General features: G+C 42.3%; 1 long non-coding RNA gene across 1 annotated transcript; it reads left to right on the top strand.

Annotated features, from left to right (window-relative positions):
* Window positions 1-673: 673 nt before the first annotated feature.
* Window positions 674-12176, top strand: LOC134298225 (uncharacterized). The gene is made up of 2 exons (XR_010005186.1): window positions 674-1153; window positions 10213-12176. It is a non-coding gene; the product is annotated as an uncharacterized LOC134298225 (long non-coding RNA).
* Window positions 12177-60948: the final 48772 nt, after the last annotated feature.

Genomic DNA, 60948 nt, shown 5'->3' with positions numbered 1-60948 from the left:
AGAGGCTTCTCTCATGTCCCCGCATGGAGCTGGAGCTGATAGAGGGAGCTCATCCACATTCTCCCCGGGTGAGATTCGAACCTGGCAGCCTTCAGATCAGCAACCCAACCTTCAAGTCACGAGGTTTTAATCCACTACGCCACCGAGGGCTCCAATTAATATTATTATATTATACAATATTATTATATTGTATTATTATTATTAGCCGCCCTGAGTCCCCTATTGGGTGAGAAGGGCAGGGGTAGAAATACTGTAATAAATAAATAAATATTATATTGTATTACATTATAATATTATTATCAAGATTATATGTATACACAATATATTATATTATTACCATAGCACAATATTAGTAAATGAAAGAACAATACAATATTTAAAAATAAAAACAGATTTAACCAACATACTGTAAACCTTTCAGGATTTCAATGGGAAGTGTGGGCCTGCTTCTGCCCAATGAGATAATCAAGTTAATTAGGATTGTTGTTGTTGTGTGCCTTCAAGTCATTTCAGACTTTGGGCGAGTCTAAGTCTAAAACTGAGAGCGGGGGCCAGGTAAATGACCTTGGAGGGCCGCATCCGGCCCCCGGGCCTTAGTTTGGGGGACCCCTGCTCTACTGTATATAATATGGCTTCGCACAGGGAAGCGCCTTCAAAGCAGTCAGGAGGCTGACACTTCTCCCGCCCTCTCCGTGTGTGTGGGCAGCGTGTGCGCACCGGCCCTCCCTATTCACAAACACACACACGCACAGAGAGAGAGCGGAAAGCCACGTGTGCCTTCCTTCCTTCCTCCCGTTTGCTGGGAGCCGTTGCCGCCTCTTTCCGTACGAGAAAGAGGCAAGCTGGCCAAGGTGCCTTGTCGCTTGTGCGTTGGCTCTTGGCCGGCAAGTGAGCAGGGAGGAGGACGGCTGTCCCCACGAGGCTCAGCAGCGCCCCTCGGGAGCAGATGTGCGGCCGCTTCCCTGTAACCTGCCTCCAAGGAAGGAAAGGAGACACCGCTTGGCACCGACGCGCACTTCAAGGCGCAATCCACCGGAGAGTTTGGCCATGGCGCAGGGAAGAAGCCGCAGCTGCTGCGATCCACTTTCCTCTTCGGTTTAACCAGCTTCAAGGCCAGGAGGAGGAGGAGCTGCCCAACACAAGGAAGCCCCGGGTAAGAGGCGCAACTGCTGGGGTTTTCTCCTCAGCCAGAGAAAAGCGCGCGTCCTTTGGTTGTCTTGGAGAGAGAAGAAGCTCTCGGAGGCTCTTCCTGCCTCCCCAGATTTCTGCTATATACAGTAGAGCAGGGGTCCCCAAACTAAGGCCCGGGGGCCGGATGCGGCCCTCCAAGGTCATTGACCTGGCCCCCGCCCTCAGTTTTAGACGTAGGCTCACCCAAAGTCCGAAATGACTTGAAGACACAACAACAACAATCCTACTTAGCTTGACTATCTCATTGGCCCACACTTCCCATTGAAATCCTGATTTTACACAGTATGTTGGTTAAAATTGTTTTTATTTTTAAATATTGTATTGTTCTTTAATTTACTAATACTGTGCAATCCGAATAATATAATATATTGTGTATACATATAATATTGATAACAATGTTATAATATAATACAATACAATACAATATAATATTTATTTACTTATTTATTACAGTATTTCTACCCCTCCCTTCTCACCCAATAGGGGACTCAGGGTGGCTAATAATAATAATACAATATAATAATATTGTGTAATATAATAATATTAATTGCATATTATATATTAAATGTAATATTACTAATAATATTACAGTACAGTGGTACAGTACAATATAGTAATATATAATGCTAATATTGTGCTATGCTAATAATATAATATATTGTATGGACATACAACTTGTAAGCCGCTCTTAGTCCCCTTCGGGTTGAGAGAGAGTGGGGTATCAATGTAGTAAATAAATAAATGAATAAATAAATAATTGTTGTTGGGTTTTTTTTTACACTACAAATAAGACATGAGCAGTGTGCATAGGAATTTGTTTGTATTTTTTTTTTCAAATGATAATTTGGCCCCTCAACAGTCTGAGGGGCTATGAACCGGCCCTCCACTTAAAAAGTTTGGGGACCCCTGCAGTAGAGTCTTATTTATCCAACTTTCGCTTATCCAATGTTCTGTATTATCCAACGCAGTCTGCTTTTTAGTAGTCAGTGTTTTTGTAGTCAATGTTTTCAATACATTGCGATGTTTTGGTGCTAAATTCATAAATACAGTAATTACTGCATAACGTTACTGTGTATTGAACAGCTTTTTCCTGTTGATTTGTTGTAAAATACAGTAGAGTCTCACTTATCCAACGTTCTGGATTATCCAACGCATTTTTGTAGTCAATGTTTTCAATACATCGTGATATTTTGGTGCTAAATTCGTAAATACAGTAATTACAACATAACATTGCTGCGTATTGAACTACTTTTTCAGCCAAATTTGTTGTATAACCTGATGTTTTGGTGCTTAATTTGTAAAATCATAACCTGATTTGATGTTTTTCTTAATGCCTCCTTATTATCCAACATATTCGCTTATCCAACATTCTGCCAGTCCGTTTATGTTGGATAAGTGAGACTCTACTGTATGACATTTTGGTGCTTAATTTGTAAAATCATAACGTAATTTGACGTTTAATAGACTTTTCCTTAATCCCTCCTTATTATCCAACGTTTTTGCTTATCCAACATTCTGCCGGCCCGTTTATGTTGGATAAGTGAGACTCTACTGTAACACGATTTTTTGCTCCTGGGTGATAAATGTCATTTCCTTCCTTGGTGATACATATCATTTCCTAATTGGTTCTATTTAAAATGGAGAAAATTTATTAAATTGCAAAATCTTTGTTTTTGCCTGACATCCTGCAACATATTGATGAATACAGTAGACTCGCTTATCCAACGTTCTGGATTATCCAACACATTTTTGTAGTCAATGATTTCAAAACATCATGATATTTTGGTGCTAAATTCATAAATACAGTACAGTAGAGTCTCACTTATCCAACATAAACGGGCCGGCAGAATGTTGGATAAGCGAATATGTTGGATAATAAGGAAAAGCCTATTAAACATCAAATTAGGTTATGATTTTACAAATTAAGCACCAAAACATGTTATACAACAAATTTGACAGAAAAAGTAGTTCAATACGCAGTAATGCTATGTAGTAATTACTGTATTTACGAATTTAGCACCAAAATATCATGATGTATTGAAAACATTGACTACAAAAATGTGTTGGATAATCCAGAACATTGGATAAGCGAGTGTTGGATAAGTGAGACTCTACTGTAATTACTACATAGCATTACTGCGTATTGAACTACTTTTTCTGTCAAATTTGTTGTATAACATGTTTTGGTGCTTAATTTGTAAAATCATAACCTAATTTGATGTTTAATAGGCTTTTCCTTAATCTCTCCTTATTATCCAACATATTCGCTTATCCAACATTCTGCCGGCCCGTTTATGTTGGATAAGTGAGACTCTACTGTATTTCATCAATGTGTAGTCGAATGTTTTCATGGCCAGAATCACTAGGTTGTTGTGAGTTTTCCGGGCTGTATGGCTATGTTCCAGAAGCATTGTTTTCTGAAGTTTCGCCTGCATCTATGGCAGGCACCCTCAGAGGTTGTGAGGTCCTAACAACTAGGCAAGTGGAGTTTGTATATCTGTGGGAGATCCAGGGTGGGAGAAAGAACTCTTGTCTGTTTGAGCCAGGCGTGAATCTTGCAACTGGTCACCTTGATTAGCATTTAATAGCCTTTCAGCTTCAAGGTCTGGCTGCTTCCTGTCTGGTGGAATCCTTTGTTGAGAGGTGTTAGCTGGACCTGATTGAGTCCTTTCAGCTTCAAGGTCTGGCTGCTTCCTGTCTGGCGGAATCCTTTGTTGAGAGGTGTTAACTGGACCTGATTGAGTCCTTTCAGCTTCAAGGTCTGGCTGCTTCCTGTCTGGCGGAATCCTTTGTTGAGAGGTGTTAACTGGACCTGATTGAGTCCTTTCAGCTTCAAGGTCTGGCTGCTTCCTGTCTGGCGGAATCCTTTGTTGAGAGGTGTTAGCTGGACCTGATTGATTCATGTCTGAAATTCCTCTGTTTTCTGAGTGGTGTGATCTCTCTTTACTATCCTGATTTTAGAGTTTCTTAATACTGCTAGCCAGATTTTGTTTATTTTCGTGGTTTCCTCCTCTCTGTTGAAATTGTCCACATGCATGTGGATTTCAATGGCTTCTCTGTAAAGTCTGATATGGTAGTTGTTACAGTTTACCATATAACATGCAGCTATGGGCAAGTCTACATAAGGACCACCAAACGCAGCATTGCTCAAACACGAATCAGGGAACATGAAAGGCACTGACGACTAACTCGTCCAGAGAAATCAGGAGAGAATGCTTCTGGGTCATGGCCATACAGCCTGGAATAACAGCCCACTGCTGGAGATTTCTCTGTTCAGCCAGAGAAAAGCCCGTCCATTGGTTGTCTTCGAGAGAGAAGCTCTCGAAAGCTCTTCCAGCCTCCCTATATTTCTTCTATATAACACTATGTAACACGATTTTTGTTCCTGGGTGATAAATGTCATTTCCTAATTGGTTCTATCAAAAAACATGAAGAAAGTTTATTGAACTGCAAAAACTTTGATTTTGCTTGACATCCTGCAGCACATATAGTTTTTCAATGAATCAGTAGGTCTCAACCAATTCAACATAGTTGTGGCAGCCGCAAAAACGAAGTTTCTGGAATATAACAATGACTTTCAAAGTAAGAACCACAGAATTAAACAGGAAATAACACTTTCAAACCAGGAACAGAACATTTTTCAAATTTTCTTACATAGTGCTAATGGGTTCAGGTTCTTTGCCCCTTCCGGAGGTCCAATGCTAAGGGAAAGCTTTCCCTGCAGGATATTTTTACCAGTCAACATCTTTATTATGAGACTTGGATGAAGGTTTAGAGGGCACGCTTATCCAATTTTGGAGATGATGCCAAATTAGCAGGAATAGTTCATACCTCAGAGGGCAGGAACAGAATCCAAGAGGACCTTAACACATTAGGGAGTTAAGCCCAAACTAACAAAATGACTTTCAACAGGAAGAAATGTATGGTGCTCCACTTCGGCAATATAAACTAAATCCACAGATACAGGATGGGTGACACCTGGTTTGACAACAGTCCGTGTGAAAGGGATCTAAGAGTCTGAGTAGACCATAAACTGGACATGAGTCAACAGTGTAATGTGGCAGCTAAAAAGGCCAATGCGATTCTAGGCTGCATCAATAGGAGTGTAGGGTCGAAATCAAGGGAAGTCATCATCCTACTCTATTCTGCTTAAATAAGACCTGGAATAAGACTGATCAGTGTTGGGCACTACCATTCAAGAAGCATATTGACAAGCTAGAATGTGTCCAGAGAAGGGCGACCAAAATGATCAAAGATTTCAAAGCCAAGCCCTGTAAAGAGCAGCTTAGGGATCTGGGGTTGTTAAGCTAGAAGATAAGAACGCTGAGAGAGGACATGAGAGCCATGTTTACATATTTGAAAGGATGTCACATTGAAGAGGGAGCATGCTTATTTTTTGTTGCTTTGAAGACAGAGCAATGGATTCAAACTATAGGAAAAGAGATACCATTTCAACATTGGGAACATTTCCCAGTGGTAAGAGCTGCTTTGGAATAGGCTGCCTTGGAGTGTGGTGCAGCCTCCTTCTCTGGAGGTTTTTAACCAGTTGGACTAGATGGCCATTGTGGTCTCTCCCAGAATCTGTGTTGAAACCTTCAAGTTCCCTGCAGCATAGAAACCAAGTCCATCACTGTATTAAAAGGGCAGTTAAGATTCATCCAGGTTTCAACAATCAGTGCTTGAAATCAGGGAGCTGGATTATATGGAGCAGAACCAAAACTACTTTAGGTCCAGCAGAGTTGGATTTTGTTGGCTTGTGGTCTCACATGTTTGACATTTTTACATACCTAAACTCAAGGGAATACAAAGGAAATATATTCAAACTAGCTTTGCCGGCCATGCGTTGCTGTGGCTTATGGGAATCATTTGTTGGCCAGGTGGAATAGCAGTGAATAGCCTTGCAGGATTATATAGCAGTGTAGTTCAAAGCAGATACTGTGGCTCATCTGCCTTGGCATTCTGGGTAATATAGCTGTGTGACCGGGCCTTGAGTCTGCACTGCCATATAATCCAGTTCAAATGAGATAATCTGTATTTTATAGGCAGTGTGGATGAGGCCTAAGTACCTGACCTTTGGGCACCATTTTGGCTGAGGGAATTGCTAAGACACTAAGGGGGTGGGACCTAAAGGCAGCCGTTAAGGGGAGAAAGGCTCTTCCTCATCCTCTGTAATTTGGACTATTTTTCTAGGTTTTTTTTTGTTTTGTTTGAAAGACATATTTTGGATGACTATATCTTTTGTGGCCAAATTTGGTGTGATTGGGTTCAGTGGTTTTGTTGATTACTCCATAGTAAATTATATATATAGATTGTCTCTGTTTTTCCCTTATTTATTTGTCTTCTGAAAGCAAGCCATGAAACCTGGCCTATTCTACACATACTTAAATTACTTGATAACATGTTACATATGTACTTTATATATTCTGATGTATCATCCTGTGTTTTGAGTGATTAGCTCACTGCTTGTTTCCCGTTTTCCTTTGTGCTTTGGATGCATTACAAACCTCTGGATGATGGTAACAGTGATGGTAATAGTGATCTCTGAGGAGCTATCCTTTTAATACAATTAATGTTGTCTGATGTTGTTGTCTGATGTAAGTGGGTGTCTGATGCAGGGGAAAAAGGACAATATTCCTGTGCCTTTGATAATTAAGCAGAAAAGGAGGCGTCAGCTGATGCATTTTGAGTACAACCTGACTATGGATGGAGAAGAGCCCTGTTCTTTTTCACATTTGACAATCCTTCCGTAGTTACAAGGAAAGATCATTTTTTAAAAAATACAGCTCCTATGGTTCTTTGCTTCTGTTTTATTAATAAAGCAAAAGCAGCTCATACTATCAGAGAAGGAAAGCTGCAACAAAATATTGCAGTATATGTTCCCCATCCCCCCTCCTGGTGTGCTGTTTTATATAATGCTGTAAACTAGCTTCATTTCCTTAGTATGATTACCAGACTGAAAAATGGATTCCTGTATTTCTCGTGGTTGTGCAGAAGAGGGGATTGTCACCAGTGTTGCTTATCATGCAACCAGATAAAAAGCAACACCTTCTGATATTCCCTTTTTTACACAACAATTAAAGGTGTAGGATCCCTTTGACAACTTTAGTCCTGAATGGTTTGTAGTTAGCTGTTTTGGAGTGGGAAAATTGTTTCTTTTCCTTTCCCCTGTTTCTCTGAAGCATCCAAATGAAACAGAGGTAAATTCTTAGCTTATATCATGGTGTGCATTTCTTCCCTTCTTTCCATGCGTCTCAGCGGAATAGTTCTCCCTCTTTCCCTGCAATTTCATCTTCCTTTAAAAAATGTTTCAGTTGACCCAGAAACATTCAGTACCCCATCTTCCACCTTCCCTAAAAAATTGTTTCAGTCCACTCAGGAATATTCAGCACCTGTAATAATGCTTAGCCATAGCTGCATTTGGTAGATTTGTACAATAGATAACAATAATACTTTAGACAGGCTCCCACACTTTATGGACTTTCGTAGGGACTTGAAGACGTGGCTCTTCAATTAAGTCTTTGAGAATATTTAGCCCCTAGTTAGGAACCCCCTGTGGTGCAGCATTAAACCACTGAACTGCTGAACTTGCTGAGCGAAAGGTCAGCGGTTCGAATCCGGGGAGCAGGATGAGTTCCTGCTGTTAGCCCTAGCTTCTGCCAACATAGCAGTTTGAAAACATGCAAGTGTAAGTAAATCGACAGGTACCATTCCAACGGGAAGGTAATGACGCTCCATGCAGTCATGCCAGCCACATGACCTTGAAGTCGTCTACGGACAACGGCAGTTCTTCGGCTTAGAAATGGAGATGAGCATCAACCCCCAGAGTTAATGTCAGGGGAAAACCTTTATCTTTACTTATACCTTACTGAAATCCTCTGTCTTCTCACTAGGACCAGGATCCAGGGTGAATTGGGGAAAAGTGGGTTAGTGGTTAAATAGTTGAGTGTGTCAGGAAGCGAGGTCCCTGGTTTGGTTCATTGGTGGGCCACCTGACCATTCTCACTAGGTGAAGCCATGCCCCTTTTTGTAATTTCTAAGAGCTGAAAGTTTGCCATTTTCTTGTTCCATACATAAGTGAAGTTTGGGTCCCCAATGTCTACAAATTACAAGAAAAGAGATTCTGCCTAAAAATTAGGAAGAACTTCCTGCTTGTTTGTGTGTGTGTGTATCAGGAGCGACTTGAGAAACTGCAAGGCGCTTCTGGTGTGAGAGAATAGGTGATCTGCAAGTATATTCCCCAGGGAACTCCCGGATGTTTGATATTTTACCATCCTGCTGGTAAGAGGGCTTCAGTTGTGGTTCTGCCTTGAAGTGTGATGATGCTCCATCTCTGGAGGTTTTTAAGCAGAGGCTGGATGACTATGTGTCAGGAGTCCTTTTACTGTGTGTCCTGCATAGCAGGGGGTTGGACTGGATGGTCCTTGTGGTCTTTTCCAACTCTGATTTTACAGCCTTCACACCCGTGGTTGTTTCCATGACAATTGTTTCAATGATACCTGGACTTGCTGGAATAGCAGGTGTCTCGTTCAGTTAGAGAAGAAGGGGGTGACTTGGGACTTGGTTGCTATTTTGAAATTAGCAGAAGAAGATTTGGGTACAGGTAACACACATGAAGGCCAAGGTGACATCATAGGCATACTTCATTCAATCACCCAGAGCACATATGTGAGTTTGTATACGAAGGCAGGCTGCAAATTGATCCATGTGGTGTTATGCCAGCCTCTTTAAATATGTGCATGCAAGGATGGAACACTTTCCCCCACCATCAAATTGCAACTACAGTAGTCTCACTTATCCAACATAAATGGGCCGGCAGAACATTGGATAAGCAAAAATGTTGGATAATAAGGAGGGATTAAGGAAAAGCCTATTAAACATCAAATTACGTTATGATTTTACAAATTAAGCACTAAAAACATGATGTTTTACAACAAATCTACAGAAAAAGCAGTCCAAAACACGGTAATGTTATGTAGTATTTACTGTATTTATGAATTTAGCACCAAAACATCGCAATATATTGAAAACATTGACTAAAAAAAAGTGGCCACTAACAAATTGACTACAAATAAAGATAGAATTGCATAAAATGAACTTACAGTAGCAACACTGTCTGAAACTAAATCCATAAAAAGTTCAATCCTTGTTGCCTAGAGAAACAGCTGTGGATCCGGGCGGGAGTCAGACTGCATTGGATAATCCAGAACGTTGGATAAGTGAATGTTGGATAAATGAGACTCTACTGTACTGCATATTTCACTCCTATATGGGCAAATATGACGCAATAGATCTTGTACATGACTACAGCAGATATTCCTTCTTAATCTAATTTAATGATGGGGGAACTTGTGTGATTTGTCCCAGTTCCAACATGAGTTTTAAAAGATGTGTGTCACTCAAGAGAAGTCAAACTGGAGCTGGAAGAGAGCCTTAGTGTAGATTTTCCTCTAGAAGCAACTAGGTGGCCAGTGTGTAGACTGAATGCTGGACTACAGGGGGTTTTGGTTTGATCTAGCAAGATTCTTAGGAATCAAATAATAGTGCCATCTTGACTTTGAAATCCAGATTTTATTGCTGTTTTACCAGGGTGATATCAAGCTCAGTTATTAAAAAGTATGTCTTATGGATGAAGTACAGCTAGAATATAATTCTACATCTAGTTGTAAAGAATTAAGGATCAAGCTGTTGATCTATTGTCTGATGTGAAGCTTAAAACTTTTTCCAAAATCGTTCTGCAAGACAAATATTAAAAAGTATATGGATATTTAAAACTAGAGGAAACAATCAAACTGTCTTTCACCTCTAATCGCAAAAGGTACCAGCATTGGCAAAGGTAGTACAAGATAAACTTGCAGCCCTGTCCTCATTTACCTGGGAGTAAGCCTTATGGAACACAGATGGAATGTGCTTTTGAGCATTTCAAGATGCATTCATACATTATGTATGAAAATACCTTAAGTGTAAAGATGACTTTGTTATCAATGCTCTCTATCAATAATATTTTTTCTCTGTCACTTGAAGGTGCTGAGCTGTGGTGGATGAACTCAGACTGGTGCAAAATTGGAAGACAAGGTGAATCCTCAAAGATGGCATCCTACAAACCTTTAGATAGAAAGTTGGTCCAGCATGACTTCTCAGCTAGAATGAGTAAACTGCCATACCTTCATCACCAATTCTGCTCTTTAGAGCGAAATAATATAAGATTGCAGTCACGGGTGTCTTTGGATCACCTGTCAATTTATGGCAGCCACATCCATTTCATATGGTTTTCTTTTAGGCAAGGAATACACAGAGGTAGTTTTGCCAGCTACTTCCTCTGAAATACAGTCAATAGTACAGGCATGGGCAAACTTCGGCCCTCCAGTTGTTTTGGACTTCAACTCCCACAATTCCTAACAGGTGATAGGCTGTTAGGATTTGTGGGAGTTGAAGTCCAAAACAACTGGAGGGCTGAAGTTTACCCATGCACCTGATAGCACCTATAGCACCTGATATCTCATCCATGTACTAACCAAGGCAGACCCTGTTTAGCTCCCAAGTGAGACAGGATCTTTAGGGTATTTAGGCCCTAGATCATCATACCATCATACATACATTTAAATACACATTTAAATAAGGACAATATTTAAATAAGGTAATAAGTACCATTGACACAGTAGGTATTATTTCTGAGTAATATTTTGCTCATAACATGAAATGGCATGATTCAGTGGAAATGGCAATAATGCTTGGAAGGTAGAAGGCAGTAGGCAAAATGGGGCAATGGTTGTACTCAAACAAGGAACTCAAAACTCTGAGTCTGCAAGACCTGAGCAGGGCTGTTAATGGCAGGGTGACTTGGAAGTGTGTCATTCATATTCGAACTCAACTTGACAGCAGTTAACAACAGAAATGTATATTTTTTGTTTTGATGTCTGCTCCAGTATTGTAAAATTATTTCCTTTGGATGCCGACAACTAACTTGTAAATCAATTTTCAAAAACCAAAGCTGCTGGGTGGAGCACCAGCAGGTGGAGGTTGTTTTTGGGAAACCTTAATTCTGATATACTTACACTTTAAAAACAGTTTTATGGCATTTCACTGTCAATAAACATGTTTCTTCAAATGAAACCAAGCAACTTGTAATCTGATTCTACTCAATATGATAACAGATTATGAAATAGCTACAAATACAAAAATTCCTTCCCTGTCATTTTTCCACTTCTTTTCATTTCATATCCCTTTACATTTCGTATTTATTGACATGACACTTAAGTACCACTTGGTATTTCAGAGGTGTGGCTGTTTGTCTTCCTTGTAAATTTATATAATTTAGAATAAGGATCAGTATACGCATGTAATTTGAAATCTGCCCCTTATACATAGAAACATGTTTTTGAAGTGTGTAACTGTGGATCTCCAAATGTTAGTTGAATGCAGATCATGTCAACTCTAGCCATTGGTGAGACATTATGGAGGTTTCAGTCTCCGCTGGAGCAGTGGGTTAGACCCTTGTACCAGCAGGACTGATGACTTGAAGGTTGGGTTGCTGACCTGAAGGCTGCAACTTCAAATCCAACCCTCTATCCGCTCCAGCTCCATGCAGGGACATGAGAGAAGCCTCCCACAAGAATGGTTAAAACATCAAAATATCTGGGCATCCCCTGGGTAATGTCCTTGACGGCCATTTATCTCCCACCAGAAGCAACTTGCAATTTCTCAAGTTGCTCTTGACACTGAAAAAAAGTCCAACATAAGAAAGGACCAAAGTTGCTCCCCTCTGCTCTAAATTGATTCCAGGGTTTGGGGCACAAATAGTTTCCTCAGAATTCTTACACCACTCAAGCCCTAGGTAATATCCAAATATTGCTTTTCCAATAAGAAAAGTTGCTTCAGAATATTTTATGTGAACACATTGTTGAGCTATTTAAATAATGAAAGTTGTAGTTGTAAAATATATAGCTTGTTTTTTCTAATAAATACATTTGCGATGGAACTGTAAGAAATCTAAGTCTGCTGTGATTTTTATTGTGTTGTACTATTATGTCCTATATTCGCAACTCTGAAAATTACTAAAGGCTGGTCAGATCTGCCCTACTGTTTTGTGAATACATCGTTTGCAATCCTGCAGAAAACCCAAGGATGAGGAATGAGAAAAAGGAATGAGTCTGTAACCCAGACTTGATAATAAGTTAATGGTAGCCAAGTAATCATATTATACAGCTTTTTTCTTGATTACATTGTCAAAACATACTCACTGTGGTCAGAGGTTTAGTTTGTAAATGTTATTTTTCCACTAAATTTTGCTAATAGAACAAGAAAGCAACACTGTGTTGCTCACAGACTTATTATTCAGTCAGTTTTCCACTTTCACTGAGATTAGAGGTGTAGGATCCCTACAAAAGTGGAAAAACTGAATAATTTCTGCCAAAGGTTGACCATAGAACCCCACTGGAGGACTCAGAGGTTCCTACAGAGATCATTTTAATCAAACCTGTAAATAATTAAATCCACAAAGGTCAGACCCACAAACATGGATTTATTTATCGCTTCAGAAGCAAATTGAGAATACAGTTAGAATGTATAGAAAAACCACAAAGTTAATAACTTGGCATTATACTAAATTTCACCAGAAGCTGGCCACTTCGAGTGCCTCTGGTGTTGCTGTAAAAGGTCCTCCATGGTGCATGTGGCATGTCTCAGACTGCATTGTAATAGGTGGTCTGTGGTTTGCTCTTCACACTGGCCTGTCATAGACTCCACTTTGTAGCCCCATTTCTACAAACATGGAGTGCTGGCTGTATAATAAAACCACTGTACTGTGTTAGAGTGTTGGTCAGGGATTGGATAAATTCAAGTTCTAGTCCCCACTGTGTCATCAAAGTAATCTAGTGGTATTGGGCCAGTCCCACTCTTTCAGTTTAATGTACTTCGCAAGACTGTTGTAAATAGGAAGAAAGCCATGCACACTACCTTCAGCTCTTTGAAGGAGAGATAGGGTAAAACTGTAATAATATAATACATAAAATGTGCAAAAAGAATAGAAAGGGAAGAGGTAGACAATCAAGTTATAGGCACTGATTCTTCATAGTTGCATTAATGTGTTATGGCTACATGAAATGTCTGCTGTGCAAGACAGTTCTGCAAGATGAAGATGGCCCAAATTGTATATAGTATCAGTTGAATCAGTAGAGTAGACAGAAAGTAGATAGTGATCTTTGATGTCTCCTTCTGCTAGATTTCCTACTTCTTCCTGGTAAGTTGGTACAGCTGGCAGCCAGTTGCAAAGTGGCTTCCTATATTCTTCTGAAAATGAGATGCAGACAAAGTGGTTCCAACAAGACAAGAACCCAACAACAAAATGTGCCATATTGATGCTAAGTTTATTGGTTGCTTTGCAGAAAACAAAAGGCATTTGTGCTCTCTTCCTTTTGTCATCATGTTGTAATGAGACTATTTGGAACACAATGTCCTTTAAGGGAAAAGACCTGTGAGCATCCGAATGCTAAGATTTGAAGCTGAGAGAATAGGCTTACATCAAACCAGTGGGTGGATACTGGTTACTGCTGAGTTTGTCGTAGCATGCATGTATCTGTATGATGAGCTGGCGCCTTGTATCATCCAGATAAAGCATGACAAGGATTTTGCAAGACATCCTTAACCAATGTTTGATCAGTTGGCTTAATTCCAGGATATTTTGTTTTTCACTTACTGTGCTCAGGAGGAATACCAGTTCAGTATCCCTTGTCCAAAATGCCTAGGACTGGAAGTATGTTGGATTATGAATATTTTGGATTGTGGAATATCTTTGCACAGTATTTGCATATATGTACATAATGAGTTTAAAGATGAAGCTCAAATCTAAATACTAATTTTTATGCAACATATACATCTTATAGGCATGATTTGAATGTAATATTTTTAATAATTTTATGCCAAAATGCATTGAACCATCAAAAAGCAAAAGTGTCACTATCTCATCTACCCATTTTCCTCTGCAGCTGAAGCTTGCTTTCCACATCTTCTGCCACACATCTGGGCACAATTAATGCTGCTTGAAATTCCCTGGCGCATCCCAAGATAAGCTCAGCCTGATGGATTTTTTCCATAGGCAGAGACAATCAGAGCCTTGTAGAAGCTTTTGTAAAACTTGCAGAAACATTCTCTCAATAGGTGACCTAAAAGAAATGCAGAACTTAAATACCATGTGTTATCTGTGGTATCTTCATGGCCAGGTGGAGGAGATATTCTCTTATTGCTTTGTAGATTTATAAAAATACATGTTATTAATGTATCCCAAATGTATATGAACTCTATAAATGTATTTTGGATTGCTTCTCAGCCTTTGGCTAAAATGAAGTGTAATGTATTTTTCAATATTACAGTTTCTTCAGCTGTAGAGATAGACCGTAAATAATCTGCACCTGGAAGCCATCAAGCAACTATCATCTTCTCCAAAATGAAATATAGCTCATGTATACAATCTTTTACAAAATAAATAGGTCACCATTTAGGAAGAGTTGCCGGGGAAGCTGTAATTTAGTGTTAATCTGCAAGTCTGAATTCGTATTTTGCTGTTAAGTTTAATGTTTAGATCATATAAGTAGTAAGATATGTTTAATATACATGTCAGTTTTTAACAGCAGATATGTACACTTGTTTGTTGTTTATTTGTTCAGTCGTTTCCAAGGCCGCCACCCCCAGCTCCTTCAAGGTCAAGCCAGTCATTGATGATAATGATGATGATGATGATGATGATAACAACACTTTATAGACCGTCCCCTCTTCCCGAGGGGACTCAGGGTGGTTTACACACCAAAAAAGGCAAACATTCAATACCCTATGTAAATGCAACATCTCAAAAATAATACCAAATAATACAAAATCGTAACCATAAACCTGTGACAAAAGAGAAATTAATATCAAAATAGAAAACCGAATACAAATAGTCAAATAAACATAATTATACTAATAACATAATTAACAACAAAGACAGAAACCCTGAGATAATAATGAAAATACATTAAAATGGCTGTCATGGTTGTTCTTTCTCATGTACCATAGGAGAAATGGAATACAAATAAGTTAGCCAGCATTCCAGTGGAATTAAAAGTATCCTAGTCCTCCTCCAGATGAAACTTGCATACATAAAAGACCTTAAAGGCTGCCTTATGTATGAGGCAGAATGAGATAGAAGTGGCCATTTTATGTATATGTTAAAATTATAAATAAAATATTAAAAAAAAGAAGTCTCAAGCCACAGAATTTGTAAACAAAAGACAATAAATAGGTATTTATTTAATCTATTCTTTTTAATGCCAGGGCTATAGAAAAGTGCTGGTGAAACTCTTGTCTAATGGCAAAAATCACTTGGGTGGCTTTGGTTTTATGCCATTCTTTTTGGGTGCATTTGCTACTTTGGTGCTTTACTATTCTATTTGCTACTCTTTCTCAAGCAATAAAATGTCTTTGACCCAACCTGAAGAGCATTCATTATCAGCTTCGTCATGTTCCCAGCCCTTGTTGTAACTTCTGAGCAGGAATATTTGCTTGACTTTATCCATTACATTTTCCTGGTATAGTTCTTCGTAATGTTGCTTATGGGCCTATTGCCCAATGTTTTAATGAGTGTGAGAGAAAGGGCTTCTGTGGGGATTGTGTTCCTGTCATGGCTTGCTCTTTCCTCACCCACAAATGAGTTTCTGCAGCAACTTGGTTGCTACCTTGAGTGGCTTCACTTCTGGTTTTACCCAAAGATTTATTTTTTAAAATACTATTACATCCAGCTTGGTTGGAATTCCTCGGCTCAGCATAAAAGTGTGAAAAGTTACGCAAAATGATGTTCAGTATTCTGACAATAGCAAAAGATGGCAAAAGTAAGTGCATCGTTTTGCTATTGAATACCCAATCTCATCTACAAATAAAGTCAGCTCTCCGAGGCAGAAGACTCATGAAAGTGAAAAACTACAATTTTTTTTAAAAAAATTAAATGCCTTTTTGAAACCCTGAGAGGACACCTTTCTAGGAATATCTAGGGGGGGAAATGGAAAAACTAGGCTGGATCTACACTACCCTATATTCCAGGATCTGATCTCAGATTATCTGATTTGGACTGATTTATATGAGTCTCCACTGCCATATAATTTGGGATAAACAGATAATATGGGTTCAGATCCTGGGATATAGGCCAGTGTGGAAGGAGCCCTAGATATTCCTAGAGATGTGTTTCCTCCAGGAATTCCTAGATCTTCTGGCATGACTGTGGCCAGTCAGCAGATGTTAACCACAGAATTGCATGGGAAGAACCAGAGATTCTGAGATGATATTTTAATAAAATCCATAAAAAACTTAGTGCTATGATTTTAGGTAAAGGTAAAGGTTTTCCCCTGACATTAAGTCTAATTGTGTCTGACTCTGGGGTGCTCATCTCCATTTCTTAGACAAAGAGCCGGCATTGTCCATAGACGCCTCCAAGATCATATGGCCAGAATGATTGAATAGAGCACTGTTACCTTCCTGCCGGACTGGTACCTACTGATCTACTCACTTGCATGTTTTTGAACTGTTAGGTTGGCAGAAGCTGGAGCTAACAGTGGGAGCTCACCCCACTCCCTAGATTCGAACTGCCGATCTTTTGGTTAGCAAGTTCAGCAGCTCACTGGTTAACATTATTCACTACAGCTGAAAGGAGGCACTGAGCTGCCCTCTTATTCCTGAGTCACATCTCACACACCTAGATTTTAGGTTCTCTCGTCCCTTTTTTTTTCCAGGAAGACTACTTAAGCCCTTAAGCAATGGGTTAGGCTCAGCTAATACGAGAGAGCTATCATTTACACTGTCTGATTTCTAACAAAATAAATTGCTAGGAGTCACCTTTACTGACGTACAAAACATGGGAATTCCAGGAGTTGCATAGGATTGTCTGGTTTACTGAGTCACTCTTGGAACCAAGCTATTCTGAATTAGCCAACGCATAGTCTTGACATGATTATTTTTTCATGTCAGGAGCGACTTGAGAATCTGCAAGTCGCTTCAGGTGTGAGAGAATTGGTTATCTTCAAAAACATTGCCCAGGGGATGCCTGGATGTTTGATGTTTAACCATCCTGTGAGAGGCTTCTCTCATGTCCCCACATGGGGAGCTGGAGCTGACAGAGGGAGCTCACCCATTCTCCCCAAATGCCTTGACTTGATGAAAATGTTCAATTCTGGTTTTTATAATCACATTAGCACTCGTTAACGAGCATTAAGTATAGGAACCTCATATAGGACAGGAGTGGGAATCATAAAGTCTTCCAGATGTTGGAAGGTAACTCTCAGCATTTCTCACAATAGGCTTTTCTAGCTAAGGCTGCTAACAACATGGCAAGGGATTTGACTAGATGGCCCTTGTGGTCTCTTCCAACCCTATGGTTCTGTCTGGAGGACCACATGATTTCCATCCTTGATCTGCATAAAAACATCCTGTCACTGAACTTGGAAAAGTTTTTTTTTTTTGCTTACTACACAGTACTCAAGCAGCATTTCCATGGCATATTGGGATGCATATGTCATTATGGGCATGCAGTATTGGAAACCAAGCTTCACAGCAATGACCAAGTGTTTCGAAAATGATGATCAAATACTCAAGACTCTATTTTTTAAAACCTAATTAAAGGATTTTTGGAAAAGAGCATGTGTTAAGCATGTCATCTGATATAAATATCCACCTCCCAGGAGCTATTATGAATTTGGTGGATAAGGGAATAGGTCGGTAAAGGTTTTCCTCTAACATTAAGTCTAGTCATATCCGAATCTGGGGGTTGGTGCTCATTTCCATTTCTAAGCTGAAGAGCCGGCATTGTCCCTAGACACCTCCAAGGTCATGTGGCAGGCATGACTGCTTGGAGCGCCGTTACCTTCCTGACAGAGCAGTACCTATTGACCTACTCACATTTGCATATTTTCGAACTGCGAGGTTGGCAGAAGCTGGGGCTAACACTCCGCTCCCCGGAATCGAACTACTGATCTTTTGGTCAGCAAGTTCAGCAGCTCTGCGGTTTAACCATCAGGGGCCCGGGTAAGGGGATACAGAAATATAATATTTGAAGACTCAATATGGAAGAAATGGTTGACACCCACAATCAAAAGCGTCCCCTTATAAAAGCTTCTCATTTCTGATGCCACATGTAGCATCGGCCCAATGTGACCAAAGGCTCAGACGCAATGTTTGAATGCTTGATGGGATAATGTTTTTCTAAACTCGGTGGGACTTTCTTCCTCTGAGTAAGCATGAATAGCATCAGTCTGTTAAGTCATGATTAACTTTAATCATGGCAGCTTGGACTAGCTTTAGTCAAATAGCCTGGAGCTATTTCTGCTGCCCTGCAGCTGAGCTGGAAATCATTGGCAGCTCTTCACTGTCAGACTGCAGCTATCAGTCACTCTGAAACAAATGGGCTTATCTGACAGGGAGTGTCTCATTCACTATAGAAACTGATTGTCCCTCTTGAAATGGTCTGTGTGGAATGTGCTGCTTGGTTTTCCATCATTATCACCTGTTGGGAGTGGATTACTCACTCGCTCACACACAGATACACACTCTTGATTTGATCATTTACTCAGTTGATTGGATTTAGCTTTTCTCTTAGCGCATAGTAAGGGAACACATTTTTGCATGACTAGGCTTTTTGGTCATCCTTTCCACAATTTCTCTTTCTCTCTTTCAGGTAGAGTTTATATAACAATTGTACTATACCAATGAAGGATGCCATCAGACAAAGTAGATTTGGCACATGAAAACTGATGCCACAAAAATGTGGTAGTCTTTAGCATGCTGCAAAGTTCCTTATTTGTGTGCATATACAGTGATAGCCAGTCCAACCTCTTTCATTTTGTTAGATTGATGCACTGAATCATTACTTGATCACTGGGTTGCTGTGAGTTTTCCGGGCTGTATGGCCATGTTTCAGAAGCATTCTCTCCTGACATTTCACCCACATCTATGGCAGGCATCCTCAGAGGTTGTGAGGTCTGTTGGAAATTAGTCAAATGAAGTTTATATATCTGTGGAATGTCCAGAGCGGGAGAAAGAACCTCTCAACCTCTGAGGATGCCTGCCATAGATGTGGGTGAAACGTCAGGAGAGAATACTTCTGGAACATAGGCACACAGCCCGGAAAAAACACAACATCCCTGTAATTCCGGCCATGAAAGCCTTCAACAGCAGAAAAAACTCTTGTCTGGCCATGTTCCAGAAGCATTCTTCCCTGACATTTCACCCACATCTATGGCAGGCATCCTCAGAGGTTGTGGGGTCTGTTGGAAACCAGGCAAGTGGGGTTTATATCTCGCTCCCAGGGTGGGAGAAAGAACTCTTGTCTATTTGAGGCAAGTGTGAATGTTGTAATTGGCCAGCTTGATTAGCATTGAATAGCCTTGCAGCTTCAAAGCCTGGCTGCTTCCTGCCTGGGGGCATCCTTTGTTGGGAAGAGTTAGCTGGCCCTGATTGTTTCATGACTGAAATTCCCCTGTTTTCAGGGTGTTGTTCTTTATATACTGTCCTGATTTTAGAGTTTTTTTTAATGCTGGTAGTCATATGTTCATTTTCAAGGTTTCCTCCTTTCTGTTGAAATTGTCCACATGCTTATGGATTTCAATGGCTTCGATTTCAATTTCCCCAGGCAGGAAACAGCCTGGCTTTGAAGCTGCAAGGCTATTCAATGCTAATCAAGCAGGCCAATTGCAACATTCACACTTGCCTCAAATAGACAAGAGTTCTTTCTCCCAGCCTGGGAGAGAGATATAAACCCCACTTGCCTGGTTTCCAACAGACCTCACAACCTCTGAGGATGCCTGCCATAGATCTGGGTGAAATGTCAGGAGAGAATGCTTCTGGAACATGGCCATACAGCCCGAAAAACTCACAGCAACCCAGTGATTCCAGCCATGAAAGCCTTCAACGACACTTTACTTGATCAGTTGGTATAAAAAAGTCTATTGGGATCAAAAGTAGATGGTATAACATCATATCCATGGAAAATATGGTCCCAGACTTTATGTGCATAAGCAAAACTGTGAATAATCGTGAACTCTATTGAAAAGAAGGACTCCAGCTCAGGAACAGCATAAAACTATACTGGAGGAGATAAGAAATGCCCAGAAATGTATTTATTTATTTATTTATTTATTTACAATATTTCTACCCTGCCTTTCTCACCTGAGGGGACTGGCAAAATTCAATGCCCAAAACAAAATTCAATAAAATCAAACAACACAGTTAAAACAATAAGCAATACTTAATAAAAACATTATACAAAACTTAAAAACATACAAATACATATTTTGTCAGACATAGATAAATGAAACCACGGGTTTGATCCCACTAATATGGGAGCACACTATCTCTTATGTGAAAATGATCTTAGTAATTTAGGAACCACCCACTTTATAGAATATGTGTCTGTCTCATGCACAGAAATAAAAATTCCATATGACTGTGCATGCAAACAGACACCAGCTTCTGTTGACCAAAATAATTTTATTCTTCCAAAAAAATTATAACATGTATATGTTTTCCTCCAGTGAACTCAAGACAAGCCTCCTTACAATTTGATCTTTACAGGAAGCCTGAGAAGTGGGGTTAAGGTTAGAAAGAGTGTTTTGCTGCAAACTTCATGGCCAAGTAGGGATTTGAAACTAAATCTCTAAAAAATCCCTAGTACAGGAATCGGTAAACTGCATCCCGCTAATTGCATGCAGTCTCCAAAGCTGTTTCTGTGGTCTTCAACAACACTCTCTCTCCATTTTTTAAACTACTTTTTTCTAGAGGGGGTGGTGCAGTAACTTGCTTCTGCTAGAAGCATCCAAGAACACAAAGTAATATTTTAAGTGGGTTAGGGTCCCTCTCTGTGCACAACCCTTTTGAACATACACAAAAATACGGCATACCTAAACCAGAAGTTGCCTTCTGGGTACTTTTGTGGCTTGCTTTCTTTGTGCTTTGGGCAGTTCATGTCACCTCCAGAGGGTCCTTTGATCATAAAATTAGCTCCAGGCCCATCACAACGGCTCACCCAATCCTAGCCCAACATTCTTAACAGTGTATTGATGACCGTGGCCCCGGCTTCCAAATTGATTTGAACCCGCAGCGGAGAGTTCCGCAGATCCATCACCAAAAGGAACGGAGCGGGACCGCAGCAGACTATTATTAAAAGATCTTTTTTTCTTCACTTTCCCCTTCCCTGAACTATGTAACAAATCCCCCAATAAAAGTAGCATTCATTTTTAACAGTAACACTCTCTACCTGGTTATTTTGTGTCTTTCCCTGACTCCTTCTTTTACACGCAATCTCTCTCTCTCTCTATCTAACACGTCCGTCCTTTTAACTCTGGCTGAGGCTCCTCCGCCATAGATTAATACGGCGGGCGATACAAATTGGCTCATATCTTTATCAAAATTACCCCTAGCACGCTCCTCTTTTAGTCCTAACCCTTCCTAAGGCTCCTGACTCAAGGACCACCAGCGGAACCAAAATCGGTCCAGTTCTCGGCACCTCATCAGCTGACTGTCAAACGGAACCGACTGCTCTTTTCAAGCCGGACTGCTCTCTTCCAGCCTTATCCCGGACTTTCCTCTCCCCGCGACCCGCGGGATGGTTTTTCAGAGATCACTGGTCCCTTTCTGCGAACTGTGGATGGGGGATCGCTCTCCCGCTGGGGAGACATAGTTCTCCAAGGACCTTCACCCTCTCTACAGCTGCCAGGAGGGTGCCTGGACGGGCGCCCTCCACGTTTCATTCATACCTTCATAATTTTATGAATGAGAGGGACACTCTTCCCAGACCTACCCCTGAACTTATGAAATCCTATATTTCCAAAGACTGCAACCCACATGTACCTCTTCCCCATGCTATTTCTATGAATTCCTTCCACCACAGATGAACTCTTTTCCCAATGTATCCGTGAATTTTCATATTCTATGTACCTGGACACCCTCATGAATCACTGTTGTATGAATTTCTAATCGTTGGGCTAACTTCATGAATTGTGAAATCATGCTGCTAAAACTCCACTTTTGTGAATTTCCATATTGGGTTCCCCAGATGTTGTGAACTTCGTTCTTATCAAATGTTTTCAATTGTTTATATCATTCATGATTCCCCTTTATGCAATGTAACCCACCTTTATGGATTCTCCCTTATTTCCTTGAAATCTATCTATCTGCCTATATGTATTTGTACTCTTTAGGATCCCCGGAAAATATGTATTTTTCCCAGCAGGGTTTATATTCCAACTTTATTTTATTTTTCATTTTATTTCATATAATTGTCAAATCATGAAATCAAATAGGAAATATTTTGAACTTAACCTGAACCCCAGATCCTATGACCCAGGCTTCCCTTCCCAAAAACAAAAGGATAATCCGCCACCGCTTAACCCAATCAAATTCAGATTGCATGGACAATATAGGGCTTGAGTCGCCGAATTCGGAGTATTGACCTAAAGGTGATTTGCCCCCAAGGCAAACATTGTCATATCTCCTCCAAAAGAAAATCCAGGACACCTCAGGAAGGCGCCCTGCAGAGCCTGTCAATTATGGCCCATCACCACCCATCTCTACTTCCACCTCTGACACCCCAAGGCATATCTGAAATCTGTATACGTGACAGGAACCCTTGATTGCTGTCATTAATCCCTTTAGAAATCGGCCGGGCAGGAATTAATCCGATCTTTCCTGCTCAGTCACTTCATTGTTTCAATAACTCCCGCCTTCTCCTCCCTGATTGGCTCGAGTGGGGACAAAAAGCAGCTCCCTATTGGGCCAACAGAGCAAGGCGGGAAACGAAAGCCCGCCTCGTTCAACCTTCTAGCCTACCAGCGATCAGATGGGCGGGGGAGTGGGGCGGGAAATTCAAAGGGCTGTCAGACTGAAACTTTGTATAAATATGGCTTTATTTTGGTTATGTGGTACCCTAGTAGACTGAATGATCACTACTAGAGTCCTTTTCAGCTGAATCGCTCAATAAAGACTCCTTGGCGGATTTTCCTTCAACTTTGGCGGACCTTCTTCATTTCGGCTTCAGGTTGTATTGTGGCTCATATTTTCCTATTGGCTCCGCCAAGGTCCGTTCTCTCAGGACAGGATCGGGACTCTCCTTAAGGGCCGGATCCCCTAAAAGCGCGGTCGACATCATAATTTGGCTTTACCACAAAGGGACTTGCTTGGAAGTTCCAAAAATCAATCTTTAGGCTAAAATTCCAAGCGGCGACCTTGGTCCAGATATTCTGGAACAGGTTGGGGAGAGAAACGGCTGCAAGGAGGGCCCTCCGACCAACAATTTGACCATTTCACATCCAAATTTCTCTGGCAGTCCCTTTCTCTCTCTAGATCTGATTTAGGGTACTGAACAAAGGAGCCAGATAGGAGGAAGCAGATTTTTAGCTCCTCGAAGGAAAGGCGCCAACGTGAAACAGGCGACGCCCTGAAAAGGAACCGGTTCCGTTGTTAAGACCCAGGTGGGAGGAGCTCTGGAGGTATTGCACTTCGGATCAGGGCTCGGTAACAAATTCCTGGTGAAACGCGGGAACATCTGGCACCTGAAAGCATGTGAGAGCAGTCTAGCTTGCAGATTGCAGGTTCAAGGATCGTAGGGTAGGGGAACGGTTGTGCTCCCGGGTCACCTGCGGATTCCACGAACGCTAGCCATTCAGCCTTAGTGGAGGGAACTCTTGAAAGGACGAGCTGCATCCTACCGGTTGGGTGAGTCGTTACTCCATTAACTGTCGGTGTGGGCAGGGGCTGAGCTAAGGATGGGTGTTTGTTCAGCATGTCTAGGGTGTCCCACCCCAGCAGACATCCCCAGGGATTCTCCATTGGGTAAGATCCTGGCCAATTGGGGTGGGCTTGCATCGAAAAACATGGTGCAGGCCAGGTTGGGCTAACTCAGCGCGCATAAGTGGCCCCTTGTGGCCCTTGAAGGGGGAACAGCTTGCCCCCCCCCCCCCGCTTGAGTCGCCGAATTCGGAGTGTTGACCTAAAGGTGACTCGCCAGGGGGAGGGCAGGTGGTTCCAGCTTGCTTATGCCGCGATGTTCATGGCCCTAAGCCAGGGAGAGAATTGGAGGGGGGAGGGGGTCCACGTCTTCCCATGCAGAGATTTGGGCTCCAAAAACAACCCCCCCAAAGATTCCTCTCTAGACCCTTTCCCCTTACCCCCTCCTCCAGAGGATTTTCTGGACACATTTGCTTGCCTTCTCCCCCCACCCCATCATCCCAGGCCCTCTGCCCCATCCCTATCCCTACTTTTTCTCCTCACCCTGAGTCCTACACTGATCTAGGACTCCCAAATTGGCCTTCCAAGGGAACCCTTACTTCAGGGATCCCCCCCCCAAGAAATTCCCCTCCAGAGAGTTCAGCCCAGTCTAACGTGGAGGAGGGCTCCCAGCCCCCTCCCCTCTCACCCCGAAACACACCTGATCCAAAACACTGTTCCTCTTCTCAAGTCACACTCTCTCAAGCCTTTTCCCATTCCACCCCAAAACTCCTTCCCCCCTTGCGGCCCCCCTCCCTTAATCTCTCTCTTCCTCTCGCTCGTCCTTTCGGCCAGAGGAACAGGGGGAAAGGAGGGGCCGTGGGGAGAGGAGGACCATCAGGGGAAGGAGGGGGGATGGTGGAAAAAGGAGGAACTGACTGTTCAGAGACCATAAAACATCCATTGCCATCCTCTGTTTTATCTGAAGCCTGCATATTGAGTCAATAAGTTTTCCAAAGAATCATTTTCCCCTCTCTCCCTCCTTTTAAAAGCTATCTATTTTTGAATTTTTGAGTCACAGTTCAATCCCCTTTTCCCCCTCTTCTTTTCTGTTTGTTTTCAAAACATTACCCATAGCTCCAGAAACTCCCCAAAGACCCCAGAGGAACATAAATTTTTAGACTGTCAATTTGCATTTTTGTTGGTTACAATTTGCAAGTGGGACCTTTGATCTGGCATTCTTTCCAAATCATAGAATCATAGAATCATAGAATCATAGAATAGTAGAGTTGGAAGAGACCTCAAGGGCCATCTAGTCCAACCCCCCGCTAAGAAGCAGGAAATCGCATTCAAAGCACCCCCGACAGATGGCCATCCAGCCTCTGCTTAAAAGCCTCCAAAGAAGGAGCCTCCACCACGGCCCGGGGGAGAGAGTTCCACTGCCGAACAGCCCTCACAGTGAGGAAGTTCTTCCTAATGTTCAGGTGGAATCTCCTTTCCTGTAGTTTGAAGCCATTGTTCCGTGTCCTAGTCTGCAGGGCAGCAGAAAATAAGCTTGCTCCCTCCTCCCTATGACTTCCCCTCACATATTTGTACATGGCTATCATGTCTCCTCTCAGCCTTCTCTTCTGCAGGCTAAACATGCCCAGCTCTTTAAGCCGCTCTTCATAGGGCTTGTTCTCCAGACCCTTAATCATTTTAGTTGCCCTCCTCTGGACGCTTTCCAGCTTGTCAGCATCTCCCTTCATCTGCGGTGCCCAAAACTGGACACAGTATTCCAGGTGTGGTCTGACCAAGGCAGAATAGAGGGGGAGCATGACTTCCCTGGATCTAGACGTTATTCCCCTATTGATGCAGGCCAAAATCCCATTGGCTTTTTTAGCTGCCGCATCACATTGTAGGCTCATGTTTAACTTGTTGTCCACGAGGACTCCAAGATCTTTTTCGCACACACTGCTGTCAAGCCAGGCGTCCCCCATTCTGTATCTTTGATTTCCATTTTTTCTGCCGAAGTGAAGTATCTTGCATTTGTCCCTGTTGAACTTCATTTTGTTAGTTTCGGCCCATCTCTCTAGTCTGTCAAGATCGTTTTGAATTCTGCTCCTGTCTTCTGGAGTGTTAGCTATCCCTCCGAGTTTGGTGTCATCTGCAAACTTGATGATCGTGCCTTCTAACCCTTCGTCTAAGTCGTTAATAAAGATGTTGAACAGAACCGGGCCCAGGACGGAGCCCTGCGGCACTCCACTTGTCACTTCTTTCCATGATGAAGACGACGCATTGGTGAGCACCCTTTGGGTTCGTTCACTTAGCCAATTACAGATCCACCTAACCGTAGTTTTGTCTAGCCCACATTTTACTAGTTTGTTTGCCAGAAGGTCGTGGGGGACTTTGTCGAAGGCCTTACTGAAATCTAGATATGCTACATCCACGGCATTCCCTGTATCGACCCAACTCGTAACTCTATCGAAAAAAGAGATCAGATTAGTCTGGCATGACTTGTTTTTGGTAAATCTGTGTTGACTATTAGCAATGACCGCATTTGTTTCTAAGTGTTTGCAGACCACTTCCTTAATGATCTTTTCCAGAATCTTGCCTGGTATTGATGTGAGGCTGACCGGACGGTAATTGTTTGGGTCGTTCTTTTTTCCCTTCTTGAAGATAGGGACCACATTCGCCCTCCTCCAATCTGCTGGGACTTCTCCTGTTCTCCAAGAACTCTCGAAGATGATTGCCAGTGGTTCTGAAATAACTTCCGCTAGTTCCTTCAATACTCTTGGATGTAGCTGATCTGGCCCTGGGGACTTGAATTCGTTTAGAGTGGCCAGGTGTTCCTGGACAACTTGTTTCCCTATTTGGGGTTGGATTTCCCCCAATCCTTCGTCCATTCCATGTTGCTGAGGTTGAAGATGGCTTTCTTTTTGTGAGAAGACCGAGGCAAAGAAGGCATTAAGCAGTTCTGCCTTTTCCCTATCCGCTGTCACCATCACCCCATCTACTCCTTGCAGTGGCCCTATCGCCTCCTTTTTCTTCCTTTTTCTACCAACATAAGCAAAAAAACCTTTTTTGTTGTTTTTTATGTCCCTGGCAAGCCTGAGCTCATTTTGCGCTTTAGCCTTGCGAACCTTTTCCCTACAGGAGTTGGCTATACGTTTGAATTCTTCTTTGGTGATTTCTCCCCTTTTCCACTTCTTGTGCATGTCACTTTTGAGCTTTAGCTCAGTTAGAAGTTCTTTGGACATCCATTCTGGCTTCTTTGCACTTGTCTTATTTTTCTTCTTTGTTGGCACTGTTTGCATTTGCGCCTTGAGTATTTCACTTTTGAAAAACTCCCATCCATCCTTAACTCCCTTGTTTTTTAATATCGGCGTCCATGGAATGCCGCTCAGTAATTCCTTCATTTTTTGGAAGTCAGCTCTCTTAAAGTCCAGAATGCGTGTTTGACTTGTCTTAGTTTCAGCATTCCTTTGTATTGCAAACTGCAGGAGCACATGGTCACTTGCCCCTAAGGATCCAACCACTTCAACTGTATTGATCAGGTCTTCCACATTTGTTAAGATTAGATCAAGAGTTGCTGATCCCCTTGTTGCCTCTTCTACCTTCTGGACCATAAAATTATCTGCAAGGCAAGTGAGGAATTTGTTGGACTTTGTACTCTTGGCTGAGTTTGTTTTCCAGCAGATATCGGGATAATTGAAATCGCCCATGACTACTATATCTCTTCTTTGTGCCTGTTTGGTCAGCTGTTGACAGAAGGCTTCATCAAGTCCTTCATCCTGACTCGGAGGTCTGTAGTAGACACCCACGACAAGATCTTTTTGAGTCCCGGTTCCCTTGATTCTTATCCAGATGCTTTCAAGCTGGTTTCCCGGATTACAGTCTTGCATTTCTTCTGCAACGTAACTGTTTTTGACATATAAAGCTACTCCCCCTCCTCTCCCCTTTGTTCTATTTATGTGAAAGAGGTTATAGCCCTCAATGGTTAAATTCCAGTGATGGGAGTCATCCCACCAGGTTTCAGTGATGCCTATGACATCGTATGTGTGGTGCTGTGCTAGGAGTTGGAGTTCGTCTTGCTTATTTCCCATGCTCTGAGCATTAGTGTAAAGACATGTAAGCCCCTGTGACCTCCCCTCGAACTGTTTATTTGGGATTATTGTGCTCTCTGTACTTGGTCCTTGCTGTGTTTGTGCAGCCCTCCGTTTAGCCTTCCGGCGGTTCCCTGTGGTCGTGGGTAATATAGTGTTCGCCAGGCTGTTGTTCCCCTCCCCCAGTGGATTTAGTTTAAAGTGCGCCTGATGAGGTTTGTGAGTCTGTGTGCAAAAAGATGTTTTCCTACTTGTGTGAGATGCACCCCATCGCTTGCCAGTAGTCCATCCTCTTGGAAGAGTAGACCATGGTCAAGGAAGCCAAAATGCTCCTCTTGACACCATTTTCTGAGCCAGTTATTGACCTGTACTATTTTTCCGGCCCTTGTAGAGCCATGTCCTACAACGGGGAGGAGGGATGAAAAGATCACATGTACATTATACAGTTTTAGCTTTGTTCCCAGAGCTCGAAAATCATTTGTGATCTTTTGAAAAGTATGCCTAGCGGTGTCATTGGTACACCAATCGTTAGGTCACATCTTGAAATTTGCTCAAACTAAAGGATCCTGTGTCCCTAAAGACTCCTTTCCCTTTTTCTCTTTTTTTCTTCACCCAATCCCTTTGGGCAACCCTGCAAAACCCCTCCCCTTTTTGAATCTCTCTCTCTCTCTCAGCCCCCCCCCCCTCTGGGGGTTATTGTGTATCTTTGGAAAACCTTCCATCTTCAGGGACTGGCTGAGTCCTGCCTGGGGCTTCCCTGTTCTCTGAGTAGTATTCTTTGTTTGTTGCCTTGATTTTGGAGTTTTGTCTGTCCTTTAAATATTGGGAACCAAGTTTGGTTCCTCTTTTTCGTGGTTTTCTTCCTTGAGCTATCCTTTCTGTTCCTCTCTCTCTCTCTCTCTTGTTTGCTATTTCTTGAATGACTGTGTATACAATGGGTTAGGGGTTTTACTAACACTCTCTCAGCATAAAAGGGACTGTTGGAAAATGTAGAATGGGAACCCTGGCACCCCACATGGAAGGCACCCCACTCCGACCTGGACTACCAGGACCATCATCCGCTCCTGTGGCTGTAAAGGGACTCTGAAAAACCCAGCTCAGATGAGGCAAGAGCAACCAGTGGGGTGCCATCACGGTGATGAGGCCCCCACCCACAAGCTGGCTCCGATCCCTGGCAGGGGTCGTAAGGCTGACCCCGAGCAGAAGAACATTTCCCTTCAACTGCAGGGAGGAAAGGGCGCCCCCACGAGACCAGGAGAAGGCTGGCAGGTAAGGGCGACCCCCCCTCACCTGAGAAGAGGCGGCAAATGCTAAAGGTGCGTCCCCATGGAGCCACGAACAGGACCCTCGCTGTTGGTCGCTGGGTCAGGCGCGAGTGGGGAGCCCTAACATGGCTGCGAGGATGCCAGAGGAACCTTCAGTATTGAAAACGTCCCAAAAGGTATGAATGATCTATTTCCATTTTTTCCCTTTTTTTCCTTCTTTACAAAATTAACCCTCCACACATAGGGTCTTGGGGGGGAAGGGAGTGGGGATGGGACACGTGATCTCTTTTCTTTGCTGTCCTGAGGCATTCCCTACCCCTTGGACCTCCTCCCGGGTGGAAGTGCTGGACCTGGTTGTGGTCACTAGGAGGCGCCTGGTGAAGATGGCATCCCGACCTCCTCGAAGTCCTCCTGACCTCCTACACCACTTGCAAGGTTGCTGGAATCCGTGCCAGGATCCATCAAGAGTGCTCCTGAACCAGAACCAGCCCCCACCAGCGGTGAGGAAGACAAAGACCTGTGGACTGCTGAGCTGGGAGACGACCTGAGGGTGTTGTTCCGGAAAACACCTCCTCAGGGCCTGCCGCCCGCAAACTGTCCTGACCCACACCCTCCCGAGGCCCGGAGAAAGACCAAACGCCAGAGACGAAAGCACAAGACCCTCCGAGAACCCCTCCAAATCCCATCCCTCTAGCACCACGGGAACACCCCTTTTTGGACCTACAAACATTTGACAGCTTGATTTGACAGCTGTCAAGTTCACCTGCCAGCTGATCGGATCTCTCATTTCAACCCCACTCGGAAGAGCCGGCTCTGCGATACTGCTGGGAGCTGTCCTTGGTACCACGTCAGGAGTCGTGAGTTCTAATTTTCTTTCTATTTTTTTCTCCCGGTTTCTTCCCTATCTTTCACCGCAGGGAGCTGTCCAGCGTGCTAACCCTAAAAATGCTAACCCTAGAAATGCTAACCCTAATTCTCATTTTTTTCTAACCCTCCCTGTCAATTCTAGCCTCTTTCTTCTAATAATAAGCTGCTGCTGGTCGCATTTACCCGCTCTGTTCCAAATTTGTCGCAAAAAGAACAATTCGAACCCCTCTCAACAGATGGCCATGCTGCCACTGAGAGGTTACAATGCTTATGCGGTAGGGCAGGGGAGAAATGGGCCCCTCCCATTTCGCCCCGCCCTCCCGAGTGGGGATATGATGACCGTGGCCCCGGCTTCCAAATTGATTTGAACCTGCAGCGGAGAGTTCCGCAGATCCATCACCAAAAGGAACGGAGCGGGACCGCAGCAGACTATTATTAAAAGATCTTTTTTTCTTCACTTTCCCCTTCCCTGAACTATGTAACAAATCCCCCAATAAAAGTAGCATTCATTTTTAACAGTAACACTCTCTACCTGGTTATTTTGTGTCTTTCCCTGACTCCTTCTTTTACACGCAATCTCTCTCTCTCTCTATCTAACACGTCCGTCCTTTTAACTCTGGCTGAGGCTCCTCCGCCATAGATTAATACGGCGGGCGATACAAATTGGCTCATATCTTTATCAAAATTACCCCTAGCACGCTCCTCTTTTAGTCCTAACCCTTCCTAAGGCTCCTGACTCAAGGACCACCAGCGGAACCAAAATCGGTCCAGTTCTCGGCACCTCATCAGCTGACTGTCAAACGGAACCGACTGCTCTTTTCAAGCCGGACTGCTCTCTTCCAGCCTTATCCCGGACTTTCCTCTCCCCGCGACCCGCGGGATGGTTTTTCAGAGATCACTGGTCCCTTTCTGCGAACTGTGGATGGGGGATCGCTCTCCCGCTGGGGAGACATAGTTCTCCAAGGACCTTCACCCTCTCTACAGCTGCCAGGAGGGTGCCTGGACGGGCGCCCTCCACGTTTCATTCATACCTTCATAATTTTATGAATGAGAGGGACACTCTTCCCAGACCTACCCCTGAACTTATGAAATCCTATATTTCCAAAGACTGCAACCCACATGTACCTCTTCCCCATGCTATTTCTATGAATTCCTTCCACCACAGATGAACTCTTTTCCCAATGTATCCGTGAATTTTCATATTCTATGTACCTGGACACCCTCATGAATCACTGTTGTATGAATTTCTAATCGTTGGGCTAACTTCATGAATTGTGAAATCATGCTGCTAAAACTCCACTTTTGTGAATTTCCATATTGGGTTCCCCAGATGTTGTGAACTTCGTTCTTATCAAATGTTTTCAATTGTTTATATCATTCATGATTCCCCTTTATGCAATGTAACCCACCTTTATGGATTCTCCCTTATTTCCTTGAAATCTATCTATCTGCCTATATGTATTTGTACTCTTTGGGATCCCCGGAAAATATGTATTTTTCCCAGCAGGGTTTATATTCCAACTTTATTTTATTTTTCATTTTATTTCATATAATTGTCAAATCATGAAATCAAATAGGAAATATTTTGAACTTAACCTGAACCCCAGATCCTATGACCCAGGCTTCCCTTCCCAAAAACAAAAGGATAATCCGCCACCGCTTAACCCAATCAAATTCAGATTGCATGGACAATATAGGGCTTGAGTCGCTGAATTCGGAGTATTGACCTAAAGGTGATTTGCCCCCAAGGCAAACATTGTCATATCTCCTCCAAAAGAAAATTCAGGACACCTCAGGAAGGCGCCCTGCAGAGCCTGTCAATTATGGCCCATCACCACCCATCTCTACTTCCACCTCTGACACCCCAAGGCATATCTGAAATCTGTATACGTGACAGGAACCCTTGATTGCTGTCATTAATCCCTTTAGAAATCGGCCGGGCAGGAATTAATCCGATCTTTCCTGCTCAGTCACTTCATTGTTTCAATAACTCCCGCCTTCTCCTCCCTGATTGGCTCGAGTGGGGACAAAAAGCAGCTCCCTATTGGACCAACAGAGCAAGGCGGGAAACGAAAGCCCGCCTCGTTCAACCTTCTAGCCTACCAGCGATCAGATGGGCGGGGGAGTGGGGCGGGAAATTCAAAGGGCTGTCAGACTGAAACTTTGTATAAATATGGCTTTATTTTGGTTATGTGGTACCCTAGTAGACTGAATGATCACTACTAGAGTCCTTTTCAGCTGAATCGCTCAATAAAGACTCCTTAGCGGATTTTCCTTCAACTTTGGCGGACCTTCTTCATTTCGGCTTCAGGTTGTATTGCGGCTCATATTTTCCTATTGGCTCCGCCAAGGTCCGTTCTCTCAGGACCGGATCAGGACTCTCCTTAAGGGCCCGATCCCCTAAAAGCGCGGTCGACAACAGTATCACAATAGCAAAATTTGCCAAGGGTATGTGCACAGCTTTGAAAATGATAGATATAGTTATCTGCAGGGGTTTGGTTCCAAGATCACCCCACCACCACCCGTGGATACCAAAATCCATGGATGTTTATGTCCCATACAGGCAGTCCCCAAGTTACAAATAAGGTCCTGTAGGTTTCTTCTGAAGTTGAATTTGTTTGTAAATCAGAACAGGTACATTTTTAAAATGTAACTACAGCCATTTTTTGTGTGTCAGGAGCAACTTGAGAAACTGCAAGTCACTTCTGGTGTGAGGGAATTGGCCGTCTGAAAGGATGCCCAGATGTTTGATGTTTTACCATCCTGTGGGAGGCTTCTCTCATGACCCTGCATGGGAAGCTAGAGTTGACAGACAGGAGCTCATCCTGCTCCCCGGATTCAAACCGCCAACTCCACGCCTCAAGGTTGATACAACAAAAAGAAAAGAAAAATAAAGTCCTAATTAGAGGGAGAGCAATAATTTTTTTTATCCAATTGCTGTCAGTTTAGAGGGCTAATCTCTGCCCACTTGGTTGCCTAGCAACCAAGGGACAGCCAGGTTTCAGTTAGGGGACAGGCAGATTTAGGCCTCACTTAGGCTTCTTCCACAGATTATCTAATTTGCACTGGATTATATGGCAGTGTAGACTCAAGGCCCTTCAACACAGCTATATAACCCATTTATCTATATATATAAAAGAGTGATGGCATCACGGCAATTCACAAAACAACAAAAGTACAGGCCCCCCAACCTCAAAATTTGACAACACAACCCATCATCCACACCTCAAGGTTGATACAACAAAAAGAAAAGAAAAATAAAGTCCTAATTAGAGGGAGAGCAATAATTTTTTTATCCAATTGCTGCCAGTTTAGAGGGCTAATCTCTGCCCACTGGGTTGCCTAGCAACCAAGGGACAGCCAGGTTTCAGTTAGGGGACAGGCCGATGTAGGCCTCACTTAGACTTCTTCCACAGATTATCTAATTTGCACTGGATTATATGGCAGTGTAGACTCAAGGCCCTTCCACACAGCTATATAACCCATTTATAATCTTATATCATCTGCTTTGCACTGGATTATCTTGACTCCACACTACCATATAAGCCACTTCAGTGTGCATTTTATACAGCTGTGAAGAAGGGGCCTCAGATAATCCAGTTCTGAGCAGATAATATAAGATTATCAATATACAGTAAAGTCTCACTTATCCAATGTAAACAGGCCGGCAGGATAAGTGAATATGTTGGATAATAAGAAGGGATTCAGGAAAAGCCGATTAAACATCAAATTAGGTAATCGTTATACAAATTAAGCACCAAAACATCATATTATACAACAAATTTGACAGAAAAAGTAGTTCCATGCGCAGTAATGCTATGTAGTATTTACAGTAGAGTCTCACTTATCCAACACTCGCTTATCCAACGTTCTGGATTATCCAACGCATTTTTGTAGTCAATGCTTTCAATGTATCGTGATATTTTGGTGCTAAATTCATAAATACAGTAATTACTATATAGCATTACTGTGTACTGAACTACTTTTCTGACAAATTTATTGTCTAACATGATGTTTTGGTGCTTAATTTGTAAAATCATAATTTTATTTGATGTTTAATAGGGTTATCCTTAATTCCTCATTATCCAACATATTCGCTTATCCAACGTTCTGCCGGCCCGTTTATGTTGGATAAGTGAGACTCTACTGTACTGTATTTACAAATTTACCACTAAAATATCACAATGAATTTAAAACACTGACTACAAAAACATTGATTATGAAAAGGCAGACTGCATTGGATAATCCAGAACATTGTATAAGCGAATGTTGGATAAGTGAGATTTTTCTTTAATATGAAATAATTACTGGGATAGAATAATGCAGAACAACATAATCTCTAAAACCAGGACAGTAAATAAACAGGGGAATTCCACACAGGAAACAATCGGGGCCAGCTAACACCTCCCAACAAAGTATTCCTATCATCAAAGTCTGGCAAATCCTGTTTTCTCAGGGCCACAGACAGTAGAAGCACATAAAATATCGCAAACAACACCACTCTGAAAACAAGGGAATTCCAGACAGGAAACAATCAGGGCCAGCTAACACCTCCCAACAAAAAATTCACTCAGGGAGGAAACAGCCAGGCTTTAAAGCTGCAAGGCCATTACATCCTAATCATTTTTCCTAATTGCAGCATTCATACTTGCCTCCAACAAACAAACAAAAAAAACAATCAGAAATATTGTATATTCACAACCTTTAGGAAATAATATCCCCTGATGGCGCAGCGTGTTAAAGCGCTGAGCTGCTGAACTTCTGGACCGAAAGGCCACAGGTTTGAATTGGGGGAGCGGAGAGAGCCCCCACTGTTAGCCCCAGCTTCTGCCAACCCAGAAGTTCGAAAATATGCAATGTGAGTGTATCAATAGGTACTGCTCCGGCGGGAAGGTAACGCCGCTCCATGTAGTCATCCCACATGACCTTGGAGGAGTCTACGGACAACGCCGGCTCTTCGGCTTAGAAATGGAGATGAGCACCAACCTCCAGTGTCAGACACGACTGGACTTAATGTCTGGGGAAAACCTTTACCCTTGACCTTAACTACCACCAATTCCTCAATACTTTAATTCCCATACCACCAGACTTCGCCACAGCAACGCGTGGCCGGGCACAGCTAGTGTATATATATATATATATATATATGTAATGGAATCGCGGCCTAGGACTAAACAACAAAACTGCACATCCCAGAACCACGAAACTTGCCAATGGAGCCCAGTGGCCTTGCCGCTAGGTTCCTAGCATGAAACCTTACATCTCCAACCACGTCTGGACCCAAAAAAGTCCCAAAACCAGGAAAATCAAACAGCACATGCGCCGGACACAACTGGCACACGTTCAACACACACCGCCCCCCACCCTCAATGGATGCTCACTCAAACCCAACGCCATCGCCATCGACCTCCACATCCCTAAAGCAAATGAACAACGCATGCGCCGGACAGGAATCCGCACGCGCTCACCGCACACAACATCCTCCACCCACAATGGATGCACATCTGCACACAGGATTATGCACTGATTGTACTTCCCAACCCTTCTGCTGAGTGCCAACTTTGTACACACCTGATTGTGGAATTAGATACGCATTGTACATGCACATGCATGCCCAACGGCCCTGTATGCACAGCTCTCCTTCTGGAAGCTTGATCTCAATGCAGACCTTTTGCATTGGACAAAAATATCCATTGCCTTCCAAAGGGAAATTTAAAGACTACAATTTTTTTAATTTTGGAGTGTTTTGTTTTGTTTTGTTTTTAAACCAAAGCATCGGAATCTAGGTAGAAGGACACGCATGCTAAAATATATCTGTCATCTCATTTGTGGTGGTTTTGTTTTAGGAGGGATGGTCAGTATTAGTTCAGGAGTACCAGGCAAGCAGAGCATCCTGGCCTGGCTCGTCATGCTGATGTGTTTTAACTAGAGTAACATGATCGTGGACAGCTGCTTTGCTGCTTCACTCACAGTGACACTGTTCCCTTTCATTTTCAGCTGAGCATTCCAAACCTAAAGCCAGTCTTTGTCCAGAATCCCAGAAACCATGGCACATGTTTCAAAATAACCTCTCGATTCCAAACGCCCAGGCTGCTGTTACGCTAACTATGCCCTACAGAGCATTATGAATAGTCTTTCTTATTTCCAACATGGGATTTCTGTTCCACCATCATCGCTCTCCTCCAAAGTACTGCAATCTGTCCAGGAAAACAGGGAGGTTGTGGAATGACTATTTTTTCTTTCTTTTTTGCTGCTGCAAAACGCTGGTGGGTTTGAGAAGTTCCTGTTAATCTGCTCTGCAGATGGACTTTTCTGGATGGGGCTCAATGGTTTGGTTCTCCCCTCCCCCTTTTTTGTTCTTATCAAATGAAGCAGAAAAACAGCACTAGTATTTAAATGCGCTGGCTGAATAACCAAAGAGACAAGACCGATTGGGGTCTCAGTACTGAAAAGCCAATAGCCCATCCTAGAAGCAGACTCTAAACAGTATTTCATGGCCAATAAGGCCTTTAGTCAGGTTTAATAGACACACACTAGAAAAAAGTGGGTTAATTAGAGGCAGGATAAGAACCACGGCACTGAGTAATGGCCAAGCATTGAATCAGAGCTGGGGCCCAGTGGTGGCCACAGTCCTGGCCATGGAATAAGGAATCCTGGATCCATAACTTCTTGAATTTTTATATTTATTCAAAAATATTTTAAAGCTTCTCCTCCTCCTAGGACATACAGGCAGAACAAAAGAAGCACAAAAAGTCTGCATAATACAGCAATAAAAGAAAGAAAAATCACTCTGTTCATAAACCTCACAGCACTACAGATGAGAAAATTGGCCAGTTCCATTTTCCGTTGATGATTGCATTCTGTGACTCTTGGTAAACTCTGAACTTAAATGAAGTGAAGCAAAATTCTCAGCCATGACCTCTACTCACAGGGTTGTTCCAACTATAAAACAGGCCAGCCGAATGTGCATCCCCCTGACCTTGGAGGAAAGTTTGGATATTTATTTATCATGTCAGAAGCAAATTGAGAATATAGCTAAAATGTATTTTAAAAACCACACACAGAGTTTAAATCTTGGCATTATGCTAAATTTCCTTTGAACAGAAGCTGGCCACTTCAAGTGCCTCTAGTGTCGCTGTAAGAAAGTTCTCCATTGTGCATTTGGCAGGGCTCAGACTGCAATGTAATAAGTGGTCTGTGGTTTGCTCTTCTCCACACTTGCATGTCATGGACTCCATTTTATAGCTCCATTTCTTAAGATTGGCTGTGCATCTCGTGGTGCCAGAGCGCAGCCTGTTCAGTGCCTTCCAAGTTGCCAAGTTTTCTGTGTACCCAGGAGGGAGTTTCTCATCTGGTCTCAGCCACAGATTGAGGTTCCGGATTTTTACCTGCCACTTTTGGACGCTCACTTGCTGAGATGTTCCTCTGAGTATCTGTAGATCTTAGGAAGCTGTTTCTTGATTTAAGTCGTTGGCATGCTGGCTGATATCCAAACAGAGGATGGGCTGGAGATGTCAATGCCTTGGTCCTTTCATTGCTGGCTGCTACTTCCCGGCGGATATCAGGTGGTGCAATACCGGCTAAATAGTATAATTCCTCCAGCGGTGTAGGGCAGAGACATCCTGTGATAATGTGGCGTGTCTCATTAAGAGCCACATCTACTGTTTTAATGTGGTGAGATGTATTCCATATCAGGCATGCATAGCTGCAGAGTAGCAAAGTGCAAGGGCAGATGTCTTCACTGTATCTGGTTGTGATCCCCAGGTTGTGCCAGTCTGCTTTCATATGATATTATTTCTAGCACCCATTTTTTGCCTGATAGTCAAGCAGTGTGTCTTGTAAGTCAGAGCACGGTCCAGAGTGACTCCCAGGTATTTTGGTGTGCTGCAATGCTCCAGTGGGATTCCTTCCCAGGTGATCCTTAGAGCTGAACCAGAAACTCACTGGGTGGAAAGTTTGGAGAGAATTACACTATAGCCCTGCATCTCTGTGTCTTCATGTCATGAACATATGCTACTGGTTCAATGTCTGTTGGACTGAGGTTAAAAGACACAGAACAAGAGTCTCCTACAGAGATAACCACCACTCTCCAGACTTTATCAAATAAAGCCACTTATTCCACAACATTCTCATGATCATAGATAACAGATACATATCAGGTTGAGGATCTTAGATATCGCACCATTCTTCATTTGGACAATTGTGCAGGTTCACTAATCCTGCAGTCATACTTCCACATACCCTCATAACTCTCGAGCAATTTCGTAATTTCAGCAATGAAAAAGCAGGTATACCTCTAACATTTTTAATCAACTGAAACCGGACAGCTTGGAACTAGTGAAGGAGATGTGGGAGAGGAAGTGAATCTCACTTTCTAATGCCCCTTTTCTGCTGGCATGCAGACTTATAGCACCAGGTTAGGTGATAGGAACATTGTGGAATTGCAACAGACTTATAGCACCAGGTTAGGTGATAGGAACATTGTGGAATTGCAAGTTATTGATGGACTTTTCCCAGCAATAGTAAGGGATGGTTCAATAATGGGGAAGAGAGGGACCATCAGCAGGATGCGCATGGCATTGTGTGATAGGGATCATCATAGTTTCAGTGCTGGTTTGCCCGCCTCAAGCAATAAAATCTTCTATCTAATAATAATAATAATAATAATAATAATAATAATAATAAAATGCATCTTATGTATAACTTCAGTACAGGCTTAGAGCTGTACTTACAACAGATATGAGATGAGAGCAGTTCATGGATTAGATGGGAGAGCTCGGCTGGAACTCCTCGGGTAACTCCATCTGTCCTTTCTGGGGGCTATTATACTAGGAGATATTCCTGTTATGGAACAATTGGGATCTTCCAGCTGTTCATGTTGTGGTGGAATAGAAGTGTTCTTCCTGACTTCCAGCAAGGGTCTGGAGGGAGCTGGAGTCAGCTGGATTTCTCTGGTCACATACTGGCCAAGAGAGCTAGGCTGCTGCAGTGGGACTTATTTATTTTATTATTTATTTACCATATTTATATCCTGCCTTTCTCAACCCCGGAGGGAACTCAAGGTGGCCTTACAACAGGCAGCAATTTGATGCCATATACTCATATATCAAATAAACAATTACAATTAAAACCAATTATTACAACATCAATTAAAATAATGCCATCCAAAACATAATCCAGGGCTGTTCCATTTGTCAGTCACATTGATTCGTAGTCTCATATTGCACTGTTCCAATTACTTATCAAAAGCTCGGTCCCCAAAACCATGTGTTGAGTTTTTTTCCTGCAGGTCAGGAGAGAAGAGGCTGATCTAATCTCACTGGGGAGGGAGTTCCATAGTTGAGGGGCCACCGTTGAGAAGGCCCTGTGATCTCATCTCCACCAATCGCGCCTGCTAAGGAGGAGGGACTGAGAACAGGGCCTCCCTAGACGATCTTAATCTCTCAGGTGATTCATAGACTTCCAGTATAAATGCCCTGGCACAGCATTAGTTTTCCACAGTGGCATAATTGCCTGACACTCAGGTTCCCACTGAATCTGAAACTCACTGGATGGCTTTGGGCTGGTCATCCTCTCTTGCTTGATCTACCTCATAGATGGGTTTGAGGATGACGTCGAAGGGAGTAACAAACATGCCAATTTGAGCAAATTTAGGATATAAATATAACTAGTAAATAAACAGATAGCTATTAATGGAATCAGATGCTACTAGGTATCACAGAACTAGGATGTATTTGTGGCATATTCACTTCCTTGGCAAGAATGTGACACTAGATTGCTGTGAGTTTTCCGGGCTCTATTGCCATGTTCTAGAAGCATTCTCTCTTGACGTTTTGCCCACATCTATGGCAGGCATCCTCCAGGCATAAAACAATCAGGGCCAGCTAACACCTCCAAACAAAGGATTCCCCCGGGCAGGAAACAGCCCGGCTTTGAAGCTGAAAGGCAATTCAATGCTAATCAAGCTGGCCAATTACAACATTCACACTTGCCTCAAGCTGACAAGAGTTATTTCTCCCATTCAGGACATTTCACAGATATATAAACCTCACTTACCTAGTTTCCAACAGGCCTCACAACCTCTGAGGATGTCTGCCACAGATGTGGGCGAAATGTCAGGAGAGAATGCTTCTGGAACATGGCCATACAGCTCGGAAAATTCACAGCAATCCATGAAAGCCTTCGACAACACAACATGATGCTACCTTGTGGATGATTTGCTGGTGATGGGATTAAGAGACGTACCTATACCCTGACTGTCATGCTAGTTAGGGAATTTAGTAATTCAAAACAACAACAACACAAGGTACATAAGATGCAATTTTTAAAAATTATAACTAAAAGCCTGAAAGGGCAGATAAAAGAATGGGAATAAAACCTGGGCTTTGGACGTTGGCCAAGGTGAGGCATTTCGGCAAGCCGTGGGGATGCACTGAAGACGTGCTACAGTTGGCATTTGCTTGCTAGCCGCATGTTTATAAGGAAAAGCAAGACAGATGCAGCTGTTTCCAGTTCCCCATATTAGCTGGCAGGGAAAGAGAGAAAGAAAGAAAGATAGTCAGAGAGATTGCCACAGTCATTCCTGTGATTAGCAACAGCATGTGGCGCTCTAGAGGGGCACATTCAAATCTCATGCCACAGCATAAAAATATCATCCCCCTCCCTGCATGTGTTGCTTTGGCACTATCAAACTGTTATAAGTCTCTCCATCCACACCCCACCCCACATCTGGTCCCAATCTAAAGTCTGTATTTCCTACCCCCCCCCCCCCCCCACTCCTTTGGCACAAATTTTGAGTGAGACCTCTTTAAAAGCATCTTTTTTTTCTCTTTAAAAATGAAGCCAGAGCCTCTCCCCTCCTTCCCTGAAAGCAGAGAAAGCAATTGTGTTCTTGAAAGGGGAAACGCATGCTTAACTCTTATTTCTACCAGTTTTGTTCTCTATTGACAGTCTCCCTCCCACACACTACAGCACAACTGACAATTCCCCAAACTTAAGAAATCAATTTAATGTGGGAGTGGGCAGGAGTTGGAAAGACACCTGTCCTCAACCGCGGTTCAAACAGCTGTTTAGTGATGCTCTTCTCGATCCAGAACAGTGTCTGGATTATTCATCTAACTGGCATAAATGCTGGGTTTCTTCTCACAAGCGTTTAGGGAAACGGGGGTCCATTTTAGTCTCCAAATTTAGTCATCCATTGAATGGGCCCATTACAATAAATGAGTTTAGGAACCATTGAGTTCAATAAGTTTCCTCTAAGTCTCAAAACAGCATCCAGTCCTTCTTGTTTCTCTCTGCTTTTCAGTATTCCTGTTCCTGGTTCTTCCTCCCCACTCCTTGGTTCTGCTTTTCTATTTATAACATCACTATTGCTGCATCACAGGAATGAACGGTCCCATGATGTGGTTGTGCGCCTGTATTCTATCACAAGGCAAGAGAAGGGCATGGGAAGAGAGTGCCCTGAGAATCATAGAATAATAGCGTTGGAAGAGACCACATGGGCCATCTAGTCCAACCCCCTGCCATGCAAGAAAAAGGGAATGTATTTATTGACCCAGGAGTATTGAGTGAGATGGTTAGTGAGTATAGACTTCCACCTAGCTTGTCTTTGCTGCCATTAACTTTATATCCTTTTCTCTCCACTCACATCTGACTCAAGCCGCCTTGAGTCTCCTCGGGTGAGAAAGGCGGGGTAAAAGTGCTGTAAATAAAAATAAATTGCCACTTGCCACAAATACCTCAAATTTTCAAACCTCCAGATCGCCTCATATAGCACACACACAATTTCTCCTCCATGAAATAACACAGTTCCTAAGACAGACTAAAGGTAAAGGTTTTCCCCTGATGTTAAGTCCAGTCGTGTCCGACTCTGGGGGTTGGTGCTCATCTCCATTTCTAAGCCGAAGAGCCGGCGTTGTCCGTAGACACCTCTAAGGTCATGTGGCCGGCATGACTGCATGAAATGGCGTTACCTTCCCGCTGAAGCAGTACCTATTGATCTACTCACATTTTCATGTTTTCGAACTGCTAGGTTGGCAGAAGCTGGAGCTTAACAGCGGGTGCTCACTCCGCTCCCCGGATTTGAACCTGGGACCTTTCGGTCTGCAAGTTCAGCAGCTCAGCACTTTAACACACTGAGCCACCAGAAGCTAAAAGATACGTTTTTGGTTAGCTATCTCTGTTCTATACCCTGTTTCCCCGAAAATAAGACATCTTCTGAAAATAAGACCTAGTAGAGGTTTTGCTGAATTGCTAAATATAAGGCCTCCCCCCAAAGTAAGACCTAGCAAAGTTTTTGTTTGGAAACATGCCCGCCGAACACAACACCAGAGCATGCAGGATCGGTAAATGTACATACTAGAGATAGTTGTACATGGATATAATGACAGTAACAAGAAATTCTTGATAGGATTCACAGTTTGTCTGGTCGTGCTGGTTTGTGATGACAACTACTGAACAGTATATAATTAATGTTAATTTTTTTTTTGGTTCAACAATAAATGTGAATTCTCCTTCATGGAAAAATAAGACATCCCCTGAAAATAAGACCTAGTGCATCTTTGGGAGCAAAAATTAATATAAGAGGAAACACCAACCAGTGGATATGGTCCGCAAAACATTTAAATTGTAAACCTTTATTCATTTTATGTGAATGAAGTAACATTTTGTATTCTGATCATTTTGAAAGCTTCTATCCCTGTTTCACTTCACTTACAAGATGGTATGGTCTGAAAATATATGACAAACAGATAAATGTGGAGAGAAAAAAAAACATAGCAATGTATTTATTTTGGATTGAGATTCTATAACTATTCTAGGAGTGGCATGGATTTTTATATGTCCTCAGGAGTTATATTTTACTGCTGTGAATAACTGTTCAGCAATGAAAAAATTGTGATTTTTACACTCTGAAAGTAGCCATTATAAACATCTCCATCTGTCCTTGATTTCATCAGAATTTATGAGCGAAATTATAATCTAATATGCATTGTAGTCTAATCCTTGTTCCCGTCTTCTATATACAAGGTGCAAGGCCATTGCCTACAGTCTGTTTTCCATTGCTGTGCTCAATTTCTTTTTAAGTGAATCAAGCTGGATCCAATTTTTATGCCCCAAATCACCTGTTCCCTTTCACTGTATAAGTGACTCTGTTAATACGCCCATAAAACACACATCCATATTTTAAAATTTCTATCATATTTCCCAGAGCTTTAATTATATTCTAATAAATTGACTGGATAAATTTAACAGCTTTTTGCTTTTGACTGCATGCCTTAAACAGCATCTCTGACATGTGAGCAAAGACAGTAGCAATCCTCACAATTGTAAACAGAAGGGTTAGCAGCTTACATGCTCAGAGTTTACTGTACAGTTGTTTTTATTGTAGTTAAAATGGTTATGCTCTGGCAAATAAAAATGAATGAATACAAAATCATTGGTCCTGTGTGTTTGTGGGTTGATATTGTAAGACAATTACCTTCAAGGGGTCCTGGCTCAGGAGGGAAATCAGGCAGAAATCCCAGCCTCATGAGAGATGCAAAAAGCAAAGTTTATTATCACAGCTATGATAAAGCAGAACAGCTATAGGCACCCATCTCAATGGGTCCATACTACGCAAATAGCCGTCGCAACATGTGCACAGTTAACAAAGAATATATATCTTGGCTTATCTAAAATTGACCAATGCCTGAGAGTCTTCCTCACCTTCCACACCTACTTGGCACAAGTGATACCAATGACCTAACTTGTTTATTCTGAGCTTTTTTCTCTCCTTGGAACCTCCTGGAGAAAGGCACCAGCTCACAGGAAGGGAGGGGCATATGCAGAGGTAAAGCCACATAGGCAAAAGTTTACTATTTTCTGGCTTATGGTCCCTTCAATATAATTCCAAAATCATGGTGACCAGCGGTCCAAGAAGCAGCATTGTTGTGTCGCTATCAATGTTTTAGCAGGTATTTATTTATTTACAGTATTTATATTCCGCCCTTCTCACCCCAAAGGGGACTCAGGGTGGATCACATTATATACATACTAGCTGTGCCCGGCCACGCGTTGCTGTGGCAAAGTGGTGGTGGTATTGGTTAAAAATTGTTGTGTAATTTTTATTTGACGTTATTTGCATTTTTAATTAATTTTATTGTAAGTTATATTTTTATTATTTTATTATTTTCTTGTATTATTTTTAGTTATTTTCTGTTATTATAGTATTTTATTGTATTAATTTTTTAGTGGTTTTTTTTTTTGGGTTGCTAGGAGACCAAGTTGGAGGAGCTTAGCCTTCTAACTGGCAGCAATTGGATAAAAGCAATTATTCCTCTCTCTCTAATTAGGACTTTATTTTTCTTTTCTTTTTGTTGTATCAACCTAGAGGCGTGGATGATGGGTTGTGTTGTCAAATTTCAAGGTTGGGGGCCCTGTAGTTTTGTTGTTTTGTCCTCTGCCCTGATGCCATCACTCTTTTATATATATAGATAGGACAAACATTCAATGCCCATATACACATAGAACCGAGACAGAGACAGATGCAGAGGCAATTTAACCTTCTCCTGAGGGGATGTTCAATTCTGGCCACAGGGGAGAGCAGCTGCTTCATCATCCACTGTGACGGCACTTCCTCATTCCAATGTCGTAAATTAGTTAAATTTGCCTCCCTACTTTAAAAGTGGTACATTATTTCCTACTTGATAGATGCAACTATCTTTCGGGTTGCTAGGTCAGCAACGAGCAGGGGCTATTTTTTATTTTTGTAATTGACGGCTGCTCACCCCGCCACGGGCTGGCCTCGAACTCATGACCTCATGGTCAGAGTGATTTATTGCAGCAGGCTGCTCACCAGCCTGCGCCACAGCCCGGCCCAGATGGATACTTACATATCCCCTAAGTAAACAGGTCATGGAAAAGATGGTATGAGTTCCCACAAGATCTTCATTTACTATTTTATGTGTCACTGAAAATGAAGAAATAATTACTAGAGATGTGCTTTCGGGACTTACCTTGTTCTGTTTCGTGTCCCAGCTTTTGTCGAGGTCCTGATCCATTTTCGTCTGACCTCCTGAAATTGTTTTGTTGCTCAAATTTCCGGTAAGGAGCCGGACAAAGGGAGAGGGAGGGAGGCGCAGGACGACCCAGCCATTCCCAACCTCCCATCCCCCTCAGCCAGGCCTGTGTGCGTAGGCCCAAAGCCTGCATCCATAAGCCTGGGCGCCCGGGCCTACGGGTGCAGGCTTTGGGCCGTGCCTAGCCATACCTCACAGGGCCTACAGTGATTGCCAAATAAGGAGCAGTCCTTACTCGGCAATTGGCTGCGGCCTAGCCGATTGCTGAGTAACAATCGCTTCTTACTCGGCAATTGGCTGCAGGCCCTGCAAGGCCCGGCTGCATAGGCTCAAAGCCTGCACCTGTAGGCCCGGGAGCTTTGGGCCTACGGGTGCAGGCTTTGGGCCTACACACCCAGGCCTTGCAAGACCTACAGCTGATAAATCCGAAAGGCAGGCTTGGAGCCGATATCGGCTCCTGCTGCCTTTCGTTTTGAGTAAGTTTTTGTTTCGTTGGGGGTCTTTCTGGTTTGTGCTATCCGAACGATATGATATGAAACAGAAACACGAATGAAACAAATGGGACAAATACTGCACACATCTCTAATAATTACCGCGATAGATAGATGGAGCCTCCGGTGGTGTAATGGGTTAAAGCCTTGTAACCTGAATGTTGGGTTGCTGACCTGAAGGCTGCCAGGTTCAAATCCCACCAGGGGAGAGCGCGGATGAGCTCCCTCTATCAGCTCCAGCTCCATGCGGGGACATGAGAGAAGCCTCCCACAAGGATGGTAAAAACATCAAAACATCTGGGCGTCCCCTGGGCAACGTCCTTGCAGACAGCCAATTCTCTCACACCAGAAGCGACTCAGGTTGCTCCTAACACGGGGGGAAAAAACCCCACGATAGATCCTTCCTCATCTGGAAAACTAAGCAGGGTCCGGCCTGGGGAGGACATGGATGGGAGAACACCAACAAATAGCAGGTGCTGTGGGCTATATTTCAAAGGGAGGAACTCATAAAATCACTGAGGATTCCTGGCTGAAGAAAACCCTATGAAACTCAAAGCTTCGCCACAGATAGACAGACGACTTGAAGGCACACATACAGGGTACATAATAAATAGAAGGGTAGCATATCTCGCCATAGTGGGCTGACTGTGACTAGGGTCGCATTCACACACTACAGAATTATAGTTTTGTGATTCCACTGTAATAGTCATAGTTCTATCTTGCGGATTACTGAGGATAGCTTTCCAAACTGTATCATGACACATGTGTTGACTGCAGTGTGTAGGTAATATGTTGCGCAAAGGTAACGAAAAATGACAAAAATCTTGGCAATGTTGGTATGTTATCTTACATTTTTAAAATATAAATGAAAGGTTTTCATGAACTATGTTTGTGTCCCTATACAGTTCATTATTACAATTTATGTATGTATCTGCGTCTCTTATAACGGGCTGGTTTAACCTGCAGTTTATAGTACTAAATTACCGTGTTGCAAATTGATGAATGTTTAAAAAGTGTGTCATCAACATGAAATATTTGGAAAGCTCTGCACTATAGTGCTCTGGCTGAAAATGCTAAATGCCCTTTCCTACTGTGTAGATCCTGGGAAAGGTCCCAGGTTCAAACCCCGGGAGCGGCGTGAGCAGCCGCTGTTAGCTCCAGCTCCTGCCAACCTAGCAGTTCGAAAACATGCCAATGTGAGTAGATCAATAGGTACCGCTCTGGCGGGAAGGTAAGGGCGCTCCGTGCAGTCATGCCGGCCACATGACCTTGGAGGTGTCTACGGACAACGCCGGCTCTTCGGCTTAGAAATGGAGATGAGCACCAACCCCCAGAGTCAGACATGACTGAACTTAACGTTAGGGAAAACCTTTACCTTTAGATCCTAGGATTCCATAAGACAGATTGTGGCAACTAATGTGGATGAATACCACTGTAATTGCGTAATGTGAATGGGCCCCAGATGATCTTTGAGCTTGCTTAGCCTACTATCAAGTGGATGGGCAACCTTAGGATCCCTACAACTCCCCCTTTTTGTATTTCTTTAGCTGTCAACTCAACTTGGATCAGATAAGGCTTCTAACCAACGATAGTTAGACTGTCTGTCCTATGGGTGCAGCTCTTTGCTATTTTCCTGGCAAGTTGCATCCAATTTTTTTTTATTGTGTCAGAAACAACTTGAGAACATACTGCAAGTCGCTTCTGGTGTGAGAGAATTGGCCTTCTACAGAGATGTTGCCCAGGGGACGCCCGGATCTGTTACCGTCCTGCTGGGAGGCATTTCTCATGTCCCTGCAAGCTAGAGCTGACAGATGGGAGCTCACCCCATCTTGCGGATTCGAACCGATGAAAAACCCTCTTCCATACAGCAATTAGAAATGACAGAAAATCTCATGACATCTTACAATCTAGGAATTTTATTGCTTTTGTGAGCTGAGGCTCAGTCTGTCAGATATTAAAATCACAGATGCTGATCCTTCAATACACTTGTTAGTCTTAACGGACCTTTTCTTGTTTATGGCACAACAGATTAACACAGCTGTTCATCTAGAATTAACAGCTCTTGAAGAGCAGGACCTCTGTCCTCTTCATCTCATTAGACAGGCACACCATGCCAGTCCAAAATTATGCCTCTCCCTCTAGCATTTATCAATGGGATCCACAATTTTGAATAAAATGTGCTGCACCAGTGAGACCCTGAATTCTGCTTTCCCTTCCACATAGTGCCTGAAACATTATTCCATCCTACATGGTGACTTTGTTCAAATGGATAAAGATTTCTCTCTTTTCCCTCCTACACACTGATTTTAGTTTTTCCTCTTTTTGGATTTTTTTAAAACCACATTTTGTTGTTGCTGGATCTGGCAGCCTATGGGTAATGCTAACTAAATTTTGTTTCCAAAATATACATTGAAAACAAGGCAGCTACAAAATAAAATGTTTTCTGTAAATCTTGGGATAAACATTTCTCTGCTTTCCCTCCCTTTGTGTCCCCAGTACAATTTACTAGCAGGCTTCAAGTCTTGGTTTCAGTGTATGTTTTGAAAGCAAATTTTGTTTTATTCACTTGTGGATTTGTGCCTTCGTAACTGGGCTGACCTCTGTTGGAAATGAAATTGAGCAGCTTCATAATGTTCATATTCAGCAAGGGGCTGCTGCTATGTTCTTACATCAGGCAGACAGCAAAGTAAAAGCCCAGTGTACATGTACTTTTCATCATCGCCACAGGCAATCCCTCATGGCCAAGTATGATTGTCTTCCAAGAGAAGAGTCTTGGCGATGGGTCCGAAAGTGATTGTAGAGACCTATTTTGGATGCCCATGATCTTCCACAATTAGGACATGGGTTTACAGGTGGAAGGCGGTCTCAACAAGAGTTTGGTTGATGCGCCTTCCTCTCAGCACCAACATCCTATTAGACATTTTTACAATTCACTAACACTGTTCCTTACTGGCTTGTTGTATGTTTTCCGGGTATACCTCACAACCTCTGAGGATGCCTGCCATAGATGTGGGCGAAACCTCAGGAGATAATACTTCTGGAACATGGCCATACAGCCTGGAAAACATACAACAACCCTATGATCCCGGCCATGAAAGCCTTCAACAACACACTGCTCCTTACTGTTTTTATATATAGCAAAGCATGGGTAAAATTACACAATATAGACTATGCTAGAGTATTCCGGCTTTTATTACTAATAATATAAATTAGCAGAATTTGGGACTATGTGTCCTTTCATATGTAGGAAGCTGTAGGCCATAAAGTAATTTTCTAAGTTCTGTGTAAGTATGCTGATTTAGTATAGGAATGTGTAGATGTGATGAAACAAACTTTATTTATTTAGTTATTGAATTATTTATTGTTCTAAAAGGTCACTTGTGTTTGTAATGTGGTTTTTTTTGTATTCTTATTTACTGTTTTATGTTATTCTATTTTAAATATAGGGGATATAGATTAGTTGTTAGTTTGTGTTGATAGGGATAGAGAGATCACGGGGCTGGATATTATGGTGTTTTTGATTTAGAGTTTATATTTGGTTGTTTTTCATTTGGTTTTTTGTGTTTCTTTACTTTTTATTGATTGTAATTAGAATTACTTAAAAACAAAGAGGAATTATTTATTCTTGTTGTATGCCTTCCAGATTTGATCTATGGTGACTCTTAAGGTGAACCTATCACAGAGCTTTCTTGGCAAGATTTGTTCAGAAGAGCTTTGCCACTGCCTTTCTCTGAGGCTGAGAAAGTGTGACTTGCCCAGTGTTACCCAATGAGTTTACTTTTGTCTCTATTCAAAAATGCCAGAGTGAGTTATAATAAAATTAATCTGAACTGTTTTAAACTATTCTGATTCACATTATTATAAGCCATCTGGGATTCTTGGATACAGAACAAGGTACAGTAGAGTCTCACTTATCCAAAATAAACGGGCCGGCAGAATGTTGGATAAGCAAATATGTTGGATAATAAGGAGGCATTAAGGAAAAGCCTATTAAACATCAAATTAGGTTATGATTTTACAAATTAAGCACCAAAACATCATGTTATACAACAAATTTGACAGAAAAAGTAGTCCAATGCACAGTAATGCTATGTAGTAATTACTGTATTTACAAATTTAACACCAAAATATCACGATGTATTGAAAACATTGACTACAAAAATGCGTTGGATAATCCAGAATGTTGGATAAGTGAGACTCTACTGTATATATGTTTTAATCAATCAGTCAGAACTCCACAAAAGCATACCATAATATGAGCTTTTGCAACCAAATGACCTCCAGCTGTGTTGAACTGCAGCTCCTATCTTCCCAGCCAAAATGACACTAGGAGCACATCTACACTATCACTAAATGTTAGTTAGCAGATCAGCTCCATAGCGTCCAAATGCCACATGGACCTGGTACTGTGTAAAATGGGGCAAAGTCACATTAACACAGTCTTGACCTGTGTTAAATCAGGGGAACCCCAACTTTGGGACCTTGTAAGCAGATGGACAGAGCCCCCGGTGGCACAGCGGGTTAAACCACTGAGCTGCTGAACTTGCTGACTGAAAGGTCGGTGGTTTGAATCCGGGGAGCGGTGAGTTCTCGCTGTTAGTCCCAGTATCTGCCAACCTAGCAGTTCGAAAACATGCAGATGTGAGTAGATCAATAGGTACTGCTTTGGTGGGAAGGTAACAAAGCTCCATGCAGTCATGCCGGCCACATGACCTAGGAGGTGTCTACGGACAACACCGGCTCTTCGGCTTAGAAATGGAGATGAACACCAACCCCCAAAGTCGGACATGACTAGACTTAATGTCGGGGAAAACCTTTAACTTTATCTTTAAGCAGATGGACTGATTCAGAGACAGAGACAGCCACAACTGTATTTATTTACTACCACCCCACATTTCCCAGGCTTGGGCAGCCTAGAAACACAAAATGGCATTTACAATCCCTTCCTGTTCTCTTTGTCACAGTGGCCTCTCACCATGACATGGGTCCTACAGGTTGGCCATTGCCGACAGTGACATCAGTGGAGCAACAGTGGATCATCAGCAGATTCCCCCTCTCTCCCCTCCTGCATCACTGCAGTTGATGGCCAACTGGTAGGACCCATGTCATGGCCAGAGACCATGTTACATAGAGAATAAAAGGGGGTGATAAAGGTAGCTATCTAGCACTGCTGAACCAAGTTTGGTGCCACTGCCCACCTCTGCAGTGGCTAGAGGATGACTGTGGGAACTGTCCCAGGGCCAATCCAGAATGCACTGGACTAGATCAGCCCCAGGATGACAGGTTAGTGTAGATCTGCCCTAACTCACTGCTGGGAATGTTAACTTTGTAATAATAACCTAAATGACATAACCCTTTCTGCTTCTTTCTCATACACGCCCAATGAGTTGCCTGAGGCAGCTGCCTCACTCTGACTAACAGTGAGGTCAGCCCTGGACTAAGAACCAGCCTTAAACTTCAGACAGGGCAGATCTATTCTCTCATACTATTTCCTCTCTCCCCAATTACCCAGTAGGTTTCTCAGATATAATTTGCAGCATCAAGTTTCTTGGCACGACCAGTGGAATGATGGAAAAGCGAGGCTGTTTAAGCACCTCATTCTACCTGTTGGCCTTTTTTTTTCCTAATAAAGGATTCTGCCAGCAAGAGTGCTCCACTTTAAACTGAAAAGCACAAGCCAGCTCCCAGCTCTGTATTTGGTGCTGAGTGTTTAGGACAGCCCTAGATGTCACATTAAAAAGGTGTGCCAGACTATTCCACAAAACACTGATCAGCCCAGAAAAGCCCAGAGAGCCATTGTGTTTTAGAGAGCAGCAACGGATACAGCTGCAGTACAGTTTATACAGGTACAACAGAAAAGAGTAGGCTATACATTTCTGCAGCAATGTGGTATTGTCTGAGTGATTAAATCAAAACCAGAAAAAGTTAACTGGATGCTAGATTTAATGAGTGAGGCTGGTATGGTGTGTTTTTAAGGTCACTTGACAGAAGGGCTGGCCAGCAGCCAAGAGAGCAAACTCCAAAGGCACAACCACTCATCTGAGGAAATCCTTTCTGTTCCATGTAAAGGGGAGGGAAACTTAACTACTGGCAGTGCATACTTTGTCTAGCTGACCTGACCTGCCTGGCTGGGCACAGAGGGGAATTAATGTTTCAGGAATGGTGGTGCTACATAACTAATCTTGGGTCTTAAACAGCATTTGCGACCTCTGAGATTTTACCCAGGACTATATAAAAGTAAACACACCGATTTGTTTTGATCCACACACCATGAACTCATTTCCTGTAGCTAAGAAGTGGCCGACTAACACTTCCATGGTGGTAAGGCCCTTTGTACTACCTGTGGGACCTCAGCCAGACAACCAAACGAAGAGAGAGACCAATTTAGGGTGCATCTGTGCTGTAGAATTAATGCAGTTTTCTTAGGTTTTCTTTTTTTCCCCATGTTTTGATTTTTTTATTTTGGGTAAGTAGTTTATTAGGGTAGTAGGTCCCAGGTTCAAATTCCGGGAGCGGAGTGAGCGCCCGCTGTTGCTCCAGCTTCTGCCAACCAAGCAGTTCGAAAACATGCCAATGTGAGTAGATCAATAGGTACTGCTCCGGCGGGAAGGTAACGGCGCTCCATGCAGTCATGCCGGCCACATGACCTTGGAGGTGTCTATGGACAATGCCGGCTCTTCGGCTTAGAAATGGAGATGAGCACCAACCCCCGGAGTCAGACATGACTGGATTTAACATCAGGGGAAACCTTTACCTTTTACCTAAGTAGTTTATTATAGTTAAGGTACATAACAAAACAACAGATCATAGCAGATAATCAAGTAACAATACTTTTAATATACAGTAGAGTCTCACTTATCCAACATAAACGGGCCGGCAGAACGTTGGATAAGAGAATATGTTGGATAACAAGGAGAGATTAAGGAGAAGCCTATTAAACATCAAATTAGGTTATGATTTTACAAATTAAGCACCAAAACATCATGTTATACAACAAATTTGACAGAAAAAGTAGTTCAATATGCAGTAATGCTACGTAGTAATTACTGTATTTATGAATTTAGCACCAAAAATCACGATATATTGCAAACATTGACTACAAATATGCGTTGGATAATTCAGAACCTTGGATAAGCGAATGTTGGATAAGTGAGACTCTACTGTATACTGTATATGCATATCCATATTAGTCAATCAACTACAGTAGAGTCTCACTTATCCAAGGCTCGCTTATCCAAGGTTCTGGATTATCCAAGGCATTTTGTAGTCAATGTTTTCAATATATTATGATATTTTGGTGCTAAATTCGTAAATACAGTAATTACAACATAAAATTACCACGTATTGAACTACTTTTTCTGTCAAATTTGTTGAATAACATAATGTTTTGGTGCTTAATTTGTAAAATCATAACCTAATTTGATGTTTAATAGGCCTTTCCTTAATTCCTCCTTATTATCCAAGATATTTGCTTATCCAAGGTTCTGCCGGCCCATTTAGCTTGGATAAGTGAGACTCTACTGTAGTTATCTTACATTGAGGAAATATTCATATCAGTAACTTAACATAAATTATAATATTGTACCTGGATATTGTTTCCTCAGTAGAGCACAATCCTATATGTGCCTACCCAGAAATAGATTTTATTCCATAAGGCAGTGATTCCCAACCTGTAGGTCCCCAGGTGTTTTGGCCTACAACTCCCAGCCAGTTTATCAGCTGTTAGGATTTCTGGGAGTTGAAGGCCAAAACATCTGGGGACCCACAGGTTGAGAACCCCTATCATAAGGCATGTATCAAATGCAGGACAGCAGCCTTTAAATAGATCCAAGATCAAGTGATTATTGTCAGTATCCTTCCTCCCCAGAGTTTTGGTGTGTCTCCTTTCTGAAATCTGCAGTGTGCCACTTCTCTGTGGGCGACCTTTTGGAAGTGGTTGAGTTTGTGTTGCTATATAGCAGGGGTCTGGAATAAATGGCTCTTGGAATCCCTTTGTTCTACTTAATAAATTGTATAAGTACCAGACTTCTCTGTGGTACAAGGATGAACATGAGACATCCTAGACCAGTGGTTCTCAACCTTAATACAGTTCCTCATGTTGTGATGACTCTCAATCATAAAATTATTTTTGTTGCTACTTCATAACTATCATTTGTTACTGTTATGGATCGTAATGTAAATATCTGATATGCAGGATGTATTTTCATTCGCTGGACCAAATTTGGCACAAATACCCGATAGGTTCAAATTTGAATACTGGTGGGGTTGGGGAGGATTGATTTGGGATTTGTCATTTGGGAGTTGTAGTTGCTGGGATTTATAATTAACCTAAAATCAAAGAGCACTCTGAACTCCACCAATAATGGAATTGAATCAGTCTTGGCAAACAGAATTCCTATGTCCAACAGAAAATACTGGAAGGGTTTGGTGGGCATTCACCTTGAGTTTTGGAGTTGTAGTTCACCTACATCCAGAGAGCACTGTGGACTCAAACAATGATGGATCTGGACCAAATTTGGCACAAATACCCGATATGCCCAAATGTGAACATTGGTGAAGTTGGGGGAAAATAGACCTTGACATTTGGGAGCTATAGTTGCTGGGATTTATAGTTCACCTACAATCAAAGAGCTCCTTGAACCCCACCAATGACAGAATTGGGCCAACTTCTTACACAGAACCCCCAACTGAAAATACTGGAAGAATTTTGGTTCCTAAGACCATCAGAAATATGTGTTTTCCGGTGGTCTTTGGTGACCCCTCTGAAACCGCCCTCACGACCTCCTCAGAGGTTCCGACCCCCAGACTGAGAAACGCTGTTCCACACAAATTATGTGATCCGTAGTTGAGGCTGTGCATGATGAAGCATGATATGAAAAAACAGGTATTCACCAAGGCATACGGGGGAAAGAACATTAATGTGGCGGACTTCAGGAATGAACACAGAGCATGGAAGTAACCAAGTGATGCAATAAGGGAGACAATATCTGCAGAAGCAAATAGATATGGCCAATATGCTAGAGTTTCACAGAGTTTAGAAATATTTAATTCTTGGACTATAACTCACAGTCTTTTCCCAGCTGGCATGGCCATGAAGATTCTGGGAAATATAGCCCAAAAATAATATCATGGAGCTGTGGAATGACATGAACAGGAGGATTTTGCTGAGAGCATCGAGACAACCCAGCATCCTGTCCTGGCCTTTTGTAACACCACTGCCTTGGGGAGAGAAAGATAACAGGCCAGAGCAGCCAGATCTGTTTCATGGGCACATTCTTCCCATTTCACTGCCAGCGTGTAAAAGGTCTTGAAAGCTATAGCTCCTGGCAGTATCCCAAAGTTGCAGATCTTGCTGGGCTTTTTTTTAACAGCGAAAAATAAACCTTCTCTAAACGCACAAGTCCAGGAAAGAAACTCTCTTGAAGGACTGACAACCTTTACTACATTGGCCCTTGCCTTTAGATTTGGGAAAAATAATATTAATGATAGTTCTTGTTTAGGAGCCCTTTATCTTTCTTTGACCTTTTTCTTTATTCATTCCTTCCTCCTTATTTTTTTTCTTTTCTTTTAAAGACACATGAAAGAATTTCAGGAGCCTGTCAAACCTGTTTACTATCTGAAAAAGCCAGTTTTGAATATACAAGAATGATAGTATCGGGAATGTACAGGGGCAGGCAACTATGTGGATAACCTGGTGGATCTTCCTGTCAAATAGTCCATCTGTCACTGGTCATTTTTTACAAGTTGATGGGCGATGGGAGCACGGAAAGAACTGAAGGTTGTGAATGAAATCCAACCAAAATTAAGCATTTTACTGTGATGGTTCAAATTTACTTTGTCATTAAACAGATTGAGGCATCTGCTTCAGGCAGTATATGCTGAGGTTAAAGAGGCTAGATGGGCACTGCATTCCTTAAGCTAGCCTGGAGCATTTTCCCAAGTAAGAGAATATTCTCTAGTCACTGGGTTACTGTGAATTTTCCGGGCTGTATGGCCCTGTTCCAGAATCATTCTCTCCTGACGTTTCGTCTACGTCTATGATAGACATCCTTAGAGGTTGTGAGGTCTGTTGAAAACTAGGTAAGGGGGGTCTATATATCTGTGGAAGGTCCAGGGTGGGAGAAAGAACTCTTGTCTGTTGGAGGCAGGTATGAATGTTGCAATTAATCACCTTGATTAGCATTGAAAAGCCTTGCTTCTTCAAGGCCTGGCTGATTCCTGCCTGGTGGAATCCTTTGTCGGGAGGTGTTAGCTGGCCCTGATTGTTTCATGTCTGGAATTCCCCCGTTTCTAGAGTGTTGTTCTTTATTTACTGTCCTGATTTTAGAGTTTTTTAAAATACCGATAGCTAGATTTTGTTCATTTTCATGTTTTCCTCCTTTCTGTTGAAATTGCTCACAGGCTTGTCCATTTCAATGGCTTTTCTGTGTAGTCTGACATGGGGGTTGTTAAGAGTGGTCCAGTCTCTAGTCAACTTCTTTGCATGAAATGGGATGGTGCTATCTTATCATTTCGTTCTAGCAATAAAACTTCTTCAGTTGGCCATGCTGATAAACACACATGTGCCTAAGACTGTTAGGAGAATATGTTGTCGACCGCGTTTTAGGGGATCGGGCCCTTAAGGAGAGACCCGATCCGGTCCTGAGGGAACGGACCTTGGCGAAGCCAAAAGGAGAATTACGAGCCGCAATACAACCTGAAGCCGAAATGAAGAAGGTCCGCCAAAGTTGAAGGAAAATCCGCCAAGGAGTCTTTATTGAGCAATTCAGCTGAAGAGGACTCTAGTAGCGATCATTCGGTCTACTAGGGTACCATACAATCAAAATAAAGCCATATTTATACAAAATTTCAGTCTGACAGCCCTTTGAATTTCCCGCCCTGCTCCCCCGCCCATCTGATCGTTGATAGGCTAGAAGGTTGAACGAGGCGGGCTTTCGTTTCCCGCCTTGCTCCGTTGGCCCAATAGGAAGCTGCCTTTTGTCTCTACTCGGGCCAATCAGGAAAGAGAAGGCGGGAGTTATTGAAACAATGAGGTGACAGGACAGGAACTGGCCGATTAAGTCCTGCTAGACCGATTTCTAAAGGGTGCTTAATTTATTAAGGGCAGCAATCAAGGGTGTCCGGGTTTCTGTCACATATACAGATTTTAGATATGCCTTGGGGTGTCAGAGATGGAAGCAAAGATGGGTGGTGATGAGCCATATTGACAGGCTCTGCAGGGCGCCTTCCTGAGGTGTCCTGGTTTTTCCTTTGGGTGAGATATGACAATGTTTGCCTTGGGGCGAATCACCTTTAGGTCAGCAAACTCCGAATTCGGCGACTCAAGCCCTATATTGTCCATGCAATTTGAATTTGATTGGGTTTTGCGGTGGCAGATTATCCTTTTGTTTTTGGGAAAGGAAGCCTGGGTCATAGGAAATGGGATAAGTTCTGGGGTTCAGGTTGAGTTCAAAATATTTCCTATTTGATTTCATGACTTGACAATTATATGAAATAAAATGAAAAATAAAATAAAGTTGGAATATAAACCATGCTGGGAAAAATACATATTTTCCGGGGATCCCAAAGAGTACAAATACATATAGGCAGATAGATAGCTTTCATGGAAATAAGGGAGAATCCATAAAAGTGAGTTACATTGCATAAAGGGGAATCATGAATGATATAAACAATTGAAAATATTTGATAAGAACGAAGTTCATAACATCTGGAGAACCCAGCATGGAAATTCATAAAAGTGGAGTTTTAGCAGCATGATTTTACAATTCATGAAGTTGTTATCTCTTGCCTCAGAGTGCAGGGATAATCCACAGTAAACTCCAGTAAAAAGTCTCAATCACCTTCTACTATAAATATATGGAATATAGAACATAAAGTCTTGATTTTTGAACTATCTTTTACAAAGTCCTGGGGGGGAGGGTGGTCACCTCGATCACATAAAGTGAATCATGCCTTTAGTGCTTATAAATGGATAAAAAAGGAGAAGCAGGAGCTGCTGAGGTTCAAGACTGTAGCTGTTCCTTGTTTCCAGCCCCTTGTGAAATCAAAATGATTTGATTAATCACAGATTTGTTTAAAATGTTCTCTTTGGGAATCCTAGGTTTTCCAGTGACTCTTATGGTCATTTTTTTTCCTAGTCGTGCAGGAGGACTTGGAAATTTCTGGAGAGAACATCTCTCTAGATCCTCCAATGAGATTTTGTGGTCTGCTTTCAGTGAACGTAGACTATAGAATCATGCTGGAAGACCTTGAAATTCCTAGAGACAAGTTCTCTCAGGTAAAAAAGAGCAATTTTATAATTTGCAGTTTTTCACTTTGTTATGATATGTAAGAAATCAGTTAATGTATATGTGTGTGTCAACTGAAAAATAAGATGCATGAAGCTGATTGGTTGAGCCATGCCTAGAGAGTTGGTTACGCCTGGGAGTTTTTGATATTGTTGCATTTTTGTTCAGCATGAGCTAAGCAGGTGTAGAGAGATTATGAAGAGAGCAGCAGAAAGAAGGAGACACAGTTTGAAGGGTGTTCTTGCTTCATGAGCTGCAGAAGGAATATATCCACATGAACAAAGGAAAGATTATTTTAGATCTCTCATGAAAGCACATTATGTGAGTTGGTGCAACTGATCACATTGTACATATATATACACAATATATACACAATATATTTTACAATAATATATAATAGTATATTGTATATACATATAATATTGATAATATTATATTGTAGGTAAGGTAAAGATAAAGGTTTCCCCTGACGTTAAGTCCAGTCGTGTCCGACTCTGGGGGTTTGGTGCTCATCTCTATTTCTAAGCCGAAGAGCCGGCGTTGTCCGTAGACACCTCCAAGGTCATGTGGCCGGCATGACTGCATGGAACGCTGTTACCTTCCAGCCAGAGCAGTACCTATTGATCTACTCACATTGGCATGTTTTCGAACTGCTAGGTTGGCAGAAGCTGGAGCTAACAGCGGGCGCTCACTCCGCTCCCCGGGTTTGAACCTGGGACCTTTCGGTCTGCAAGTTCAGCAGCTCAGTGCTTTAGCACACTGAGCCACCGGAGGCTCAATATATTAGTACAATATAATAATATTAATTATATATTATATATTACATATAATATTACTAATAATATTACAATATATTGATATAGTACTATATAGTAATTTAATGCCGGTATTGTGCTATGCTAATAATATAATATTATATGTAAATTTAATTTGTAAGCCGCTCTGAGTCCCTTCGGGGTGAGAAGGGTGGGATATAAATGTAAATAAATAAATAAATAAATAAATACACAAGTTTGAATTTAAGAAGAATAAAACCACATGTTCTTTATTGTTTACCTGCAAGACACATATCTCTAGCAACACAGTGTGTGGACTACACAATTTTGATTTTTTATTCCATCACACACTTTCACAGGGGTCCTGTGCCCCAGTGAATGTGGAGGGCTGACTGTATAATATACCAAACCACCATATTAAATGAGTTCCCTGTGGTTGTGCATTTAGCCATCTCTTTATTGACATTTCATGGCTGGTTAAAAGCAGGTGAACATATAATGCTGGCTTTGTTTTCTTTATCACTGCAATAATTTATACCTCTTTTTATGGATGTGTTTTACAGCCATGCTTTAATACCTGTTGTTAGTGTTTTAAACAAGTAAGTGCAATTGTATTTTAATCTGCTTTGCATTGCTTTGGGTATCATTGTAGCAATATAATACAATCTCGAAATAAGAACTAATTATAATGAAGCAATATTATTTTCCCCACATGGGCATGCAAAATGAGCATGCCCATGAAAGTGCGACCTATTTTTTTTATAAAGCAAAACATGTACAGTACTTCCATATTGTCAAAATTGCATATTTTCTCTTTGGATTAAAAGCAAAACATTTTGACTGCCAATGTAAATCAGATTTTATACTTTAGGTTGTGGACGGGTGAGGGGGAGACAGGAACTGAACCAGGAAAGTACTATCAGGATTCAATTGCTATTAAGGAGAGAATCTTTCTGTTATACACATATCTTCCTATATAGATGGTCGGCTGTTGCAAATACTTTAAGGCAGTGGTTCTCAACCTGTGGGTCCCCAGATGTTTTGGCCTTCAACTCCCATTAATCCTAACAGCTGGTAAACTGGTTGGGATTTCTGGGAGTTGTAGACCAAAACACCTGGGGACCCACAGGTTGAGAAGCATTGCTTTAAGGAGAATGATCACTGTAAATACTTACTGTAGTGTTAGTAAACTGCAGATGAAGGAAGGGACACTGAATGCTTGTAATAGTGCAAATACTAGGTCCATTGCTTTAGGGACTACCCTTACCTTTAGTTTGAGATGATCAAATTTTCTAGACTGGTATGACATTCCACAATCTTAGGCCGGATATACACTGCCATACAATCTAGTTTCTGAATCCAGATTATCTGCTTTGAATGGGATTAAATGAATCTACACACAGTCATATAATATTATGTGACTCCTGATTCGAGGAAGCAGCAAGAAGACGGGGAAAAGACATGGTGTTGTAGTAGAGCCTGTAAGTAATGTTGCAAGCAGTAGTATGAGTACCAGAAGGGGGGAAAGGGCTACTCGCGAGCAGGAGTCAGATGAAGAACAGCAAAGGAAAAGGATCCGGGATATACTTATGACACCTACTGATGAAGACTCATTCGAAGGGATTTCTAGCGGCGGGGAGTCGATGAGCGAGGAAAGATATGTGGTGGATGGGAATAGAGGCACAAAGAGGGTTATTCAGGAGCTGGAATCAGATGAAGAACAGGAGAGGAAGAAGATCCGGGATATACTTACTGCTCCCACAGATGATGATACGTTTATGGGTTTCTTAGGGAATGATGGGTCTGGGAGCGATGAGGATGGGGAGGACACAGTGAATTGGACTAAGGTACAAGAGGTAAGGGATGTATGTGCAGAGCCAACCTCTAGTGACACGTTTGTGGGATTTTCGGGACATGAGGATTGGCAAACGGGAGATACATCTGAATCATGGGGAAGTCTTGACAAGAGATGGAGGAACTGGAGGGATGCAAACAGGGGTTCACATGTGAAGACAAGGATAGCTGTAAGAGATGATGATGGGGTGGAGGCCAGCTCATCATCGGATGATGATGTGTAAGATAAAAGTAGGCTCTGAAATGGGGAACCTTTGCAGAAGGCAAAGTGTCGGTTACGTTATTGTATCGTGTATATTTGCCGCTGCCTGTTCTCGTGTTGGATTTTGGGGTCTGGGTTCTGCAGCCTGGAGTTCGTGTTACCTG

Source organism: Anolis carolinensis, chromosome 4, assembly GCF_035594765.1.
Source record: "Anolis carolinensis isolate JA03-04 chromosome 4, rAnoCar3.1.pri, whole genome shotgun sequence".
Taxonomy (NCBI): domain Eukaryota; kingdom Metazoa; phylum Chordata; class Lepidosauria; order Squamata; family Dactyloidae; genus Anolis; species Anolis carolinensis.
Note: the sequence above shows the minus strand (reverse complement) of the source record. Positions and strands in the feature narration are given on the sequence as shown.